At 45.9% G+C, this 70,075-nt stretch overlaps 7 protein-coding genes across 8 annotated transcripts; 3 read left to right on the top strand and 4 right to left on the bottom strand.

The window, feature by feature from the left end:
* Positions 1–17,771: 17,771 nt before the first annotated feature.
* LOC112897148 (protein ODORANT1-like) lies at positions 17,772–19,463 on the bottom strand. Of its 2 annotated transcripts, XM_025965362.1 has the most exons (3): positions 19,226–19,463; positions 19,000–19,129; positions 18,132–18,854 (listed from the first exon to the last, which is right to left on the bottom strand). In XM_025965362.1, the coding sequence occupies exons 1-3, from the start codon at positions 19,356–19,358 to the stop codon at positions 18,173–18,175; spliced, it is 945 nt and encodes a 314-aa protein (XP_025821147.1). In that variant the 5' UTR covers positions 19,359–19,463; the 3' UTR covers positions 18,132–18,172. The 2 variants fall into 2 exon arrangements, with proteins under 2 accessions (XP_025821146.1, XP_025821147.1); XM_025965361.1 differs by having other exon boundaries at positions 17,772–18,854; positions 19,000–19,463.
* Positions 19,464–22,336: 2,873 nt separating this feature from the next.
* LOC112896581 (F-box protein SKIP28-like) lies at positions 22,337–31,035 on the bottom strand. Its single transcript, XM_025964598.1, has 3 exons — positions 30,630–31,035; positions 23,559–23,866; positions 22,337–23,094 (listed from the first exon to the last, which is right to left on the bottom strand). Exons 1-3 carry the CDS (start codon positions 30,984–30,986, stop codon positions 22,803–22,805), a joined length of 957 nt encoding a protein of 318 aa, XP_025820383.1. The 5' UTR covers positions 30,987–31,035; the 3' UTR covers positions 22,337–22,802.
* A 2,546-nt stretch (positions 31,036–33,581) lies between these two features.
* Positions 33,582–38,467, top strand: LOC112896582 (THO complex subunit 4D-like). The gene is made up of 7 exons (XM_025964599.1): positions 33,582–33,840; positions 34,627–34,837; positions 35,583–35,717; positions 35,817–35,885; positions 36,662–36,852; positions 37,467–37,514; positions 37,971–38,467. The coding sequence occupies exons 2-7, from the start codon at positions 34,682–34,684 to the stop codon at positions 38,188–38,190; spliced, it is 819 nt and encodes a 272-aa protein (XP_025820384.1). The 5' UTR covers positions 33,582–33,840; positions 34,627–34,681; the 3' UTR covers positions 38,191–38,467.
* A 1,621-nt stretch (positions 38,468–40,088) lies between these two features.
* On the top strand, positions 40,089–41,263 carry LOC112898279 (ervatamin-C-like). The gene is made up of 2 exons (XM_025966636.1): positions 40,089–40,113; positions 40,230–41,263. Exons 1-2 carry the CDS (start codon positions 40,089–40,091, stop codon positions 41,261–41,263), a joined length of 1,059 nt encoding a protein of 352 aa, XP_025822421.1.
* A 6,253-nt stretch (positions 41,264–47,516) lies between these two features.
* Positions 47,517–50,350, bottom strand: LOC112898278 (caricain-like). Its single transcript, XM_025966634.1, has 2 exons — positions 50,169–50,350; positions 47,517–47,916 (listed from the first exon to the last, which is right to left on the bottom strand). Exons 1-2 carry the CDS (start codon positions 50,348–50,350, stop codon positions 47,517–47,519), a joined length of 582 nt encoding a protein of 193 aa, XP_025822419.1.
* Positions 50,351–50,361: 11 nt separating this feature from the next.
* Positions 50,362–50,778, top strand: LOC112898277 (caricain-like). Its single transcript, XM_025966633.1, has one exon. It carries the CDS (start codon positions 50,362–50,364, stop codon positions 50,776–50,778), a length of 417 nt encoding a protein of 138 aa, XP_025822418.1.
* A 7,664-nt stretch (positions 50,779–58,442) lies between these two features.
* Positions 58,443–59,120, bottom strand: LOC112898275. Its single transcript, XM_025966631.1, has one exon. It carries the CDS (start codon positions 59,118–59,120, stop codon positions 58,443–58,445), a length of 678 nt encoding a protein of 225 aa, XP_025822416.1.
* Positions 59,121–70,075: the final 10,955 nt, after the last annotated feature.

The following is a 70,075-nucleotide window of genomic DNA, read 5'->3' as shown; positions in this document are numbered from 1 at the left end:
TAGGGTGCGCATCGTGCGCCTAATATTCTAGTAGAGTAAATTGTTGAACCCTACTGTCTCCGTATGAGATTGCAGCCAAGGTGCCCATCCTCGCGCAGCATGCAGCCAAGGTGGCGGCGCTCCAGCCCGTTCCTTTCTCACCTTCCCTCCGCCATCCACTGCCATAGCCCCTAACAAACTTGACCGCAGATCCTATCTACTCTCTGCAGCTCGCTTGCGAGAAATTAGATCTCGCAGGATGCGTTGGCCATGGCTGAGCCCGCGGCATCGTGATTGGGGTACTGGTCGGGTCCGGGGAGGTGCGGCCTGTGCTTGCCGGGAAAAAAAATGATGTGCACCGGGATGCAAAGCCGCGTGTTTGCAGCCCCTCACAACCTGGTGAGTGGGCCCAACGAAAATGCCCTGGTTCCGCTGGGTTCGGCTCCATTTTTCTGCGGCTCTATCTTTCCGGCTCCATCTTAGTTTGTTGGGCATCGCAGCTCTCATGGAGGAAACAGAACGGACACACCAATCCCAATCTCGCCCGCAACCACTCTCAATCGTCACCGCCACTGCCACCGGTCCCAATAATCACCGCCGAGAATTCCAACGCCGCCACCACTCCCAATCCGGAGCCACGGCCGCGCTGCGGCCTCCTGTGACACTCAGGTAATTAGCATGGTCACACTCTAGATTTTTAGTGTGTTGTTATATACAAAATGTGGAAAAAGTGTAGTTAGAAAATTCAGTGCTAAGGGAAAAGGGTTACTTAAATAATTATATTTTAATAAAGGTCATTTTGTGCTAAATGGGTGAACATGGAGGGTAGAATTCAAAAGTATGAGGGTTGTTTTGCAAAAGTGAAAAACTTGTGTTTAAATCGCAAAAGTTGGAGAAACTACCCTTTGGATATAAATGTGGTGTAATTTTAAAATAGAATTTATGCAAAGTTTAGAAATCTTACTAAATTTCAAATTAATTGCAAATCCTTAGCTCTTCTGTAGATGAACCTTAAAGCAAAGTTGTAAATTTTGAAAAACCATACACCTTTTCTTTTGGGCCCATCTCCATTTGAGTACTGGTTTAAAAGTTATTGAAGCATTATAGTAGGGTCCCTGCATTTTTCTGAAATTGCTTTTGGGTCCTCCTTCGTCTACCTCTCTCTCTCTCCCTCCTCTGCTTCTCCTCTGCCGCACGCCGCCGCCACTGCCCGGCCATGTGCGCCACCCTGCCGCCTCTGCGCTGCCCTAATCCGAGCCACGTGCCGCTTCCCCACTTGCCCTGCCGCTCACCGGCCTCGCGCTGGCTTCCCCGCGTCTCGCCACGCCGCCCGCCTCCTGCCCGAGCTGCACTTCGCCGCCGCTCGCCGTCGCAGCATCTCCCACGCCACCTCCTACCTTCCGACATCCCACGTGTCACTCTTCTGCTGTGCCGCTGCCCTCCCGACCCCGTGCTGGCCTGCTCGTGCGGTCTCCACGTCGCAGAGCTCCTGCCCGAGCTCCGCCGCGGCTGCCATGCGCGCCGCCGTGACGCCAGCTCCTGCTTGCGCATGGGCACCTCCTCTTCTGGACCCTGAGCTCTTCCTTTAGCCTCCCTTGTACATGCCCTGGTTGTTGCACATCATTTTTCCCCTCAATTTTCCCTGCCCCGATCGCCATTGCCCACCGGACCTCCGCCGCACCTCCTGATCACCGTCGGCCGATGCCCATATCACCCCCGGACCCAGATCCAACGCAACCAGAGCTTCGCCGTGATCCACCGATGCTCCTCAATCCCGCCAATTTCGGTTTCCTGCACTCCAGCACCATTCCCCGCAGCTCCGGTGAGCTTCCAGCGCCGCCGCCGCTCGGCTTCTCGTCGACCCGCCGGTACAGGACCCCTCCACCCCAACCAACAGCACCATCAGCACCACATCAACCTCCTGAAGCGATCCCGCCCCTCCTTCACCGCTCTCTGTTGCCCTAGCCTGCAGAACGCCGGCCACCATTTTCACCGGTGAGAACCCGAGCTCCACCCCACCGTCGATCACCCCTCTCCGCCCTGTCTCTGTCCAAATTGAGTTGGGGGAAAGCATCCCCGCACTTCCCCGATGCTCACGCGCGCCTTGTTCTCCCGTGTTCGCCGGCCCCTCGCCGGGAACGACGATGCCCCGACGCGGCCGCCGCCATTGCTTGTCGCCGGCCGTGCTCCACTAGTGCCCTTTGAGCAAATCACCCCCCATCTTGATCAGTAACATCTGTAGGTCCTGTTGCACCGGTCCATCCCCACCCCAGACCTCGCTGCCGGCGAGAACGCCGGAGGCAGGAACGCCGGGCACCATCGAACGCCAGCAAGGGCCTATTTGTGATACTTTGTTTTATCTAGGGGTCTCAGTGCAAGTTACCGAGGACCCCAGTGTAAACTAGTGTATTATTTTATGTGTGTAAAGCTGCTGCTTTGGAAAATTCGTAAAAAACTGTAGAAAAATTCAAAAATTGCCAAACTAATTTTGTTGGAAACTATATTTCAAACCCTACAACTTTTATTAATGAAGTTTAGTTTGAAACTAAATACTTTTGAGTCTATTTTAAACTTAAGGTTAAAAGGTAAATTGTGTATAACTTCTACATACTAGTTTATTTCCTTGTAATTTTTGGTAAGTAGCTTCTATAGGTCATGTGTGAACTGGTATAAAAGTTTCAAACTTAGCACTATTTTATATTTTAAGTTCTTTTGAATTTGGTCAATTCAAATGTGAAATGTTTTGAAATTAATTAAGCATGTTCCTTAGGCTTAATTAATTAGATATTTTTGTCATAATCTAATGTGTTGATAATTAGTCTATAATTAAATTTTCAAGTCTATATAATTCTATTTACCTAAGACTTGAATTTAAACTTGGAATTTGAATTCAAATTCAAATGTTTTAGTCTCTGTTTATAGTAAATTCAATACTATAACCATAACCTAAGTATAAATAATAATTTAAAAGATAAAACCCCTTATTTCATGAGTTCATGTGTGTTAATTATTGGATTGCAACTTTATCGTGAAATAAAATCTTTAACTCAAACACCATCTCAACTAAATTGTTGCATATCATGTAGAATCAACGGCGCTCGATGACGGAGACTACGAGTTGGTCTTGGGACAAGACCAAGGGTTTTCTGAAGACCCAATAAACATCACCGAGGATCTAACTGAAGCCCTGAACCAAAGTTCGGAAGTCTCTGACACTCCTACCCCCAACCCTATACAAGAAGGCAAGCCCCGGACATAACCCACTACTTTATTTACACTGAATTCTATATCTATTTATCTATACTTATGCATTATGTCTAGGAGTTGAAATGGAACCCTAGATGCATGAATCCTAGGAACCTATGTATTGTGCCTGAGTCCATATCGAATAGATGCTCTGCTAATAGGACCGGTAGAAGTCGGGTGATTTTCTGTCACTCGCGCGATATAGGAGTTGCAATATTTACCTTCCTGTAATCACTATAAGGATGACGGACGGGAATTTTGTGAGGTATCATAGTTAAGATGATACCCCGTCTGTGTTGATGAATTTGCTAAGGTCGCAGTGTGTGGTAGTAGTGGCTAAGCGTTTGAAAGTACTAGCCACATGCCACGAAATATGGTAAAGCGGTAAGCCTAGTAACCAATCGGGCCGGCAAGAGGACATACCTCCCACCACTCGTAATTTAGTTTTTCTCACGCACCGATGTGTGGGAATACGTTCTTCAAAGCAGACAGGAATACGGGATCATGTAGTCGTGCTACAGACGTATGTCCTGCACAGTTGGTGTGCGTACGGTTCTACAGTCGCTTGTGGTGGCCCTGTTCCACGATCCGGAATGAAAGGCAAACGGCTGCTTCAGAACGATCTTTGAATGTTCCAAGCGTGTGAGTTAGATTTACCTTGCAAGGTTGAATTTGATTCAGAATCGTCCGTTTCTCATGAAGATTGAGACTGCTTATTCCTTCTGCCACTAATGATGGAACAATCTTGATGAATGATAATCTATACCTTGCTTGTTTAGTGTAGGTGCTAACCTAGAATGGAAAGCTAAAATTTGAAAGTAGTTCATACTCTTTATTGCTTTTCAGCTGAAAATAAACTCAGGGCCTTTACAATACCTTCATGAGTCTAGTTACGGGCTAAAGTATACCCAATCCCGGGTAAGCCTTGCTGAGTATTAGAATACTCAGCCTTGCTAGTACCATTTGCAGGTATAACTTTCGAGAGCCCCACGGATAATTCTGCATGGCCAACGTCAGTTCCTTTTGGCTGGTCCGAGGAGTGGGATCCGTCCCCGGCTGGCAGTGACCCTCCTGAGTGACACCAGGCCTTGGGCTGAGCATGGTGTCAACCTTTGCAACGTATGTAGTCGCGTGTTTATTTTCCTTCCACTGTGAGCATGGACAAGCTGTATAGCTTGTCGGTTTAAACACTGGTTGTAAAAGTTTTACTTTAAGTTTGAACAAGGTTTGTAATAATATTTACATATCTGTAAATTAAAAGTTGATGAGCTGTACTGAGATTGTAGACTCGCCTTCGAGCGAGGTAAACCTACTTCGATCCTATTGAACCGTGGTTGTATCGGACGGAGACCCGACAGACCATCGGATTGTTCCGTTTGAAGTGCGATGAGTTATTATCGGCTGTATAGCGATGACTAGCGCACTTGAACCGGAATAATTCAGGCGGTTCTGCCACACCTCCGTCGGGAACAGGGCCAGCAGCGAGACGATGAGGAGGGATCGCACGTCAGGGCTCCGCGCCATCGGACGGTGTCGGACAAGAGGAGAGGAGGGGGCCGGAACCTGCTGCGCTGCTGTGCCCGCGTGAGCCGACCCCGTGGCTGCGACTGGCTCTCCCTCTTTTTCTTTCCACTGGCTTCTTGTTTTGTTGGCTTCCTCGGCTGTCGATCTGTGCGATGGGCGGATGGCGGGCGAGGAGACGGAGGAGGAGGCAACCGGGTGCCCTGCATCATGTGCCTTCAGGCGTGCGTTGTGTGGCTGGGTAGCCCTGTCCCTGCGCTGGTGATTCAGAATTCCAATGCCAACTCAAGCTGATGATGTAGAATTCAGTAAAACCAAGGCCAATTCGAGCTGATACGCATTCTGTAGAGTTGGTCACAACGCTGCAATGTTAATTTAGTAGAACTATTTGTGTTTGTCTGCAATGTTAATTCTGCAGAATTCAGTAGAACCAAGGCCAATTCGACCTGATGATGCAGAATTCAGTAGAACTATTTGTGTTTGTCTGTAGAGTTGGTCACAATGCTGCAATGTTGCATCTCGACACCCATGTAAATCCTATTGTACAATGTGTTGATGCCAAAATAAATTTGATATTTTTGTTCACTGGTAATATGTTATCTGAGGCATTCATGTGGTAAATAAATTATGTTCTGGATAAGCCTTGGAAGTAAGGCAACTGCCCAAGTGCAGAAATGCCTAAAATTATAGCAGTGCATAAGTTTAAAAATGTACAGTCACTTAAATTTTGGTATGAACTATAACTGTTCCTTAAAGGTTGTATCATTGTCTGGTTCATCAAAATATAATTTCTGTGCAGTTGTGGCTTCTTGATCAAGACCAAGCAAAAGACTCGTATATCCTCCAGGCAAGAAACATAGCACGGTGCTTGAAAAGTTGGCCAACATAATAGTGGAAGAGTTTGGCGCTGACATATTTTCAGTGTTACTTGGTCCTTCTCCTGAAATATTTTTGCAACTATTAAAAATAGAAGATGGTGATTAAGAAAAACAGCACATGCAGTAAAGAGTACCTTGCTTCTCAAAACTTCTCTTTTTCTTCTCCTTCTTCTTCTTTTCAACTACATTCCTTGCTCGCTTAGTTTTTGCACCTTTCACTACTGGTGGAACTCTAAATAATATTGTACTATTTACCCCATCTGTAGCAGCAGGACCATTTGAAACAACAGGAACATTAACATCTCGAATCTTGCTTAGAGACTCATCTTCTTCCAATTCCAACTTTTCAAATGCTTTTTCTAAATCATCAAGAAGTGTTTTTGACCCTGAACACTTCAGTGCAAGGGATGTTGCCATCCGAGACAAACGTGCAGGATGTGCTTTTAGGTTCTCATTGCCATTTATTTTTTTTATCAATATAAAAACCTTTTTTTGCATATTTTGTCCATCTACTCAATATATATTGTGATGGTAAAATAAAAACATCTTTCATATTGAATACTTTGAAGGCATGCTTGCACAATATACCTATAAGATGTGCAAGCCAATAGTCATAAACATATTTGGGAATATAAAATTTTAATTATCTGCATTTTCAGAAATAAGCATACCTGTGGGCTCAAATTTTCTGCAGGAACAAGTAATGTATTATCTGCACTATTAAATAATACTGTTGCTCCACAATCCGAATTCATATGCGTAACCATGAATGTTGATATTGACCCCTCATTCTGTAACAGTTTACAGGAAAATGAAAATTGGGCTTTAAATTCTTCCTCAAACTCAGAATACATCCTCCTTGTATATGCTTCAGCAACAGTCTTCAATAATGGAAAATTTAAGATGTAATTAACTGATTTCTTCATACGTGACTTAAAATCTTCATCCAACTCATTTTTCCGAAGAGAAGCGGAGACTTTCTCACATTCGACGATGAGTTCAGAAAGATCAAGTTTCCTATAAAATCTTTTCTTGAAGATATTGTTCATTCCTTCACTCCTTTGAGTTGTTATCATGTCAGCTGTAAAAGAGTTACGATAAACAGCAGCCCATTTTTCTCTCAACTCATACAGATTTTCCATCCATGAGTTCTCCTCCAAGCTATAATTTGTCAACAATTCATTCCACTTCTTGTTGAAACACTCATCTGATCTATCTTCGTAGACACATTTTTTAAAAAATAGGTAGAAACTCATGAGGGTGCTCATGAATTATATGACTCAGATGTTTAGCAGCATTGAGATATATGTGCCACAAACAAAGCTGATGACTTGTATTTGGGAATACATAAGCAATTGCTCCTGCCATAGCTGCGTCTTGATCAGTGAAAATTTTCATTGGATGCTTTTCTGCTATTGCTGTCAAAAAGGTTTCCAAGAGCCAGATAAATGAAGGAATAGTTTCATTATATAATAATGCAGCCCCAAAAATTATTATCTGCTTGTGATGGTTGGTTCCAAGGAGTGGAGCAAAAGGCATTTCAAACTTATTTGTATGAAATATGGTGTCAAACGAGACAACATCACCAAAATATTTGTAATCCATGATAGACTGATCATCAGCCCAAAAGAAATTAGTTATACGACCAGTTGGCTTATCTATTTGGATGGTATAAAAAAATGCAGGATCCTCAATCTGCTTGTTCTTCAAGTATTCTAACAGCGTCTGCGCATCATTGGATTCTAAATATTTCTTTCGCTCTCGACCAATCTCATTATTGCAATCAGTCCTCGAGAATGGAATATTTTTAGCGCCACCATAAAATTGCTTCATGAATTCATACACTTATGATGGTTTTATACCAGCTTCTCGTATTTGGGCAATGAGTAGTCTGTCAGCTTCTATAATATGTCGTTGTGATCTCAGCTTGCACTTATTATTTGGACTGGCTAGATAATGGTTATGCCCAGGTACAATTTTTTGGACTGTCCAAACTCCTTCTCTGCTAACACCAAACTGAATGCTAGCATTGCAACCGGTCTTTGTGCTACCAAATCCTCGTTTGCTACAAACTAACTGTTTTAAATATATGGTCTTATCTGCTCAGCGCTTTGTATCACTCCTTCTAACGCTGAATCCAACCTTACCAGCATAGGTATTATACATCTTATAAGCATCTTCCTCGGACTCAAACGTCATTTCAACTTCAGGAACATGGCAGCCCAACCATTTTTTTGATTTAACCTATCGTAAGAGGAGAAGCATGAAATTCACATGAACAGCATGAAAGGCACATGAACAGAGTATAGATTAATTTTCTTAAATATTAAGAATTATTTTGTTACCTCATCTGCTGTTGCTTCATCGAATGTGTTTTCATCCCCTTGACCAATTGGACCAACTGCCAACGATGCACATCTTCTATATTTCGGTCGGTTGTAAGCCGAATCGTACGAGCCGTCGAACATGGAGCCGAAACGAGCTTGGGAGGCGAACGTCGGGATCAGCTCCTGCATCTGGGCATTTTCGTTGGGCCCACTCACCAGGTTGTGAGAGGCTGCAAACACGCGGCTTTGCATGCCGGCTGCACAATATTTTTTTTCCGCTTGTGGAGTCTGTGCCGATTGGCGGGTACATCGAGTCCCTTCTCCGCCTGAATTTTATTCTTCATCTTTATCATGTAATCTTGTGCTTGCTTTTTGTTCTTGATTCAAGTGCAAGATTCGGTTCCTACTGCAGGAACTCGCGCTCACAAATTTACCCCTCGTGTTCGTAGATTTCTCTAGCTGCTGCTTGTGGTAAACTTGCTTCACCGCGCCATCGTTGGTCGTTCGTTGCGCATTCTGCTGGATGCCGACCTTCACCGTCGCGTCGTCGCTTGCAGCGCGGCCTACTGGCTCACTCGCCGCGTCCTCCATCCTCACACTCCCTTCCTAGCTCGCGAGCCAGAACGAGCTGGCTCGAGCTACTAACAAGTCGAGCTGAGCTGCATTTTCTGCTTGTTTACATTACGAGCCAAGCCAAGCCAGCTCGTTATATAAACGAGCTGGACCGAACCGAGCCGGCTCGATAACCACCCCTAGTTGTAACCATACGAAGGATGCTATATTTTATATTAACTTTTAAAATAATATCTAAGAGCGGGTAACACTATCACATGCCCGTAGAAATTATTTTCAGAAGTGTGTGACACCATTACCCGCCTCTGAAATTATGTTTTATGTTTTATTTTTTATTTCAAAATATAGACATATGTATATGTACTCACACAAAATATATTTCATATAATATATTTCACATTTTTCAACTATCTTTTTAAATAATCAAAACTTGGGAACCTCAATTTATATTGCGTGCATCACAGTCACATATACTCATACATTCATATTGTAGAGTCCAATACACATACATTCAGTTATACTGATTTTTTTGGAATAGTAAATAATCTCAATTATCAACTACAAAATTTTAATCTCGTCGAATTCTATAAATTTGATATAAAGTTTGTGTTCATGCAACATGATATGAAAAAAATTATAAATTTATTTATTCGAAACTATTTGCGGAGACAGATCAAATCATCGTTCATGACTATTTCTAGGAGCGGCGCACGTCATCACCTACCCCTAGAAATCATTCTCGGGAGTGGGTGATACCATCATCTTCTCCTAGAAATTGTTCCCATTTACAGGGATAGCTCACCCACAGCTAGTCCCTGAAAAATGCTTATTTACATATTTGCGCATTTCCAGATTTGCATGATGTTGTCGTCCCCATCTCTGAAAATGATTGCTATTTCGGGACGGCTAACCCCACGTTCAGTCTCTAAAAATATATTTCTATAAGGATCATAAGCTACAGTACCTCACTACTACTTTTCCCGGAGCGGGATAACTTTTCATCTGTTACTAAATTAAAAAGAAGCCGCTTCTCCAAATCATTTGTTTTAGTACTGGTAGCCGGTCGAAATCGTTAGCCATGGCACCAGAAATCTCTCGCAGTCTCCGTTAGATTGTGCGGGTCACTGCCAGCAACCAGTAGCCCATCGGCAGCTGTTTTCTTTCTCTGAAGGCACCAGAAATCATTTCTTCCTCTTAAGGTTGGCGGGTGCCTTGCTCGATCGATCGTTGGGTCGCTAGCTTTTAGTTGCCGTGCATGCGAACATGCAGGGATAAGGTACGGTGGGGCATGCAGGTTGCAGACAAAAACACCTGGAGGAGAGGAGAGCCTTCGTCGCCGGTAGGTGCAGTGCAGACTGCAGTAGTGCCTATCAGTCCTACTACTTACGTGCCGGTGTTTTGCTGGTCCAGCTGACAGATGCAGCTACCTGCTTTTATTTGTTCGTGGCTCGCCGATATTCTGATCGGGTGAGACGACGTTGTTTAATTTTTCCTCTACCAAAAGCGTGCACTTTTCAGTCCATTTGCATGTTGCCTTTGGGTGAGTGCACGAAGCGTCGTGCCAGCAGCTAGAGTGACGGTGATAAACATTGTGGCCGGCCGGCCATGCATCGTGTCCCATTGCATGTACAGAAAGTTGCCGGCCGACCGAGCCGGTACTACGAGTGCATATGCACTCGTCTTTAATTAATTTTTTAAAATTATTAGTCGTTTTGAGATTTTTGATACATATCTTTTACTATATATATATATATATATATATATACCTAGATATATATTATATTTAAATATAAATAGCAAAATTTGTATATATAGAAAAACTAAAATAACTAATAATTTAGATCAAAAGGAGTACTTAGAGCATTTCCAATCAAGGGCGAAGCTGGTGACAAAATTACCATGGTGCACTGTTTTACTGGACACGGGAAACGTAGAGCCTTTTCGTAGGGGAGACGAATTTTTTTTCACCGTGGTGCACTGGCACCAGAGAAGCATACACATCTCAGACTTGTCATCGATAGCGAGATGATTCTGGTTGTTTCTGAAATTTGTTCATGAGTTGAACAGTTTCGCCTATCATATTAAATTCCTTATTACAAACACTGTCAAATCTGATATATATTGTATATTACATTACTAACAATTAACAATTCCACTTTATACGCACGAGCGCATGGTTATTTTACACACACACACACCAAGAACCAATCCTAACTACTCGACTCCTACAATTTCTACTTGAGTTCTTCGAGTATGACGACAAGGGAGGTTAACGCGCGACCCATTGCGAGTCAAGCGGGTGACCAGCTGATTTATTAAGCCACTCGAGTTTCCCGTGGTCACCGGCTTGTTAGCCTGTCCATTTTCATGTGCACATCAATCAAATGGCCTGGCGCGCGTTTCCACATGGACTTCATTTTCTGTGTATCCAAAATATCGCACGTACTGTCCATCAATGATATCAATGCCATCTCATCAACATTGCTTGCACGTACATTGAACGTTCCAGTTACTGCTAGATTTTTTTGCCGGCTTGACGTGAGAATCCTTTTCTGCTCGTGGGCGAAAAAGACATGATGGAAATTTACGATTTCGACTTAATCCAGAAGTTACCGTTCGAATTGATGGACGATGGTTTTCTAGAAAGCAAGTGTTCGTATGCTAGGAACTTTCCATGCAACTGACAGTGAAGACTTGCAAAAGCGAGACGAAGTGACTAGCTAGCTAGTTGCAAGTCAATGCATCGCAAATATATGGGTAATGGCCATGTTTTTGCATGAGCATGACTTCATCCTGAGATCATCGATCAATTTCAGAAAACAACATTTTGCATCACAAAATAAACTACAACTTTTAAGAATGCATCAAGAATGTACATAATAAAAACTACTCCCCCGTTCCAAATTATATGTCGTTTTGGCAAATATAGATACATATATTTTGCTATGTATCTAGATACCATTATATATCTAGACGTATAGCAAAATCTATGTATTTAGATTTGCCAAAACGACCTATAATTTGAAACAGAGGGAGTAGGTTACAATGCCCTCCCCCCAAAGGGCCTATTTGGGAGGGTTATATCATGATTCGAACTTCACATATATTGCACAAACTGAAACAACTGTAGCATGAAGCTATTTGTAAATCGAAGACGAAATGAACTAGAGGATAGGTGGAACCAATTTTTTAATTTGGCTTCAACGGTGAAGTCTTTTCGGAAGACGCCCTCCCAAACTGCCTTTGTGACACAAAACATATGCTAATCGAAGCATAGCTTCCCGACATGGAACGAACTATGCGAAATGAACATGTGGTTTTGTTACACAGAGTGATGTGTATTGTTGTGAAGTTGATTCTTAAAAAACAGAGTTGCTTTTGTGATATATATATATATATTAAATATCTATTTAACTGCATAAAAAATTACTCCTTCTGCTACATTTTGCAATTTATTAGCTAGGTAACAACTAACAAGTGGCTACTAGTGCTAGAGTACATTTTAAGTATCGAGAAATATCATGATTTAATAGGAAATCTTGGGACTACAGCGATAATCCTCTGTTTCAATCTTATCACTAGGAGGCTTCTTATACTCGCAAAGTTACTATACATTCACTAATCCTCGGAGGCACAACAAAATAATCCTCCGCGGTGTCACAATCCTTGTTAATTCTTATTTACAAAAGGTATCAGATAGGTTTCAGTCCTAGCTTCAACCGCAGCTTCTTCACTGCCTCATCGATCCCTATGGTAATCATTGCTAGGACCTACTCCAGTAATCATTGCCATATGATTCATAATGGTCCCCTTCATTCTGTTTCTGGCACATGGCAACATTTAAGATCCCGTTAGAATCATCTAGGACTAAAGTTTAGTACGTACTAAATTTGAGATAAGTTATCCATACATGTTTAGTACTAAAAAATTTGATGCGACACACACATAGAAATATCCTTTTTGCTCTCGGATTTTGCTATTGCGTCTGCATGCAGATAGTGAGGGGTAATTTGATCTTTTCGTGATTCGCCGGTTGGTTAGTTTTAGTCCAAATTAGATAGGTTTTGAGGACTAATGAACTAACAAATTTAGTTAGAGTAAAATTAAACTTTAATCTATATTTTAGTTCACCTGTTTGGATCACCTAATGAACTAAATTTTAGACCTAAAATTTAATCCAGGATCCAAATATGACCCAATATGTAATGTATTACCGAGCCTGGGAAGCTCAGTGGAACACTTAGGGTCCGTTCGTTTCACCCCTCTAAAATCCGAAACATCTAAACTTTAGAGGCCCGGCACCGAACAGCCCTCTAATCCGGCCTCTAATAAGCCTCTAATAAGCCCTCTAAAGTTTTTAGAGCCCTCTAATGGGAAACGAACATACCCTTAGGGTGTGTTCGTTTCCTGGGGTCTAAAGTTTAGAGGGGTCACATCAAAGAGAATCTTGTCATTTAGAAGTATCAAATAAAGTTTAATTACAAAACTAATTGTAGAACCCCAGGACTAATTCGCGAGACGAATCTAATGAGGTATATTAGTCCATGATTAGCGGATGATTACTGTAGCATCACTGTGGCAAATTATGGATTAATTAGGCTCATTAAATTTGTCTCGCGAATTAGCATCCATCTGTGCAAAAAGTTTTGTAATTAGATTTTATTTAATACTTCTAAATAACAAGATTCTCTTTTACGTGATGGGTCTAAAATTTAGAGGATAGGAAACGAACACACCCTTAGTCAATGAAAGCTTCGGGTTGTTGTCATGAACGTCTGTTTATTCTTCAACGATTGTCTGGATCGTGCCACCTTCTTCTATAGCACATTCCTAACTGTTAGTGGAGGACTCAAGTCTTTTAGCTGTGGTTGGTTAGAGTTCTGTTAGCACAACGCTTGTACATGTATTACATATATACCTGAGAATCAATACAAGCAGTTGTTAAGTTGGCATTCACTCTTATTCATGGTATCGAACGGGTTCAAACAATCCTTCACCAACCCTCTCCCTCCCAACCCACTCTGTCTATATATATGTCCATCGCGTCTCATACTACAACCCTTACTTCATATCTATGAATCATGGATAATAATACCCGCACACAGCTGCCCCGACAATGGCTGCACCACCATGCCAGTTGCTTTCCACTACCTCAATATCGAAAGAAAGATCGTCTACCTACCCTTTCGAGCGAGTAACTTGTCAGCTTTCTCTATAATAATTGCATCCGCAATTCTCCATAAGTCTCAACCACTCCTATTGTGATGGGAGATATATTGTTAGTCCACAGTTTCCCAACCTTTAATTGGCTTCCTCTCCTAACTGAGTGGCACTGCGTCACTGGTGCTCCTGCTGACCGGCCGCACGAGGATACCGCCACAACCGCAGGAAGATGCGGCAGCGTATGTTTTTATTTAAGATACATAGAATTAATAAAAGTTATTATGATTATTACAATCCTCTATTTCTGACCTGTCACTCAGACGCTTTTTGTGCTCCAGGTATTAGAGAATACTTGTCAACGTTTCACCATCTGTGTAATTCAATAATATAAAATAATTAAATATTTGTGGTGACTAGACTTCATAATGTAACATCCTAATTAACGTCGGCTAGCGCCCAAGTTGTAGCTAGCTCCATGGACGATAGCACCCCTACCAGGTGGGTCAATTGTGAAGTCGTTCAACGATCCTCTTGGTTGCTGAGTCTTTAACTACTACAGCAGACTCTCTAAACAGCCCTCTATCTGAAAAGATCTCCAAAATCCCTCATCCATCCTAGATTCCTAGGGATCTCTAGGGAGCCCTACAGTATCAGCTAGAATTGAGGGGTATTACTTGAGTTGGAGTAAATTTGGAGGTCCCTAAGAAATAAAAGCAACTTTCCTTCAGCATTTGGAGGGTCTAATTTAAAGATTACTGTTGGAGTTGCTCTAAGGATAACCATTTTTGAATGCTTGGAGGGTATCATGAATAGTTCTTTCATGGGTGCTATTATTCGTTTAATTTGCCATGTCATTGTACTATTAGCATGTGGATAGCAGCACACAGATGATGTTGGATTGTTACGTAGCCGTGTGATGGACGCGATCGTTCGAAGCGCACGCATGCAAAAGCAGCCGCACTGACGTTTACATGCACGTAGGGTAGAGAGATCGAGACCGGGGGAAAACCGCGTCTCACACGAAAGCGGCTCGGCAGCTTACAGGAGAGTGACACTGCATGGCCGCGCTTGCGGAAAGTCAAGGCTAGCTACGAACTGTCTATTCTAGATTTTTCCTTTTTTTCCATGTAATTAACCATATATTTCCAAACTAAGGGCCTGTTCGTTTCCTACCCTCTAAACTTTAGACCTATCATATCAAAGAGAATCTTACTATTTAGAAGTATTAAATAAAATCTGTTTATAAAACTTTTTCACAGATGGGTGCTAATTCGCGAGACAAATTTAATGAGCCTAATTAATCCATAATTTGCCACAGTGATGCTACAGTAATCATCCGCTAATTATGGACTAATATACCTCATTAGATTCGTCTCGCGAATTAGCCCTAGGGTTCTGGAATTAGTTTTGTAATTAGACTTTATTTAATACTTCTAAATGACAAGATTCTCTTTGATTTGACCCCTCTAAAATTTAGACTTCGGGAAACGAACACACCCTAAGAATGGATTCGTCTAATAAGGGTCCGTTTAGATACCTAGGGTTAAAGTTTAGTCCTGTGATATCGAATGTTTGAATGCTAATTAGGAGTATTAAACATAAAATAATAACAAAACTAATTGCATAACCTCTAGGATAATCGTGAGATGATCCTATTAAGCCTAATTAGTCCAAGTGATGCTACAGTAAACATGTGCTAATCATAAATTAATTAGACTTAATAGATTTGTCTCGCAAATTAGCCCTAAGCTTATGCAATTAGTTTTATCATTATCTTACATTTAATATTTCTAATTAACATCCAAACATCTGATATTACAGGACTAAACTTTAGCCCTTGGAATCCAAACACCCCCTAAAGAAACTGATGCGTTAAACGTCACATATGAAAATATCTTTCTCTCTCTCTCTAAGCAAGCCTAAATGTTTATGAAAATTAGCTGTATATAATCATATCATTTTTACTTATATTTTTGCTAAAGGAAAATATATATAATGATTCCTTTTCGCAAGAGGGGGCAAAAGCTTTGCGCAAATTTTATTAGAAGGGGAATAAAAAAACATAAAGTGCTGGTTCAGTTTTTTGAATTGAACCGCGGGTCTAAGAACCACACAACTAGGGAGATACACTCCACCCCTTCCCACTAAAAAATTGCACAACAAATGTCACGATTTTCTAAGGAACGAAAAGGGTTTCACAAAAAAATTTATGTTGGATTTGATCGATGCAATAAGCTCGTTGACAATACTGGTGTGCAATGAACAGCGTTCCTACACGTAATCATCTACGCATGTAGTGTTGTTCTTTGGTTTCTGAGTTGCGTTCGTACGCATGGAGTCATGGACGAATGGCACACGTACTTTACTGGCGAAGGTCTAAAGGCCAAGTTCTCTGTACGTAGAGACAAGTTCAGAAAACTATACACATGCTGCCACTAGAAACCGTCAGTATAATGCAGAAAGTGTCAGCATGCATGCGACCATAGGATGACCACCGTACGTCGTCATCCAGCTACTACTATACCTGTGCTAGAAATGTAGAGCTAGCTAGCTAGATGTGTTGACTTGTACGTATAAATAGATTCGACGTACCTACATCTACATACGACGCACGAACTACAGTACAGTAGGACGACACGGCATCGCCGCGCCTGTTGAAAGACGAAAATACGCGCTGGCGTCCACACGGGTTCCATATGAGCCCCAGTTCAAACACGAGATTTTTTTTTAAAAAAAATTGAAAATGGGCTATTTTCTATGGTAGTTGAAGACGGTAATGAGCGGTATCAGCCATTATAAAGTGAGAATGGTACTCTGGTACTTGTTAATTAATAAGTACGATCTTCACATATTATTTAGGGCAAAGCACCTTTACCCCCGAACAAGCATGGGAGAGAGCCTGCACATTTACTAGTACCAAGCAAAAGCTTAGGGAAGAACCAGACACACAAGATACCTGCAAAAAAAAAGAGACAAGGAGCAAGACACTAGGTGAAATTGGAAGTTTGGAACCCCCTCCAAAAAACACAAGGCATGTGTTTGTAAAAAAAATACAAGGCATGTACATCTCCTATTCGCAAAAGACATAAATGGCACTTTCCCCTACGGGTCCTCAAATATTACAGGAATTAGTCACACTGCACGAGTGGGCCTCGGAGGGGCACATTTTAGTGGCACCGAAGGAATTGGCTAAAAAAAAGTTTATACGAGCCACCGTGATTGATGTTAGGCATGTTGTAGCAACCGATGAGCGCGGTACTTCCGTACACGTCAGCGGATGTTCGTTTATCATGGTGTGGCTAACTAGCCAGCGGTCACCTTACACAAGCCATAAATACATAACCACCTTTCGAAACGTGCCCTTAATTTTTTTTCTAAAAAAGGCAGGAGCCTCCGGAGGAAAAAGCCTCGTAACTACTCCCTTCATCCATAAAAGAAATAAAACTAGTGCAAGTTTGACCAAATTTATAGTAAATAATATTAACGCTTATGTCTCCAAATAAATTTGTTATAAAAATATATTCTACAACTAATCATAAAAATATATTCTACAACTAATCTAATGGTACTTATTTTGTATCATGAATGTTATTATTTTTTTATATAACTTTAGTCAAAATTTAAACTGTTTGATTTATCAAAAAGCGAGAATTGCATTCTTGTGTTGACGGGGGAGGGGGAGTATGCAGCTACTTTAGGTTTAGAGGTTTCACTCCGTAACCAGGGTTCTTGTACTGAAGCTCGGACCATGGCATCGGACCCCTCTCAGAGCCTCGAACAAGCCCAATTAATTAGGTAGTCAAAAGGAAGGTTGTCCTACCTATATACATGTACATGACCAAACGATGGCTATGTACGGTGTTAAATACATCTAGTAACACTTTGACTGCTTCTAGTCCATAGATGAGCTCATGATCTATAAAAAATCCATATTGTCCTTTTGCACAAGGACTAGTAATAGACCGTAGGCATGTTGTATGGCATGCATATCTAGTCAAGTAAAGCAGTATGTGCATCCTACAAGTTTGGTAGGATCTTCATAGAATGTGACAGCCATCAACATCCACCATCTCACTCTTCCATATACATACAGTAGTTCTTTTTTATTCCAAGTTAAACTCCTCATTTAACATTGACATTTTTTACATTCACAAAAGAAAAGGAAAAAAAATAAAAGGTAGCATTTTCTTGAAATGATACTTACATACTACTGATTCTTATTGTCCCTAGCTAACAACAAATTTCCTGGCTGTATTCTGCACCGTGCAAAGGCTGGACCTTTATGTCAACATATTCGAAATAAAGCTTCCTTGATTACTAGCAAGTTTTGTATGGACACACTAGCTAGGCGCTGAAGTGATGGGAGAACACCCAAGAACGTAACCAGCAAACCAGTGCCGATTAACAGAAAGAACCTTCCTGCTTGATTGTTTGTTCAGTGCAGTGAGAAACTGCAAATTAGATTTATTAGAGTGGGTTAACTGACTAATAACTAGAGAAGAGCACGCCATTCCTCTGCAACTGGTAGGAATCGAAGGGGTCCTCGAAGACCGGCGACGGGGACAGCGGTGGCTGCAGCAGGCAGTCGCGCCACCGCGCGTCCACGTCGTCTAGCCCCATCTGGAGCACGAACTCCGGCAACTCCATGTCCATGAACGCGAACGGCGACTCCTCGTCGCGGCTCAGGCTGGACGACGACGCCGAGGTGGAGTAGGACGTCGTCGGCGTCGAGACCGCGGCGGCGGGGGCGGGGGCGCAAGCCGACGCTGGTAATGGCGGCGGCTGGTCACCCAGTGGCACCATGATCTCGTCCGGGTGCATCATCGGCACCTCGTCTGTGCAGAAGCCGGGGGACTTGCTGAGGAGCAGCTCGCTGTCGCCGTGCTCGCTACTACTTGTGGCCGTCGCCGTGGCCGTGGCCGACACCGGCACCGCCTTCTCCTCCGGAGGACTCCGCTCCGGAGGTGGCGATGGCTGCGCCTCCGGCGAGCCGCCGGTGGGCGGTGGAATCGGTTGGTGCTCCTGCTGCTGCGGAGGCGGCGCGAGGGGCTTGTGCGTGAGGGGGTCGATCCCCATCTTCTTGAGCTTCTTCTTGATGTGGGTGTTCCAGTGGTTCTTGATCTCGTTGTCCGTTCGCCCCGGCAAGTGCGACGCAATCTTGGACCACCTAAACATTTTTTTCAAAAAAAAACTCCTTTTTTAGTTGCATCCAACAAACTCCATCTAAATGTAGACAAAATTTTCTAATTTCAAGTAATCCGTCAGCACAATCCCGTTAGTTTAATTCCCAAAAAAATGAAATGGTGTGGCACCTGTTGCCGAGCTGGGCGTGCAGGTCGATGACGAGCTTCTCCTCGGCGTCGGAGAGCAGGCCCCTCTTGAGGTCCGGCCGCAGGTAGTTCGTCCACCGCAGCCGGCAGCTCTTCCCGCACCGGAGCAGCCCTGTTTTCAGCGCAAGACGTGGTAAATTTTTTTCAATCACAAGAGTCGTTAAGCCGAGACGGTCGAACGAGCTCCGGCGAGGGATGCAGCACGCACCGGCGAGCTTGGGCACGGCGCGCCAGCAGCACTGGCCGTTGCCGAGGATGAAGCTGACGAGCTTCTGGTCCTCCTCCGCCGTCCACGGGCCCTTCTTCAGCCCCACCTTGTCGCAGCACGGCTGCCTCCCCATTTGCTACGAACACTAACAGCTGATCGAGGACAGGTACGGCAATGGCGGCACGAGCTCTTCCCGATCACGAGCTGGTCGAGATTGGATAGGCGAGAGGAGAGCAGTTTTATCTACGGATCAAGGTCCAGCGCTCGCCTCACCTGCCTTTATAAGGCGCCGGGGGCAGAGAGGAGAAGCAGGGGACAGGACAAGGTTGCCAAGGGAAGGCACGTCCTCGTCGTGCTCCCGCTTGCGTGCGCGTGACGTCGAGTAACCCCGAGCCTGACAAGGATCAGGCGAGCCGTCGGCAGCGTCCACCCTACGTGCCGCCCTGAGAGCTCGACCCGGGCTGGGCGTCTGCTCATGGGTCCCTTTTGCTTGCGCTGCAATTGCAAGTGCTGTACTGCAAAGCCTCTGCCTTTTTTTTTCCTCCCCTTCCGTGCTCGAGATAAAATTATCCAAATTCAGTCATGAGCTTTTTGTCACCGCCTCTTTGTTCTTTTCACGCGGAAAGGTAGTAGGTTTCACTGCCGACCGGTCGATTTATCTTGGCCTGCTTGTGGTTCACTTGTTCTTAACTTTTGCAGGAACGTTCTGTTCGGTCAGTTCTTTCTAGATCTTTCAGACGCCGCGTGCAGGGGCTTGAGATTTCCATGCCTGCCTGCCAGCAGTAATCTGCCGTCCTGAACCCTGCAACTGCGACGAGGCGTACGCGTGCGCGTAGGATTCAGAGTCGCCGCCGCCGTCTGCCGGACATGGTGGACGCTGCTTTGGCAGCCAGCAGGCTGGAATGTTTGAACGGCGGTGCGGACGCAGGAGGTTGACATTTTTTCTCTCGGTCTCCTTGTCAGTACAGGGTAGCTTCGTTCCCGTGACATCACGGAATGGGAGGGCTCGCGAGCTTGCGGCTCCCCATCGGCGACCTTGACCTCCGTGTTCTTGCGAACGCACGTCGCGCTGAGGAAAAAGAAAATGGCAGCGAGGACGGAGCAGAATTTGGTGGGAAATTAGAAGTAGGATGGAAGAAAACCGTTCTGGATAGTAATAGCAAGCAGTTTGATCGGGCGGGAAGAAAGCAGTGAGCCAGTAATTTGTTTGTGTTTAGTTGACTGGATTTAACTTATTCACCAACCGACAGTTACAGTCAAGCTTTCACTCCAAGAACAGGTCGAATGAATGATCACCTGTTTATCTTTTTTTTATTCCCTTCTTAATTTTGTTCAGATGAACAAGGATCAGTTAGTTTCGTGGACCGACCTGCTCCAATTCATGCTAAATTTGGACTTCCAAGTCATAGTGCGCAGTGGTCCTTCTCATTCTTATTCAGCAGCAATCAATAATGACGAAATTGTAGTATATCCTAGGAATCATCACTCTACCAGCATGATTAAGCACTCTTCACAGACAACTAACCAGAGCACACGGCTTGACCGGATCCATGCCGTCAGTGCACCGCGTTTCGGTGTCGCTGCGAGGCCGGATCCGCCACGGATAAGCTGAATTCCTTGAAAAAATCAGCGGTGATCAGCCGCGCTTTCGGTCCACTGTCATCCATTAACCCCCATCATTCCTCAATCAGGTATTCAGATGGTCGTCTAGCCCTTTTTGACATGGGGTGTGATCATGTGAAAGCATCCTCTCATGTTCTCAGGGGGGTCCCTGAATCGGGAGTGGCCACGTGGCGGTGCCAGCCGGGCAGCAGCAGGGTCGCCCTTCCCTTTCCTCGCGCCACTTCCACACAAAGGAGGAAGAGATGAGGTCGCCAGGCACGATGATGGGTGTGAGATGTTGGAGGGGGTGGCCCAAAGATCGTGTTCTCCCAACCAACATCTCACACAGCTGATGCTGAACCATACAGGAGGAAGGTTGCGCCCGGCGAGCTCCGGACATGTGCGGCGCTCGCCATCAGGAAAAGGGGCTCTCTTTTTGCTGCGGCTCCCGGCACGGCCAGTGGCGCCGGACGCGTGTGACCTGGGAGGCGGTAGTGCTCATGTAAATGTCGTGGATGCGTGGCTAGTTCTTCGGTGCCCATCGTCGACGCTCACCGACACGGAAATGGGAGCATTTACCTGATACTTCTGCAAAAACAGAATGTCTGAATGTTTTTGTTTGTGATAGAGAGAGAAAGAAAGAGGTGCCCTTCACTTCAGTTCATGGCAAGGGGAAGGGGACTGGATGGAACAGCCCAGCAGCAGCAGCCTTGCCGTAGAACTCACTAGTGACTAGTGAAGGGCGTACCAAGATGTGTCAGAGTTTTCGGGGACGAATACGGTGCTGCCACCTGTTCGATCCGCAACCAAATTTTTCTCTCTTTTTTTGTTCTCGGAATGGTTTTTAAGGATTGCCATGGTAATTAGAGTTTACACCAAGAAGATCCTGTGATGGAAAACCTGTTTCACACCCAGGAGTACTCTGTACTCGTGTGATCCAACCTTCTGTATTCAGATGTGGCCTGAACTTGGTGGACGCAAAAGCGTGTGATATCTCCATCAGTAAAGCTATATTCCGGAGTCGATTTTCACCATGCTAAACCAAATGATTCCCTCCTTAAATTGACCGGTAGAACCTAGCAAGCAATGGAAAACCAAGAGCCTGAGAAGAAACTTTTGCATTGTTTCTTGGTTTCTTTTCTCACCTCGAGATGTCGGATGTGCATGCTTTGCTCACTTGGAGGGAGGTAGTGTGTACCTGGCAGTACAAAAGCAGCTAATTGTACCCTGGGATCAGGAAGCATCTGGGGGCCAAACTAGCCCAGGACCAGTTGTAATACAATCTTGCTATCAATCAGCGTCAAGAATTTGAATGGAATATGAATGCTTCAAACTTCTGTAAAAACTACAAAGTTCTCAAATAACCACGATACACATTTAATTATCTGTTTTTACTTACCACATGATCTATTATCTCCTCAAGATCTAGACAGATTTAGCAAAGTTGTTCCAGGACACGGCATTGTTCTTGTGAAAATGCGAACTGGAGACAAGATCAGAATCAAACACTGATTTTGAAAGTGTGAACTGGGCAAAAGATCAGAATCAACACTGAAAACATTTACAGTGACAACTGTCCCGGCGGTAAAATTTATTGCCAGCGTACATTTCTAGATGCATGTTCCAGTGAGTACACGACTCTTAAACATTGGACAAAGGGACCAAAATATTATTAGTAAATAAAGTTTGCTGGTCTCCTTGGACACCCATGTCGTTCACATTGTGCCCAGTGGTAACGGTGACCTGGCGCGCGCTACTGTCATTCAGACAAGTTGCACGAACAAGACCGATCAAGTCTGCACCCACTTTGTTTGACGAGAGCAATATGTTATTGAGCTTCTAGTTCATCGATTTAGTCTCATAAGCTCCACACGTTATGACATGGTCAATAAGAAAGGCTGTCAAAGGATAGCCAGTCACATATCAAATAACCGAATATTCACTACCAAGAGGGCATAGCTTCATTCTTTGACTTCTAATCACCATCTCCCAGACTTTCGAGTGAGGTAGCGAACGCTGTGCATTCTTGACAGGTGAACTGGCCAGACGATGATAAATTTTCTTTCAAATTTGAATGCCTCTCGCAGTAGGGACGATTACATGTGGAGCATTTTGGGAGCTTGAGCCAGCAGTCCATACACAGGAAGTCAGAGCAGGCTAGTCCAGTCTCACCGAGCTCCTCAAGGTCGATGCACCCACCACATGTTTCGCATCTAGCAACACAAAAGAAGCAGCCTCGACAGTGGGACCAGCCATCCTTCAGTTCCCTGAAATATAATTGAATCGTCACAAACTCAGAATGGAGGTACACGGAACCATTGTTTCAAAAAGAAGAATTGGTTTAGGTCAAAGTCAATAGACCTGCAGAAATACAAGACTGTTCAAATATTGGAAGCAGTTATTCCAAAGACAAGAGCAACAGACCAAAACATAATCACCAAGTTGCTTTCATGTAGCCCATAGGAGTGGGAAAATATTGAGTTTCGGGACCATTACCCAAAAGTTATTCAGGCAACCCAAGTCAACTAGCTATACCCACAACCACAGGAAAGCAGACGCAAGCAAATATCTTTATGTCAGACTAGTGACTGCCACAAATCAACCATGGAGCTGTGCACAAGTAGAGAGAAGGGTATAACAATGCCAGTTCTACCAATAGACTGCTAGGGGAATTTCCAGTGAGGAGATTGAATGGGAACTCAAAAGGATCCTGAGATTCGGAGTTACAGACCTACAGTCCTTCCTTGTACAATCAAACACCAGCCTGACATTTCTGCACAATGGGCACACATCTACATCAATGGGACGACTGTCATCGGTGTTCAGCACTTCATGGACTCTATGGTTGTAGTAGAGTGCTTGGGCATCTGGTTGGCTGCTTCTGCATATGAGAGAGTTGATAACATCGAGATGGTGTTTAGTCATCTTGCAGATGCCATGGAGTCGAACACGATTGAGATTGCCTTTGCACTCATGAAGAAACTGAATAATTTTCACCAGACCATCAGCAGTTAATCCTGTACATCTGGGCACAAAGAGCTGCAAATAAAAGGGAAAGAAAAACTTAGAACTAGACGCACAAAAAGGCCAGTGCAATTTTTTTTTCTTGAACATGAAGGCCAATGCAATTATTGCATAGCAGAAAGTAACATAATGATTATGAGCTAGTCCTCCCCCCTTTGGAAGGCTGTGGGCAGTGAAGGTTATATTCCGTGGTGGTTGCAGAATTTTGTCATACACATGTAATATAACCTTTAACCTTGGATAGAATAATGAATTAGCAATCAGACAGACACATTTGTAATCTTCAATATAAAAAAAATTATACAGGTAGAATAAACATAAACACTGGGCAGATATCATGCAAATAAATCAACAAGATCGATAAACATATCCAGAGGTGACAACAGTGTTCGAATAGGTGCCAATGACATTAACAATCAGCCCATCGAAGCATTTCTCATTTTTTTTTCTTTTGGCTAGAACCTCCATGATCACTCCAACAACTCAAAGGGAGTAAATTAACAAGTCCTCAATAGCCCTTTTCAAGGTTTGACAGTAATCCAGGTTTCAGGCTTTACTAGTTTCCATCTAGTACATTTCAATGTACATTATGGATTCATACATCCAGGGCATTTATCCACATTGTCACCAGCATGGTAGCAGAGCACAAGAATAAAGGTATCTCAAGCTCCAGGCACTATAGGTTGCAGTTAGCAAAAAATTGCGTGTTCAAGTTTCCAGCTTTTTTCCCCTTTCTTTTTTGAAAAGGCAGGTTACAGCTTTTCATGGCCAACATACTGTTTAGGGATAAATAAGACAAGGAAAGTCTTTCTAAGATCCAATTATGCAATTTTACAGTAACAACAATATCGATTGATGGTTCTGTACTACCACCTCAGCTAGCCAAGCACAAACAGAAAAGAAGGCAAGAATTATAAGAGGATCCAAATCCACCGCGATTTTTGCAATTTTTACTGTTTTCAAAATTGACAGCCCTGCAGCTATGCAAGTGAAGTGGCTTTGCAGTGCTTCAAGAAAATCTAACTCCATATGGCATGCAGCCTGTGCATTAAGCTTATATATTCAAAGACATTAAGTCGGAAATCACTAAGATCACATTGAACTCAAGTGAATCAGCAAGAACATCTGATAAGTTACTGCAGATACTGTATATCGCTGGATAAGGACAAAAGACAAGTGCCATATGCAGTTCAGAAGTCAGGGGCTTATACAACGAGAGACCTTATCGCATCATCTATATTAATGAGTTGTGAGATAGAGGGAATGTCTTAACTCTGAAAAGGTGAATCTGAAGATCAAGCAGAACTTTCAGAGTAAGATCCAATCTGCCTCACAATTGAAGCAGAGGAAATGGAAAGAACACTTATGCGAGAGTGGTGAAGAGACAACGCGGGGGAACAATTTCTTCGTAAACCTGCTCATGCCTTGCAACAACCTTCTACTTCTTGCAGATATTGAGAATAGAATCTTACTTAGCAGGCGATCAATCCAAGTTCTGGTTGCTTATGGGGAGGATTTTGATTCTGGCTCTAGTTCTTCCATCAAGCTTCACTAGAATGAGGGATCCTAGTTGTGTATTAGATATATGAGCTGGCTGTAGCTTCAGCGCTGCTTTGGATTTACTCAGCACTGGTGTCCTCCAACTTTTAGTAAACTGCAACACAGTCAGACTGTATCCTCCCATGCCAAAATCAACAAAAAATGTGGAGTCCGGATTTTGTGCCCGCGTGGGCATGTGCCTACCTGAACTTGGGACCGTTGGATGCATATCGACTGATGTAGATTAAACGTGGATGCTAACGGAGACTACACCTGCATCAGTTGGGCTAAGGGGGTGTTTGGTTTCAGGGACTAAACTTTAGTCTCTATCACATCGAATGTTTGATTACTAATTAGAAGTATTAAACATAGGCTAATTACAAAACTAATTGCACAGATGGAGGCTAATTCGCGAGACATTGTCAAATCATTGTCAAATCATTAGTACATGTTTACTGTAGCACCACATTGTCAAATCATGGACTAATTAGACTTAATTGATTCATCTCTCGAATTAGCCTCCATATGTGCAATTAGTTTTGTAATTAGTCTATGTTTAATACTCCTAATTAGTAACCAAATATTCGATGTGATAGGGACTAAAGTTTAGTTCGTGGAACCAAACATCCCCTAAAAACGTCCTATTGGCTCTCCTTTCACGGGTTCACGGGGAGTGCCGTAGCTTCTATCGTTTTCTCCTTGGCCACTTCCACCTTCAGCCAAAAGAAGGATCATGTGCTGCTCGTGGTTACCACCTCCGTCCACATCCACCACCATGGAAGCTGCAGGCTTGTAGCTCCTCCATCTCCGCGCTCCTCGACGAGCTCCCCCATCTCCAGGCTCCCCGACGAGCTCCTCCTCGAGTGCGACGCCCGCGTGCCTAGCGCCTCCCTACTGCCGCTCCCCGCTGTGTGCCGCCACTTCACAACCCTCCTCGCCTCCCACAGCAGCCTTCACATCCGCCACGCCCACGGCCGCCTCCACCCCTGCCTCCTCGCCGTCTCCATCTCCTCTGCCCACGGCACCTTCGCCTGCGCGCTGCTCCAGCTCGGCGCCTCCTCCCACCCCGAGCTCGAGGTCGCCGCGCTGCCTCCGCCTCCGCCGCTACTGCATTGCGCGGCTCCTCCTCCGCGTTTGCGCACGTGCGCGCCGTCGCGCTGGCGCGTCATGGCGGAGGCGCCGCGGCGGAGGTACGGGTGCCAGGGGGGAGGTATGGGTGCAAGGCTTCCGCTGCCAGTGTCGAGCCAGCTGGCTTCTCTTCCGCCGCTGTCTAAAAGGGGATTCAAATCCCATCGCAGCGCAGCGCCCTCCCAGTTCGCCACCGCCCCTTCCCTTCTTCTTCTTCTTCCATCAGCTTGCACGTCGGGGATCGGGCAAGCTGCTGCGTTCTTTTTCTTTCTGACGGTTCAAACAAGTGCAATGGCAGCGATTCAGAAACGGTGATTGGCAACAAAGCAAGTGGGAGATGAATCGATGCTCGAGTTCTGGCAGGGGGCGCATCGAAGGCAGGCATGATCCGTCTATCTTGGGAGTTGAGACTCGTCTCTCTGCTACTGGCACGGCCAAGAACTAACCTAGCATCGCATAATCACATCTTGTTGGATAAAATTGTTATCTTTCTTTTTTTTTGTCAGATCCAGAACTCCCAAACATAGATATTGAACTCGAGACTCCAAGTTTCAAGTTTCAGATAATTTGTGTTCATTCTTGTTTCTTGTTTCTTCTTTATTCTTATTTAGAAAAAAAAGCAAGAAACCATTCAAGTTATAGGATATTTCTTGAATTAAAAAGCTGAATCATTTAGGACAGACACAGCACACAATCTACAATTTTATCTTCTGAATCTGATTTGAGTAGAAATATCAAAATGAGACTGGGGAGGTGAACTAGCAAGTAATAATGCAGGATAGGAAGATTTTTTATAGCATGTGGGACCCATGGTCTCTCTGTTTCTTAACAGAAGGAAGCTAACGACGTTGCTGGTGGGCACCGGCCCTTGTGCGCACCAAAGATTTTCCGAAAAATGTGCCGCCCAAGAAAATGATAGACACAATGATTTATGTTAATAGATACCCTGTCTAAAATCTTTTATCTTGAAGCCTATATACGTGCCAAATATTTTGGTTAACAAAGTACAAAACAGAATGGATGTGGTCACAAATCTTGATCCCATCCAAATGCAATGCAACAATGATTAAGTATGCTCCTAATAAATGTGCTCTACCAAAACTAGATTATTATCAATCATTATGATCAAGAATTCCTTTCCAAGATATAGATCATTCTTCTTCGCAGTCCCCTAAAGATATTACATAGAATGATTCGCATTGGTAGAGAACACAATATGAGGTCTGTTCATCTGGCATTTCTATGGCAAAGATTTTATTGCATAACAACCATTACGCCAGTAAACGTCCCAAGGAATAAAGAAGACGGGCGCATTTGGTGATGACAGTTATTCAAGATATTTAACTCTGTTGGTGAAATAACAGTTTGCAGAGTATAAATGTTCACCTACTGGTCCTGCACTCCTACTCTAATGCAAAGAAAAAAGACCTCAGATAGTGGTTTGTTCTGGATTAGCACAAATCCAGTGTGAAGAAAGAGAATCTTAATATCCTCAAAGTCATCCTCCGCGAGAGAAGTACTGTAACTTGTCTTTTTATTTCCAGTGTATGACAATTGATTGATACTAACAAACGCAATTAATGATTTCCACAGATACGCACCTAACTACTGAAGTTTCTGGAAATATAGATCAGCGCTGCGACACTGCTGCATCCCTCTTCAGTTGTGTCAGATAGTACGTTTCTTGGTCCATTCATTTCCTGCACTGAATGACCAGATTAAAAAGCTATCTCATGAAGAACCAATCAGTAGCTCGGTTCATAGAGACTCTGTTGAGATGCCCACTAGGTTCAAACCCGCCTGCTCGCAAGTAGTGTAAGTACATCCCTGAAGGCTTTAGAATTCCCTTCTCTTAACACAAAACTAGGGGGTCATCTTCTCCCCGTGATCGATTTAAGCTAGCTCATCTGGAACTCTGCAACTAGAATAAGATTGCCAATAAGTTACCTAGGTGGAAAGCTGCTATGGTGCATCTGGCTGGGTGGGCTATCCTTGTGCATGTGGTGCTCACAGCCATACCCATTTATCAGCTCATTGCCTTGGAATTCGTTAAATGGGTGATCAAGGCAATCGACAAAATTCAGAGCGCTTTTCTTTGGAAAGGTTGCAAGGAGGTAAATGTAGCCATGGTCTTGTTGCTTGGGGCTGGGTCAAAAGACCAATTGATCTTGGAGGACTGGGAATTCTTGACTAGGAGGTATTAGCATGGGCACTGAGAATGAGGTGGCTATGGCTCAAAAAGACACAATTGGATCAAGATTAGGCTGGACTAGATATTCAAGTGAATCTAATTCAGTAGCAATGTTCACCAACTCAGTTATATCTATCTTAGGGGACAGCAGCAGAACACTTTTTTGGAGTGACAAATAGTGGGATGGAAAGTCTGACAGACCTTGCACCATCCTTGTCCAAGCATGTGCCAAAAAGAATTCTTAAGTGAAGAACGGGTCAGGGAGCTTTGCTAGATAACACCTGGGTTTGTGATATCAAGGGAGATCTGTCAGAAGAAGCAATTTTGGAGTACCTAGAATTATGGGATATTTTATATTTTTATCTGAGGTTGATCTCTCCTGGAGTAGACGATCAGCATGTGAAGGCACCATCTCATTCAAGGGAATTCACACCTAGATCAGCCTATCGATGTTTCCTTGTGGGATCTGTTGATTTTGCACTATGAAAGGAAATTTGGAAAACTTGGGCTCCACCTCTGCAGAATTTTTTGTTTAGCTGGCCTCCCAGAATAGATGCTGAACTGCAGAACGTTTGGCCCATAGAAGTCTCAATCACCCAGAGTCATGTCCACTGTGTGATCAGGCAGGAAAATGTCCAGTCTGCTCACGTCTAGTGTGTTTTAAAAAGGAGTTTGGTTTACGGTTCTGTCAATAGTTGATCTGCAACAGCTAGAACCACGGCCAGATGATCTCATCGAAAGAAGAGCTCGTACCTACTTCTCTAGTTGTTCTTCAGCAATAAAGTGTTAATTCCTACAGCAATAGCTACAATTGTACATTTTACATACTTCTTTCGAAGAATTCTTCCCAGTGTGAGCATAGCTCAGCAAAGCTAAACCTAACCATTCTGCAAATATAGGCCCTCCCTTTCTCATTTTTCACATATTTATCTATTATTACACAGGCAAAATAATAATTTTCTATCTCAATTGACATTCTTATATTGGAGCAAATAATTTTCTATCTTCATGAGCTCATGGCCTCAAGTACACACTTTTCCTTCGCAATTACATATTGTTGTCCATCATCCATGTGTTACATCAGGGAGTTAGGGGGCACTTCATTTGGTTCCGATGTGCTTAACCAGTTTTTAGATTCTTCATACTACTACACTTGCTGCAGATTTTTTCATCTATTTGTGTATCAAGACATGTTTTTCATTCTACATTCTTTTCCTTGTGATTAGCAATATTCATGAGATCCATGTTGACAACAATAGCATCAAGGAGGCTAAATAGCACCAACAACACTGATATTTATTTTTCTGGCATTTAGGGTCTTTTTATAAATTTTAGGACATCCAAAATGTTAGGTACATTAAATATGATAAAGGCACATCATTTTAATCAAGAACTATCCATATTAGAAAACAGCCAAAGTTGAGCCGTAAAACTTGCCCTCTTTGAATTGTGATAAGATGAGTCTATCTAGTCAAGTGGAACGGGCCACCTTATGTAGTGTTTTTTTAAGGAGCTTATTGGTCCTTGCATGGGTCTGTTCCTCTTTATCTATTCATTCATCTTATTTGTTCACAAGAGAATGAATAGATTCATCAGTTACATTACATGCATGTTGTTCCTCATAATCGGCATCCGCAATACTATAAAAAAATTAGGGATATAACTGATTTAAATGGGAAAAACGAGGAATCAGATCATCCAAATCGTGGAATGACCCGATGAATTAACAACACACTGCTACGATTAACCCATTCCACGAACAACAAGTACTCCTAAACGATTACCGTGCAGACTGCAGAGGCATAAGCATAATAGCAAACACTAACCGCACCACATGCGCGTGAGTCCATGAACAATCCAATCCGTACACTACCTGCTAGTTTCATGCACGGGGGAAGGGGGTGGGGGGCATCGAAATACCTCGGTGACGCCGGGGTTGCGCTGGACGACGCGGAGCAGGCCGGCGTCGGAGACGCGGGGGCACCCGAGGAGGTGGAGCGAGCGGAGCCGCCCGCCCGCCCTGTCCGCCAGCGCGAGGAGCGCCTCGTCCGTGATCCGGTGGCTGAGCGGCGGCTCCACGGCGAGGCGCCGCCACAGGAGCGGGTCCCCCGCGACGGCGTCGCGGAGGCCGCGGCACGCGCGCGCGCAGGCCAGCAGCTCGCGCAGCCGCATGTGGCCCAGCGCCAGGAGCAGGGCGGCGTGCGGCTCGCCCGAGGAGGCGGGGGCGCCGGCCGCGGGAGGCGGCGGCGCGGAGGCCGTGGCGGTTGTCGGCAGCATTTGAGTGGTCGGGGCGGTTGCCTCGGGGAGGGAGAAGGAAGGAAATTTTTTTTTAAAAGGAATGAATTGACAGCAGCAGGAGTGGGAAGGGAACCGAGACGCCTGATGCTCTGGAATTTTTGTACGGCGTGCCTTGGTTTCTCACCGTTGGATGTATACGTCAATACGTCCACCTACAACGTGTGTGTTAACTTTTGTGGCAATTTCATCCTCCTAAATTGGTTTAGAAAGAACAATCTAAGGCATACTAGGTCATGTCTTATGAACTGGCGTTTTATGGCATCTGTTTGTGAAAATGGCATGATAAGACATACCAAATGTTTTGCAAAAAAAAAGGTTAAACAAGTGTAGATGCATTTATGTTCCATACACATGCAAAACCTCAGGTCTAAATTTATTGACGATGCGAACAAGGACAGGTTCCTGATGTGCAATTGCATTCGAAATTTGTCTTCTCTCATCTCTTTCTAAACATGAGGTTTTTTTGCATATATAGAGCATCGATGCATCCACATTTGTAGAATGTTTTGAAAAATTTAAAAACTATCATATATTTAAAATAAATTTTTACTATTTCGATATTTTTGCCATTTTACACTATGATAAGAAACAATTATGAATATTGGTTTAGTGATAGTTCATTACATATTCATCACCTATCCCTTTTAAACTCTTCAATATTAACTATACGTGTACTATACCTCTCGATCATATACTAGCCAAAAAGACTGTTTAAACCATATTTGGTGTATTAGTGGAGATGATGCTATAACCCTCAACACAACTTTCCCTCCGTATACACAAGATAGAAGTTGAAACAGAAAAGAATACTCAACTTCCATATTCTCCTTCCTATTACAAAATCTCCATCTTTTCCTTATATTATTTGCAAAAAACAAAGAGTAAGAACGGTTTAAGAGGGTTCTACATGGCTTATATTTGGTAGGGGGCTTAAGCCCCTCCCTGCACCTCTCAACTTATTCCATATTTAACCGAGCATATGCTATCTTTTATATCGAATTAGATGCTATCCATAGTTTTAGAAACCAATCCTTCAAGCCATATATACTAGGTACTAGGGTGACGATGTTGTGCACTTTTCTGTGGCACCCTCTCCATGCAACAGCATGTTATATATCTTCTCTCACGTCTTACCTCCTCTCATTAATCTTTTTCTTCTTCCCTCAAAAATTTCATAGCTCCATCTCATATTTGCCAACGAAAACAACAACAACACAGGCTTAAGAGCAATTCTGGTGTCAAAGGGGCTGGTAAGGGGCCATGCCCCCCTATGAATTTTACAAACAAGAGGGAATTACTACTATAATTTATTTTGTGGTGGCCACACTATAAGCATATAAGCTAATAGTAAATTAGTAATTGTTGCTTTTGGATGGGTGCTAGATTACATTTATACTCATGTCTTAAGAACGTCTAACCCAATAAAGTTTATAAGCCCATGCACTAAATAAAAATGCTTCAAACTTTCATCCTAAAGGATATAATATATTACATTAAATTGAAGATAAGATAACGAAGGAAAAATAAATTCACGTTAATCCTAAGAAATTATTATCTTTTACTTTATACCAAGAAAGAGTGCTTAAAAAATTAAGGTACTTATGTTCTTTGAAAAAAAAGATAAAATATCGAATATTAGAGTTGACGGTCACAAATGGAAAGCAGTAATCTTATCATGATGCAATCTTGGTTCCGAATTTTTTCATTATTTGCTTCGCCCTAAGATGAAATATGTGAAACGAATTCCCTTCCACCATAAAAGTTGATAATGAGGTAGTTCATATATTATTATTGAACAAGTTGTGTAATGAAGGAAATTAAATGTATAGAGTTCCAGTTGATGCAACCGCATAATAAACTTAATGGCCTTTCATAGAAAGCCAAAATATAAATCTTTAGCGTTAAAATTTTATTATGATTAAAGAAGTAATATTGCTTCTACTAACCTATAACCTAAGGTAGAGACAAAGCCTTCATGCTACGTTTATAAAAAAAGAGTCTTCACGCTATTTGTCTTACCCGACCTCAACCAAATAGCATTTTTATGAAATCATATCTAAAGAATTAAACTCTTACAGCAGCGCTGCTGATTATAATAAAATAAAAATGAAACTCAGACCGGATAAAACAACCAAAAGAAAAACAACCAAAAGAAAAAAAGAACAGTTGCATCAGGACATCATTCTATGCCCACGCAACATCATCGCACTACCCAATTCAACTCAACAAACAACATCGACGCGTTGGATTGGAACGTCAACACGTGCTGGACTCAAATCATCTTAACAATCTCAATCGGTCGGATTAAAACACTATTTAGGCTGGTTAGTTTTGGAGGGGTTCGATTTGATACACTGAAATCGAAAACGAGCTCATCGGACATCACTGCTGCCACTTTTACGTTGGAGAGACTTCAATCGATAAGAATATTTACAAGTGCCATAAACCTCTCCCTCCTCACCAAGCCAATCTAGACCCTCGGTTCCGGATCCCACCACGAAAACAAGTAAACAACCGCACGCGGAGCATATTCCCTCGGCCAGGATCGCTCCCCCCACCACCCCGAGGCAAAGAACGCGAGCGACGACCTCTCCTCCCCCCTCAACCCGTTTTATTCGCTCCCATCTCCCCGAGCAGAAGAAATCCAGAGGACGGAACGAGAGCTAGGGTTTTGATTCCGGCCGCACGCCACCTCCCTCCCCCCCTCTCCCCCCCCAAAAAAAAAACGCATCCGGCGCCGTCTGCGGCTCGGAGGCTCGGGGCGACACCAAGGCCGGGAGAGCCTGAAGCGGCGTACCCTCCACCCAATCGCCGACCCCCGCGCGTCGCAAGAGTAAGTTCCGCCACCCTGGGCCCGCGTTCCCTTCGAGTTGATCTCTTACCCGGCGATCCGGCCGGTCCGGCGGTGGTTGGTTCCGGCTGGATAGGTGGCCGATGTTGGGTTGAGGGCGGATTTAGGGTTGTACAACTCGCGGCCAATTAGGTTTCTTCTCCGGCGCCTTGTGCAGGCTGGCCGCGCTCGCGCCACTCGCGCTCCTTCCCGTTGAGGTTTTGGCTGTAGATTCAGGAATTTCGAGTGTTGGTATTCGATGAATACGTGAGTGATATGGGTTGGTGCGGCGATAGGCTAGTTCCTTTGTTGGATTGGCCGGGTGTGACGGACCTGCTCTTGCTTGCCTTTAGGGGGTGGAAGTCGGACAAGGGATATATGTGTTCTGAAAAATGTATGTCCAGTTGTCCACTCCATCGCTGAGGAACTAAGAGTGCTTTAGACCTTTAACAGTCCTCAAGTCTGTTTCTCTCAATTCATCAACTCTTCCGTAGAATTCTTAACTTGTCATTTTCTGATCTATGTCAGTGATATACTTAGTATAATACACTTACCTGTTTATTATTTCTGTCAATCTAGTTTCCTTCTATCTTATATTTATACCAATATCAATGTGCTCTGAGTCTGGACTAGGTTCGTGCTAATAATTTAGTTTCACTAGACTTGGGATCTCTAAATTTACATCTTCAAGTCCAACTTACATGTCTGTTTCATTTCTTGCGTGTTCAGATCTTGGAGCTATCTCCATCTCCCCTCTACAATCTCTAAAAATTACCATCTTCACTGCAGGTTACCGTTGCACTATTGGAGTTTGCCACTTCGTTGTTCACTGAACAATTTAAATATGTCATATTACGCAAGAAGGGGTGGTGATAGGGGTAGTGGCCGTATCCAAGGAAGTCGTGGGCGAGGTGGACATGCCCTGCGTGGAAGATCAGGACTGCCTCCTCGAGCACCTCTTGGTGTTAGCTCCCGACCATCTGCACGCACTATTGCTAAGGCAAGGCCAAAACTGTCACTATGTTATTTGTTCATGGTCCGATTCCTGAATAAAGTAGAGAACTGAGTGAGGAGAGCATCTGTAAGCTTTCATTATATGGAGGGGCAGGAGTAACTGTGATGCTATCATTAATGTGACCTCTGTTGGTTAAAGCATCACTTTATTGTTTCGAGGCCTGGAGGGGCAGACATAACTTTGGTATTTATCTAACAAGAAATCTTGCGGGTAGAGCATAAGCTTGCGTTTATGGAGGGGCAGAAGTAACCAGTGATCATTTCTAATGGAAATATTGTTGGAGCACCTCCTTTTCTTCAAACATATCGAAGGAAATAAAAGAAAAAGAAAGCCTGTGGATTTCTTTCAGTTCAATGTGTATAAATCATGAAGCGCTGAAGGGCGGACTCCATCCATCCTCTTTCTGTATATGGAAATTCAGTGTGGCTTTTATCTGACAACTTCGGATTGTGTTCCGTATTCCCACTGAAGTTCTTCTAGTCTGCCTCCAGAGCAAATGCTCTAGCAGTTTGTCTCCTGGGCTTTGATATTGGTGGAGCTCTTTCCCTCTCAGCTGTTAATGCAGTACTACATAATTTTGCTATTTCTCAGTTAATTATTGCTACTCTCCTCAAAAGCTCGATGATAAATCAATGTGGTTCCTGATAGTTGGCATGATATGAAACAGTTCGAGGAGATATTCTTTATAATGACTTGCTCCCTCACATGCTGGATGTTTGGCATTTTTCAGTCATTTAGCAGAACCAAAGACATGACCTGGAGACCTGATCTATTTAGTGATAGTATGGCGGCTAGTGGAATAGAAACTGGTACAAAATTGTACATTTCAAACTTGGATTATAGGGTTTCTAATGAGGATATAAAGGTATGCTCAAACAATTAGGTAGTTTGGATTTTTGTCTTTACATTTTTTCATCTGACACAGAACTGTCATATTAAAATTTTATTTTAAATTGCCTTGCAGGAGCTGTTTTCAGAAGTTGGCCATTTGAAACGCTTTGCTGTTCATTACGATGGTTATGGCCGCCCAAATGTTCGTACTTGTGTTCCATCTTTACTTAATGCAATATTTAACAGAGGCTTTAAGATACTTGTGATTTTGTGGGCACCATCCAGCTGGATGTTATATGTAAAACCCTATGATTTTGTCGTTTGTTTAATTTGCGCTCTATCAGATTAGGCCATTTGTTTTAATTTTATTGAAAACAAAACATCATTTTTATATTTGCTTGCTTATAAGGTCAAAATAGTTTCTGTATGTATCATCAGTAACTTTGCCTTTCAGTAACTTTGCCTTTCTTATAGCTATAGATGAATGTATTCACACGTTAATTGTCATTTTTTTTAAAAAAAATTCGTAGATAAGAGCTAGAAAAACAATTGTATCTGGCATTTGTGATCATGATGATTAAAGAAGAGTTGTACAAGAGAACAATTGATTTAGAAATATATGTCTAACACATGGTAGTCAAATCTGGACCTTGCCATCCAATAAAACATTCAAGTGGAGGGTGTGAAATGTGAACTCTAGTAGGCTATCTGCAATAGCCAATAATATAATCTTAGTTTAATTGTTATTTTGGCCTTCCAACCTAATAATATCTAAATATAAATCAGAATATGAAAGAGCCAAAGAAATTTACGTGGTTATTGTTGATTATATTGTGGTGTTTTTCGCTCTTTTGATGAAACGCTGCTTGGCTATGTTATATTTCAAGTTTACCTTTTCTGGTGACTAGGACATTTTTTATCGCTATGTTTATTCGCTTGTATTGTTATATTAATATGTATTTTTTTTAATTTCTAAAGGGCACTGCAGAGGTGGTGTTTACACGAAGGAGTGATGCAATTGCTGCACTGAAACGTTATAATAATGTTCTACTTGATGGTAAAGCTATGAAGATAGAAGTCATTGGAAGTGACTTAAGCTTGCCTATGACACCTCGTATAAATGTTGTTGGGGCATCTAATGGCAGAGCTACAAGAACAGTTGTTATGACGTAAGAGATACTTTTTATGTTTCACCTATCAATTATCATGCATCTTTTTCATTTTATCTGTAGTCTGGTGTTTCTGTACTAAGCAATCTTTTTTTTTGAGCTTTGGATATTTTACTTGTCTAACAACATCCTTGCCTGTCTGATAACTGTTCTGAAACTTTGTCTTTATCAAAGCTAAGCTTTAGAGGATGACAGACTTATCCTAAAATCCCAGCTAGATTAGTAATTTGAAACTAGCTTAACCATCGGTTATGAGATCTGGTTGATGGCACTCCTTTACTGTAAGATATTCTTCAACCCTGTTTGACCTGGAACTTCTATAATAATTTTGTCTCAGATATCAGTTTAATGAACTAATTGTTATTTGATCAGTGCATTCTGACTTGTTAGTATTCCCCTTTACGGTATGACATGTTTAGGTGTTATGTGACATAAGCTCTTTATTATTAGTTCTTGTACTTGTTATGTTGTTATGGAATGTGAATTTCTGATATGTGTTCATGTTTCTCATTAGCAATTTAACATCACAGTTTGAATGCACGATCAACACGAACTTGAATTCAAGCACATGCTTTTTAGAGTTGTACATCTAACTGGTTTATTTTATATTTCAGGCCTGAGTTTAGTCAATGTGGCAGAGGTTCAAGCAGTAGACTTTTAAGGTAAAGCTTCTCCCAGGAATGTCTTTTAATTATGCAATTTGTCACATTTTACTTTAGGTAGCAAGTATAGAAAATGTCGCCTCTTTATTTTTCTTGGCATAGTCAATCTTTTGCTGTACCATCTATAAACCAATTTCCAATCTGCTGGCTGCAAGTCGCTAATTCGGAGGTGGTCAATTCTCTTGCTTCTTATGGAAAGAACACACATTTTGCCCAGTTCGGATTGTATTGTTGACACTTGGATTCTATTAAAATTTGAAAAATGATGCAGCCAATTTTTGGCCTTAGGACAATTTTTGCATGTTGACTTGTGGAAATATGAGACACAGAAGAAAGAAGGGTGCTTAAGTTGTTCATGTGTTTCTATGGCTGAATGAACTCAGAAAACATGTTTTGAAAGAGGAAAAAGTTGTTATATGATCTTTTGCTAACCTCTGACGTTTTGGTATTCTGCAGTAATCCGAGCAACAGGTTTAACAACCGTGGTGGTTTCCAAGCTGGTCGAGGCCGTGCCCAGTTCCAGGCCCGTGGCAGGGGCCGTGCCCAGTTCCAGAGCCGGGGCAGGGGCCGCGGCCAATTCCAGGGCCGCGGCAGAGGGAGGAAGCCTGAGAAGACTGCAGATGAGCTGGATAAAGACCTGGAAAGCTACCACGCGGAGGCCATGAAAACCGATTGATTGCAATGATGGTGCTTCCTTTCATGTCTCTGCTGGAAGATTGTGGTGTAGCTGTTTGCGCCGTATTATTTTCTGGGAGCATAGAACATCTGTCTCCTTTGGTTTGAGGAAACTATTCCCCTTGCCCTTAGTAAGCTTGAATGAAAAACCGCCCTAGTGTCTAGTATCTAGTGATTGCCTTAAAACTCGCAACCTGATGTGTTTATTTTGTTTACCGGTTGCTTTGGAGATTATCATGAATGCTGCAATGTCAATCTAGAGATGTTGACAAACTGCATAGAAGGATCGCCATGCTGAATTTTTTAGTTATGTTAACCGATCCAGCCCTGGGATATTCTTCCATTCACGTTAGTGTGTGTTAATCCTGTCATTCATGTTCATGGTGCAGTTGCTCAGCGTCGTGTCTACTCCAATGTTGACGCACTCTTGTTAATGCGTCGTCGAGGTTAGTCTGATGCTTCTTTCATAAACCTTCCGTGTCAGCATCATCGTGTGGTCTCATTTTTCTCTCATTTAGTTTCGTGGACTAATGGTGACTCATCTAACACACACCCACTCCTCTTCCCGGTTTGGAATTGCCAGCTTATCTACTGCCATCAAACCAGCAAGAATTTCTGACGGGCAAAACCAAAAAAACAGTCAAGAAGCCCACTGAAACGGCAATCAGATCTTTATTTACAAGCAGCCCGACTAAACTGCTAGTACTACATACAAGTACTCGCACTGAAGAACCACCTTCATCTCCCTACCTATTTACAAATCACAGCGCTCTGCTCGAGCTGAAGCAGGCTTGATCAAATGATCAGTCAGTCCCCCACCGAGATGGCCTGCCCGCCGGCACGGCGCAGGGGCGACGGGGAGGCCTGCCGCGCCGCCGCCGGCTCGCGGAAGCCGGTGGCCGGCCTCATCTCCAGCAGCTGGAGCCTCAGGAGGAGCTCCCTGGCCTCCTCGTCCTCCTGCTTGATCCTCCCCACCTGGCTGTGGACCGGCGGCGCCTCCGGCTGCTCATCTTGCTCCAACTTCAACACACCCCTACCACCTTCCTCCGGCATCCGCCGCTCCGTCTCGAACATCTTGCTCTCAGACCTCCAAGTTCCAAGACCCTAGGGTCACAGCGTCATGTATATACAGTGCCGGTCCTGGACAGGTGCGGGCGGTGCCCCCGCACCGGGCCTCCAGCCAGCAGGGGCCCCCTGTTTATATTACACTTAATAAAATAGTTTATTAGATGAAATATTGAAGCCAGGCCTAGCACTCTTTGTTACAGGGCTTTGTTACCCATAAGCACTCTTTGTAACAGGCCTTTGTTACCCATAAGCACTCTTTGTAACAGGGCTAGAGTGCTAAAGAATGGGATAGAGAGAGAAGGTGAGAGGTAGAGAGGGTCTTTGTGGGGGATATAATTCTTTGCAGGGATCAGTTGGTGGGTGAGAAATGAGAAATGGTTATGAGAGAGGCACTTTTCAACTGTTGGGAGAGAACGTTGCGTCCAACTGCATTCATTCATTTTTTTGTTCTTCTAGTGCCAGCATCTTTAATTTGCCGACTGTGAAAAAAAATATTGTTAGGGGTTAGGAGATGATCAGCTCATGGTTAGGTTAGGGGTTAGGAGATGATCAGCTCATGGTTAGGATGGGATGTGGCCTTCGATTAGATGAAAGAGAGTAATTAAGTGACTTTTACCGATCATTCTTGAGACATGCTCTTGCTCCCTGTCCACCCCGCTGCGTGCCCACGTCGCCATCTATAAAGTGCCGCCGCCAATAGCAAGCTAAACAGCTCCAGCAGCTAAAAGGAGTGAAAACGGACAGAAGAGAGTACGAAGGATAAGTTCATACCACACCTCTACGGTGTGTACAACTACTGCAGCCCCCATCCCGGTCTCGTCCACGACAATCATGGCCGGTCAAGCAATAGCAGCCGGTTAGTATTTCAAAATTATTATTTTGAGGCATGCAATTAATTTCTGACCAACGTTGATATTAATTTGTTGTGCATAAGTATTTTATTTAAGTATTTTGATTCTGCCCAACGGTCAGTTTTAGGTATTTTGCTCGCGCTGGCATTGCTGGAGCCGACGGCGGCCGCCGGCCTGAAGTTCACCACGCACGACCTCCGCTCGGAGAAGGCTGTGAGGCAGCTTTACGAGCGCTGGTGCAAGCACTTTAAAGTAGTGCGCAAGCAAGAAGAGAAGGTCCACCGCTTCGCCAACTTCAACCAGACGGTGCACCACGTCGCATCCCATACTGTTCGAGTTGCAGACGAGCCTCTGCGACTCAACGGTTTCGCGGACGCGACATGGGCAGAACTTGAAGCGTGCAGGTGTCGCATGACTCCGGAGGGACGCCGCAACCTCGCACCTGTGCCCGTCAAAAGGCGCGGCGGTGACGGGAACCTCACGCTCCCAGACAGCATCGACTGGACTAGCAGGATATGCGGCCAAGGCCGGCCGTGCATAAGTCCAGTCAGGAACCAGTTTTTATGCGGCTCCTGCTGGGCGTTCGCCGCGACGGCGGCGATCGAGAGCCACCTCGCCATCAGACCAGAGGCGAGCATAATAGTGCAGCTTTCGGAGCAGGAGCTAGTTGACTGCGATCACGCAAGCCATGGTTGCAAAGGCGGATTAGCCATCAAGGCCTTCAACTATATCAACCAAAATGGCATCACGTCGCGGCAGAACTACCCTTATAGAACTTTTCAGCGGGAGAATGGTACGTGCTTAGCTAGGACCACACCGCGCACAAACATAACCATGATCGGGTGGACACAGCTAGAGCCGCATAATGAGTACGAGCTCCTAGCGCAAGTTACCTCCGCTCTGGTCGTCGTCGCCATCTCCATCGGAGATAACAACACCGAGTTCAGGGGCTACGCGGGCGGCATGTACTGGGGCAAGTGCGGAACTAAGATCGATCATGAGCTCTTGCTCGTGGGTTACGACCCCGACTCCTACCTTCTGAAGAATTCTTGGGGACAATCATGGGGGGATTTCGGCTACCTCTTACTTCCTAGGACTCATAATTGCGGGATCCTCGAGAGGGGTGGCTCTTACCCTGTGATGGGTTGGGACTAGTCCATCCAAGGGATTCGAGATCGATTGCGTGGGGTTATAAATGTGATCGAGTCTCAAAAGTAGAATGTATTTATTTTTCTACAGTTTACTTATTGGGGGTCGTACTCTTTTCCTCGCTGGGAGCTCCCGATGGAGTGAGGTTTTTAACGAGGCGACACCGATGTAACCATCTATAATTGTAAATAAAGCTATTGCTCCTAAATGTTATGGTCTCATCCTTGATATGTATTCATCTCTACTGTAAAAGAGGCGGCAACATATCAAGTTAAACAGTTTCCTGGTCAGAGCATATACAGCTTCCGTAGAAAATCACTAGGACACGTGCTGCTTGGGACAACATCCCGGTCAGAGCATATACAGCTTGCGTCGCTCTGCACAAAAGGCGACGGGCAACGCTGGCGGTTCCCTGGTCTGTTTCGCCGGGTGCGTAGAAGAAACGGCCAAGAGTTGGTGAGCCACGTTTCACATTGTTGCTTTCACAGAAACGGAACGGCTTCTGCAAGCCTTTTTCGTTTTCTGGAGAAACCTGGCATTGGAAGGCTGCTCGATCTCCAGAGGAGGAGGAGGAGGAGGAGGAGGTGGAGCAGTGGTAGCAGCAGCAGCAGCAGGGGGTGTGGTGGATTGCTCTGCTGCTTCTCCGTGCTGTGCTAGGAAGCCAGATTGGGATGGGGAGGGCAGGTGGAAGGCCTCCAGCTCCGGGCGCGCCCACTCGTCGGCGGCATGGTGCGCGCCGAGGACGACGACGCGCGCCCTGATCTCCTCCGGGTCGGCAGCGGCGCCGGACATGGGGCAAAGAATCCACCTCGGCACTCGGCAGCAGGGGCAGAGCAGAGCAAATTAAGCAGGTGAAGAGGGCCGCTGGCCGCTGGGTGGGATTGGAAGCCTACTGCCTGCCTGCCTGCCTCTCCCCTCCTCTTTGTACTCTTCTTATAATGGCCGCCCTGCCCTGCTTGGATGGCCTTGGGATTGGATTGGAGAAGAGACCTCAGCTCACCTCACCTCAGCTGTGTATGCTTTGCTCCCGGGTTTGTACTCGACGACTACTGTGGTAGCCTGGTAGGGTAGACTACCCGTACTGTACTGCACCGAGCTACAAGTAGGTAGAAACTTGTTGTACCGTACTCATCAGTCATCAGCTCAGCTGTGTTTTTTTTAAAAGATTGATCACTCGCAAGCCAAGCGAATGACTACAGCTAAAATATTTTAAAAGAGTTTATAGACTCTCCTAAACCTCAGATGAGGATTTTACACGTAAGAAAAGAAAACTAAAAAATTGAGCTTCAATCTTTTTCTTCATCCCCGTTTCAATCTTGTGATATATCCATACGATATCAATCCATCACATCTCTCATCTATTAGAAACTTTATGTTCGAATTATCTGTTGCTCGCCAAATCTCTTTGCTATACCCCCTCCAAGCGTATAGGTATAGAGAGACATTAACATCGCCTCCTGCGAGAAAGTGGCACAAAAAGGTGTCACCTATGCTGATGCTGGCGTAATGACGACTAGGATTCCCTCGAATGATTTCCCGTAACACCAAGCTTCAACATGGCTATATAGTACGGGTAGCGCATCGCAGAGCCTTCATGAACACGAAGCGGCGCCATTGCCGGCTGGAGTGAGACCATATTGAGATTTCACCCTGCGCTCACCGCAGCCACATCCACAAACCTGCGCTAGTAGACTAGACACCGAAGAGACCGTCGCCAACCAGACGCGAGCGGCGCAACCATTAGGAACGCTCATGCCAGCGGTCCTTCTCCCGAGGGTCCAACAAGCTCAGCAACTCCTCCACCACGAGCCGTCGCTGCCCCTCCCCGATCCGAGTCCCCCCACCCATCCCGCCGATCAATGTTTTCAAATCAAAAAGTTGTGTGCAGTCCTAAGGTCCTAATAAGATAATTAGTCGTGATTAATCTGGAAGCTGAGCATAAAAGCACACACCAACAATCACCTAATGACATGAGAGAGACTCATACCTAAAATTTAATGAGCCACCAAATTACCAGCCAAAAGGTCAAAACCATCGGTGGCCCAAAAATTCTCAGAGCTTGCTGTAAAATAGTTGTCCCACGCTAATAGGCCGACTTTTTATGATTAGTTGATGATTAGTCGGACGACCAGACTTCTCGTTGAGATAATCTTCTCGGTGGACATGATCGGTGCTAGCAAACCTATAAGCATGATCAATTGTGACTAATCGCGATTAATCGGCTAAGCCGCTGAAGTAGGCTAGAGCACTCTGGTGCATATTGATGCGGATGCTCTGAGCGCGAGGGATCTGCCGAGGAAGGCCCTACTGCCGCCTTCCTCGCGGCTACCGGACTTCCGGCCAGTCGCTCGGGCAGTGGCATGGGAGGTGAGCCCTGGCGGCGGCGCCCCTAGGAAGGGAGGTAGCCCCGGCGGCGACGCGTCTAAGGGGCTCGCGCCCGTGTCACCCACGGGGACGACAAGGGGTCCGGAGCTCAACGGCTAGCTGCCGATTGTAAATGTAATTTCATCACCTCAGCTGTGTGAGAATGCTTGATTGTTGTACCGTAACCTCCATTCCATTCCATTCCATGTTGGTTGTTGTACCCTTGGTCCGTCTTGGCAGCTTCCGCCATTCCTTTCTATATTCACTCACTCTAAGATCATCCCTTTTCCGCCCTTCAACTAAGTTGTAACGGGTTATTCTGATTTTCTCCTAGACTAGAAATATATATATCGTCTGGTCTGCGACTGCTGATCGACATGGTCCCTTCCCTTGTGTCAATGATTTCCTTTGTTTAGGAAAACATTAGTAATACTGTACAAGTACTACTCACTCTACATTCTGAACTTGAAATCTATCTATCTGAACTCTGAATGAGCTAGTGGAACATGGAAATCTATCTGAACGCGGAAAGATACACATAGAAGAGGGAAGGAAGGTGCTGGCATCGAGGCTCTCCGACAGACAGACAGACAGGGTTGAGCTAGCACTGGAGTCGATTGGAGGATCCTGCTCCAAGCCAGAGCTAGCACGGATGCTGCCCGGATGTAATAGCCATTGCCGTGCATGCTTCGTGCCAGAAATTACCTACTGTTACTGTTAGGAAGGGAATGAGGGGAGGAGTATGAACAAAGCCAAGCAGCACATTGGGTTGGGTTGACGGTCTGAAGCAGGTCAGGGCAGCAGGCATGAAGATCGAGGGATTAAAAAAATAAAAAAATGAGTCGTCGTCCATACCTTCGCATCCATCGCATGCGGTAGTGCAGGCTTTTGCGGTTGATACATATTTGGAGTATCAAATGTAGACTAATAGCAAAATAAATTACACATTCTGTCTGTAAATTGCGAGATGAATTTATTAAGTCTAATCAATCCGTTCTTAGTAAATATTTACTGTGGCATCATATTGTCAAATTATGGCGCAATTAGGTTTAAAAGATTCGTCTCGCGATTTATATGCGAACTGTACAATTGATTTTTCATTTTATCCATATTTAATACTCCATTTATATGTCCAAATATTCGATGTGATGTTTTTAAACAAAATTGTTTTTTTTCAATGCAGCGCAATGTGGACGCGATTAGGGGCGGAGGGCCCGTTATTGCCCGGTATTGCCCGGGCAATACCTCGGCTCGGCCCAGCCCAATAAAAAAAATCTAACCCTAGTCTGCTCCCCACCGGCCCACCGTGACTCTGCTCCCCACGACCCCTGCCCACCGTCATACCGTGACTGCAGCTGCAGCCCCGCGCGCCGCCGCCCGCTCGCCCGACGCGGCCGCCGCGCCGCTCGCCCGCCGCCGCCCGCTCGCCCGCCGCCGCCCGCAGCCCCGCCTGCCGCCCGCCCGGCGCGGCGCCGCCCGCGCGGCGCCGCCCGCAGCCCCGCCCCCGCCCGCCGCCGCCCGCAGCCCCGCCCGCAGCCCCGCCCGCCGCCCGCTCGCCCGCCTCTGCCTTCTGCGCCTCTGCGGACTGCGGTAGTGCGGTTCTGCCCTCAGCTTGAGGCCTTGAGCCCTTCTGTAATATGTAATCTGTATTTATCTGTCAAGTGTCAAGACGTCAAGTTCTTGGTTTCCTCTTTGGTTTTCACTTTTCAGGGCACTGCTAAGAGAGTCCGGTGACAGAGATTTGAGAATTTGTGGAGCTGCACATTGGCGCCGCTCCGGCCGCCGTCCTTGCCGTCTTGCTGAGTGCCAGTGCCCCGCCGCCATCGGCCATCCTAACCATGGTTGGAAATAGCAAGGGGAAGAAAAAAATTAACCAAAATGGTATATTTTTACTCATTGTCTAGTGTCTAGACTCTAGGTCTCTAGCAATGTCTAGGAATTTATAGGTATATCATTATTAACTTATTTTTATCTTTTTTTGCAGATTTTTAATTGCTATATTGTAATTGATATTTGGTTATTAATTTATCATGATCGCGTCATCACGATGACCTCTTGATAAGGTATTTTTTCGCTCTCATTTCAGTCTCATTTTACATTTGTTTGTCGTGAAAAACGTTTAAATTGCGGCATGATTTTTTTAGCTCGTTGTCTCGGCAATACCTTGATTTTATCGCGTCCTCCGCCACTTACGCGAATTATACATATCGATCGCTGCGCTGCGCTGCGCTGAGCACATCGATCCAACCGAGGCTTGGACGCCAAGACCTGCCTGCCTGCCTGCCTGCCTGGGACCAATACTCTCTTGCAGTCCTGCTGCCAGTATGAACAATGAACCGCCATGAACTGGACCGACCAGCTGATGACTGTTTGTTTTAAAAGAAAAAATAACGTAACCTTTCTTTGATTAAACATGAACGATAAACAGAAAGCCAATCTAACAAGAGGCCTAAAAACCAACCAGAAGCAGATTCCTGGAACAATGCCTTCTTAGATTGGTGCAAAGCATCAAACGTGCAGCCGGAACATTCAACCCATTTGAAATGCCTAACTGCACATATATCTAGCCGAACCTTTGGAACACAAAGATCTACCATAACAGATTGGATCTACTAATCAAGACAGAGCAAGGTGCTGGCTCCGCACCCGCAGGCGCGCGTGAAGACAGCTTAACGCTTATAAGCTAACAGCAGAACAAGAATATAGCATGAAATACTACTGCAGCACTACAAATGTTAAGATAACTAGCATTACTCGCCATCAAAAACACTTCCGCACAAGTAACGCAGAGATAGCAAATTAAAGCTACGCTGCCCCGATCACGCTAAGCCTGATCGAGGCGACATGGCGATTACCTGACGGAAACCCTAAAACAGGGGTGGCGATGCGCCGAGAGTTGTTGTGTTTGATTGATCTGTCGATTCTTCCATTACTGTTCGCATGGTACATATTTATAGTCCGGAGACTTGATCTCTATAACTAATCCTAGCTGATCATGACTCAATCTCTAACTTACTATATTTAAACTACTTTTACTAGATACATGGCCATTCAGGCCCTTAACTTCCTCGCGCAGAGGCCGATTCACAACCTGTCACGATGACTTCCTCCAGCCCATGTTGTTCTCGGCCCATCTCCTGGCCCGGTCAAATTATGGCGATAACACGGCGCTAGCGAGGGGAACGAGGACGTCGTGGCAAGGAACTGACTGGCGCACGTCTTAGCGGCGGAACAGGCCTGGTGCACAGGCCCGGGAGGTGTTAGGTTTTTTTTGAAAAAAAATGATAGCAGGTGGGGGAGCTTAGGCGCAAAATCATCCCATCTCTCACCCCATCCATTGGATTGGTATCCCGTGGATCTAATTCAAAGTTTTAGGTCCCCTGATTTGCATTTATTATGTTGCCTTTTTTATAGTAGAGATGAGGCGGCTGCAGCAGAGAGAGGCGGAAGTTTGGGTGGCATTTATAGGGGCGGTATCGAATTGGTGTCCTGTGGATATGATTCAAAGTTTTAGGTTCCCTGGTTTGCACTTGATATGTTGCCTTTTTTATAGTAGAGATGAATACGTATCAAGGATGAGACCATAACATTTAGGAGGAATAGCTTTACTTAAAATTATAGATGGTTACATCGGTGTCGCCTCGTTAAAAACCTCACTCCATCGGGAGCTCCCAGTGAGGAAAAGAGTACGAGCCCCCAATGAGTAAACTGTAGAAAAATAAATACATTCTACTTTCGAGACTCGATCATGTTTATAGCTCCATGCAATCGATCTCGAATCCCTTGGATGGACTAGTCCCAACCCATCATGAGGTAAGAGCCACCCCTCTCGAGGACCTCGTAGTTATTTGTCCTAGGAAGGAAGAGGTAGCCGAAATCCCCCCCATGATTGTCCCTAAGAATTCTTCAGACTGTAGAAGTCGGGGCCGTAACCCACAAGCAAGAGCTCCTGATCGTTCCCAGTTGTGCACCTACCCCAGTACATGTCGCCCGGGTAATCCGCGAACTCGGTGTTGTTCTCTCCGATGGAGATGGCGACGACAACGGGAGCGTAGGTAACTTGCGCCAGGAGCTCATACTCATTATGCGGCTCTAGCCGGCTCCACCCGATCATGTTCATGATCATGCACGGTGTGGTCCTAGCTAAGCACGTACCATTCTCCTGCGGAAAAGGGTTATAAGGGTAGTTCTGCCGCGATGTGATGCCATTTTGCCTGACATAGTTGAAGGCGTTGATGGATAATCCACCTTTGCAGCCTTGGCTCCTGTGATCGCAGTCAACTAGCTCACTCGGCCTGCATGTGCACAGTGCCAAAAGCCTAAGTTACGCGCAAAAGCACACCACATGTCGGCAAAAATTGGAGACAATGCACATGCCATAATTGCCATGCTTCATGTTGAAGTGTAGAATAATCTAGAACTAGATATTTTAGCATGGTACAAATATAAGAAACTAGATAAGGATGAGGAGGGTTCTAGAGTTGGGATATTTTGTATTGAAGAGTGTGCAAGTTGCCATATGGCAACACCACAATTATCATGAGCACCTATAAATAGAGGTGCTCCTCCCTCCTATCTGATTTCTCAACAATGAGTGCGGCCAATTATTAGCATATACATGTAGAACGTAGTATAATTAATAAAGACCAGAAAGCTAAGACACGGTCATTAAGAAAGGATCCATCGATAATTGAGACTTGGGGTATTTGAGTAATATACAAAATTATGTAATTGGGGAATTGGTGTAATAATATTGGAATTATGTAATTAGGAATTGGTGCCTCAAAATAATAATTTTGAAATACTAACCGGCTGCTATTGCTTGACCGGCCATGGTTGTCGTGGACGAGACTGGGATGGGGGCTGCCGTAGTTGTACACGCCGTAGAGGTGACCCTGTTATTGGCGGCGGCACTTTATAGACCTGGCGACGTGGGCACGCAGCAGCGGGGCGGGCGGAGAGCAAGGGCGTGTCTCAACTGCCCGCGGCTGCTACTCCACCAACGAGAATGCTCCAACCCGCTACCAGTCTAAATATAGAGTATATGGCACTTGATATAGATTACGCCCTTGCTCTCCGCCCGCCCCGCTGCTGCGTGCCCACGTCGCCAGGTCTATAAAGTGCCGCCGCCAATAACAGGGTCACCTCTACGGCGTGTACAACTACGGCAGCCCCCATCCCAGTCTCGTCCACGACAACCATGGCCGGTCAAGCAATAGCAGCCGGTTAGTATTTCAAAATTATTATTTTGAGGCACCAATTCCTAATTACATAATTCCAATATTATTACACCAATTCCCCAATTACATAATTTTGTATATTACTCAAATACCCCAAGTCTCAATTATCGATGGATCCTTTCTTAGTGACCATGTCTCAGCTTTCTGGTCTTTATTAATTATACTACGTTCTACATGTATATGCTAATAATTGGCCATACTCATTGTTGAGAAATCAGATAGGAGGGAGGAGCACCTCTATTTATAGGTGCTCATGATAATTGTGGTGTTGCCATATGGCAACTTGCACACTCTTCAATACAAAATATCCCAACTCTAGAACCCTCCTCATCCTTATCTAGTTTCTTATATTTGTACCATGTTAAAATATCTAGTTCTAGATTATTCTACACTTCAACATGAAGCATGACAATTATGGCATGTGCATTGTCTCCAATTTTTGCCGACATGTGGTGTGCTTTTGCGCGTAACTTAGGCTTTTGGCACTGTGCACATGCAGGCCGAGTGAGTCTTCTGAGCCGCTAGCTCTTGCTTCGCACAGGCCTTAAGAACAGGCCGTAGGTCGCGGACTGGGCTCCCATAAGCTGCGGGTGGCAGGCTGTTATGCATCGAAATTCAGACGGGCCGTAAGCTGCGAAATGGGCTGCTGAAGCATTTTTTGCATAGCCGATTTCCTGGGCAGTAAACTTTGAGAATAAATCAGTTAGATACATCTCGACGGCGGGCCATTTCAATTGTTAAGCTGCAGACCAGTAAAAAAAATTGAGATGGGCTTGCGCTGATGTTTTCTTATTTCAATTATGCTAATCAAATTATAAGTTGCATGATTAGTTAATTAAGTGATAAATCTCTGAGTAAAAAGAGCCAACGCGAAATTTATTTCAGAATTATTATTTTGAGGCACGCAATTAATTTCTGACCAACGTTGATATTAATTTGTTGTGCATAAGTATTTTATTTAAGTATTTTGATTCTGCCCAACGGTGATGCAAAATTGTTCATTTTTTTTCAGTTTTACGTATTTTGCTCGCGCTGGCATTGCTGGAGCCGGCGGCCGGCCTGAAGTTCACCAGCTCGGAGAAAGCTGTGAGGCAGCTTTACGAGCGCTGGTGCAAGCACTTTAAAGTAGGCGCAAGCAAGAAGAGAAGGTCCACCGCTTCGCCAACTTCAACCAGACGGTGCACCGCGTCGCGTTCCGTACTGTTCGAGTTGCAGACGAGCCTCTGCGACTCAATGGTTTCGCGGACGCGAGATGGGCAGAACTTGAAGCGTGCAGGTGTCGCATGATTCCGGAGGGACGCCGCAACCTTGCACTTGTGCCCGTCAAAAGGCGCGGCGGCGACGGGAACCTCACGCTCCCGGTCAGCGTCGACTGGCGTAACAGGACATGCCAAGGCCAGCCGTGCCTAGGTCCAGTCAGGAACCAGTGGTTCTGCGGCTCCTGCTGGGCATTCGCCGCGACGGCGGCGATCGAGAGCCACCTCGCCATCAGGGGCGACCATGATAGTGCAGCTTTCGCAGCAGGAGCTAGTTGACTGCGATCACACGAGCCAAGGCTGCAAAGGCGGATTATCCATCAACGCCTTCAACTATGTCAGGCAAAATGGCATCACATCGTGGCAGAACTACCCTTATAACCCTTTTCCGCAGGAGAATGGTACGTGCTTAGCTAGGACCACACCGCGCATGATCATGAACATGATCGGGTGGAGCCGGCTAGAGCCGCATAATGAGTATGAGCTCCTGGCGCAAGTTACCTACGCTCCCGTTGTCGTCGCCATCTCCATCGGAGAGAACAACACCGAGTTCGCGGATTACCCGGGCGACATGTACTGGGGTAGGTGCGCAACTGGGAACGATCAGGAGCTCTTGCTTGTGGGTTACGGCCCCGACTTCTACAGTCTGAAGAATTCTTAGGGACAATCATGGGGGGGATTTCGGCTACCTCTTCCTTCCTAGGACAAATAACTACGAGGTCCTCGAGAGGGGTGGCTCTTACCTCATGATGGGTTGGGACTAGTCCATCCAAGGGATTCGAGATCGATTGCATGGAGCTATAAACATGATCGAGTCTCGAAAGCAGAATGTATTTATTTTTCTACAGTTTACTCATTGGGGGGTCGTACTCTTTTCCTCACTGGGAGCTCCCGATGGAGTGAGGTTTTTAACGAGGCGACACCGATGTAACCATCTATAATTTTAAGTAAAGCTATTCCTCCTAAATGTTATGGTCTCATCCTTGATACGTATTCATCTCTACTATAAAAAAGGCAACATATCAAGTGCAAACCAGGGAACCTAAAACTTTGAATCATATCCACAGGACACCAATTCGATACCGCCCCTATAAATGCCACCCAAACTTCCGCCTCTCTCTGCTGCAGCCGCCTCATCTCTACTATAAAAAAGGCAACATAATAAATGCAAATCAGGGGACCTAAAACTTTGAATTAGATCCACGGGATACCAATCCAATGGATGGGGTGAGAGATGGGATGATTTTGCGCCTAAGCTCCCCCACCTGCTATCATTTTTTTTCAAAAAAAACCTAACACCTCCCGGGCCTGTGCACCAGGCCTGTTCCGCCGCTAAGACGTGCGCCAGTCAGTTCCTTGCCACGACGTCCTCGTTCCCCTCGCTAGCGCCGTGTTATCGCCATAATTTGACCGGGCCAGGAGATGGGCCGAGAACAACATGGGCTGGAGGAAGTCATCGTGACAGGTTGTGAATCGGCCTCTGCGCGAGGAAGTTAAGGGCCTGAATGGCCATGTATCTAGTAAAAGTAGTTTAAATATAGTAAGTTAGAGATTGAGTCATGATCAGCTAGGATTAGTTATAGAGATCAAGTCTCCGGACTATAAATATGTACCATGCGAACAGTAATGGAAGAATCGACAGATCAATCAAACACAACAACTCTCGGCGCATCGCCACCCCTGTTTTAGGGTTTCCGTCAGGTAATCGCCATGTCGCCTCGATCAGGCTTAGCGTGATCGGGGCAGCGTAGCTTTAATTTGCTATCTCTGCGTTACTCGTGCGGAAGTGTTTTTGATGGCGAGTAATGCTAGTTATCTTAACATTTGTAGTGCTGCAGTAGTATTTCATGCTATATTCTTGTTCTGCTGTTAGCTTATAAGCGTTAGCTGTCTTCGCGCGCCTGCGGGTGCGGAGGCAGCACCTTGCTCTGTCTTGATTAGTAGATCCAATCTGTTATGGTACATCTTTGTGTTCCAAAGGTTCGGCTAGATATCTGTGCAGTTAGGCATTTCAAACGGGTTGAATGTTCCGGCTGCATGTTTGATGCTTTGCACCAATCTAAGAAGGGATTGTTCCAGAAATCTGCTTCTAGTTGGTTTTTAGGCCTCTTGTTAGATTGGCTTTCTGTTTATCGGTCATGTACGTTAGGCTCAACCACGTGTAGGATGTTCCGATTGCATGGTGAAAGCTGTACCGTCGTAGATTGGATTAGCTTGTTAAGTCTAGAGCGAGTTTTGTCCTTATCAGTTGCATCTGTATCATCAAGCATATATATAAGATCCGATCTGATAAAGCGCAATCGGCTATTCACAGCCGATTCCAGGGTCACCTGGGGAGCCAATCACGGCTCGGACTAATGTTTACCGTGTCTATGCATGTAGGAAAGCAGATAATAACATCTTCCTCACCTTCCTGATCAGTTATAGGTCAGGTGGCCCGCCCAGCACTTCACCAAGCTAGAGCGTGTGCCAGATCCTGGGACGTTGACCGAGGGACCAGGGCCCACTAGCCGTCCCGGAAGCCTCTCGGCTCTTCGTGTTGCCTGTCATCTCTCGCCGGTGGGTTTCGACCGACAACACGCCGCTAGCGATTCCCCCACTGCCCCGTGGCCATCGTCGCCCCTTCCCCCTCTGGCCTCCTACCCGCCCCTACCCCGCCTCCACCCTCACCATCCGTCAGGGCTCGTCATCGGCGGAGGCGGGACGACTATCAGCTCGAGGCGGAGGGTGTCACTGGACCCGTTGGATCTGCCCGGCGTGCCCCGGAGCTCCGCCGGGCGCTTGGAGTGGTGCGTGTTGCGGGCCATGGCGGGGCTTGCGGGTGCGAGCGGAAGTGCAATCTCGTCGTTCCCTATCAGCGAGTGCGGGTCATCGAGCACCGTCGGCCACCGTGGCAGTGTGCTTTGGCCATGGCAAGGGTGACCATCTCCTCCTCACCAGCCTCGGCGAGTGAGGAAAAGGCCGAATCTGAGGAATGGAACTTTCGATCATGGTGTGCTTGCAGGGAGAATTTTGTGCTTCTGTAGGTATAGACAATCTTGTTGTGCTTGTGCAGGGAGAGATTTTGCAATTCTGTAATGCAATAGAATGCAGGTAGTTCTTGTTGCAGGTACTTGTAATTGTGAAAATGCAATTGCAAAAGTTCCTGAAAATGGAACCACCAGGTTAAAAGATTGCTCCTTTCTCTCAAATTGGTGTACTAGTTACTGGGATAGTGGTGCATTGTTCATCATGAATGATCAAAGTTTTAGTATTGTAGTCAAAACCTACATCCAGATCATGCAGAGCACACTGAAATTTTCAGAACTAGCAAGGCATGACTTGATAAAAGAGAACACAGCTATTAATAAGTACTCCAAACTCTCCAGTGTCTTGTTTGCACCATGAAACCAAGTCTTAAATTAAGAAGATGAACTAAGGTCGTGGTAATTGATATTTCTTCCTTTAGCTGGGAGCAAACATTGAGGCTTTCAGCTTACTTGTCTTATGATGGATTCTCTTCCTTGGTTAATTCCATGTTTCAATTTATGCTGTCATGTGTGCACTTTGTCCTGTGGAATAAAATGGTAAGAGGACCTCGAGTATGTTTTGCCAAGTTCCTGGCTCTGGAGTACTATGTGGTGTCAAAGTTTGAGTTCTGGTGTCTTGTTCATGAAAGTAAGTAGTAACTGTGCCGTGTCAGAAAAAAAATCAGCACTACTCTGGTTTGGCAAGCTGAGGGTCCTCCAGGTATTGCTCCAGTTCACATTTCGCAGGCTGGCAATAGTTAAGGCACTTTAGCAGCTATGAATTGGTAACCTATTACAAGCAACCAACTGCCCATATCAGCAAATGACTGGACCTGTTTTGGAAGTTCTCAATGACTGTATTCTAATCACAAATGAAAACAAATATGATCAAAATGATCAAAAGTGTTCACTGGAACTTGAAATATCAGCCACCAACATTGGATTCTCTTCCAACCAACAATTGCATTCTCTTCCAACCAACAAATACAAGTAGAGTATGATGTATCTGTTAGCTACCTGTGTCAGGTAGTAATACAGTTATGATGTACAACAATTGGATTCTCTTCCAACCAATAAATACAACAAGCGTGCTCTTCTTCTTACTGGCTTTGGACAAGCAAATGGAGCAGGCACTGGTTCACACTCGGTGGTGTGTCAATCATTTCATTGAATTGAGCATTGTCCATGCATCCAATATTTCCATATTTTAGCATTCCATTTCTCAGCAAGCAGGCATGACATACCTCACTGAATTTAAGATCGAAAGTTGTTCAGTAGTTTCAGACAAAAACATGAGCCATTACAGCTCAACCAACCACTAGGATACACCCAATATAGTTTCAGACATAATTCCATAAAAAAAATTATTCTCGGTAGAGGGCTCTCTACAGTCTTCTAGGGAGAAACACCAAATCCCCTGTATCACCAAACCTCAGCTCGCTCATCTAGTTGGTGCTGTGCATGTGGCGGATCAGGTCGATCACACGAGAGCTGAAAAGAACAATGGGAAATGAGACATGATTCAGGAATTTAAGTGCTCAAAAGTGCCATTCATAGTGAGATACCGGACTATTTGAAGTGCAACTCAGGAATCCAATAGCAGGACAAATAGAGCAAAAGCTACTACTGAATCTGGCAATGGATATCAGACTATTTGAAGTTGGAGCACCTCGGGAGGCGGCGCCCTCACCGAGGAAGCGGAGGGCCATGGGCGCCGGGGCGACGGGGAGCAGCTCGGGCAGCGGCGCCCTCACCGGGGAAGCGGAGGGCCATGAGCGGCGGGACTCGCGATGGACTTGCGGCGGCAGTCGAGGAACCGTGATGGATTCCAGACGCACGGGGATGGGAGGGGCTAGGGGGTTTTCGGGAAAAAAACCAGCAGCGCCTGATATGTTGTCATACAAAAAGGGTGAGGCTGTGTTTAGATGGTGAAAAAGTTTGGGTTTTTATATTGTAGCACATTTGGTTGTTATTTGACAATTAATATCCAATTAAGAATTAATTAGTGTAATCAGATTCATCTCGTATGAATCAGTTAGACTGTGTAATTAGTTATTTTTTCAACTATATTTAATACTCCATGCATGTGTCCGAAAGTTTGATGTGATGGATACTGTACAAACTTTTTTGGAACTAAATAGGGTCTGAAACTAGCACTTTTCTTCGTCGTTTGCCCTTGGCTCCGTGGTCCTCACTCGGATACATCGCCTTCCATTTGATCATGTACCTTCCCTCGAGCCGTCCCTCCGCCCTCCGTCCAATTCCGCTCCGAACCGTCCCGCCGCCCCCGTCATCTCGCCGCCTCTTCTGCTATCCATCCAGCTGTTTGGCAGCGATTCTCCCGTCTCACAATAGAATCGGAACAGTTTCTTCCTCCCAAACGACACCTTTAATAGTATCTCCATATAGCAGTGCCCAAGAAATGATTTATTTAGCCACACCAACAATCAAAGAAGAAAATTCAAAGCGGCCCATGAAATGTTTACAATTCTAGGAGAGGACTTTCCAAGAGTCATCACGCCAGTTTGACATAGTAAATAGCGAAACAAAAAAAAACTCCCATGAGAAACAATCTTATCATAGGTTAGAGATGCATACATTTTCATCTCAAATTTACCATATTACATAAGCAACATTTTTATTCTAAAATTCTTTGGCAACAAACACAAGTGATGTTCGGATTCACATGGGTGCTTCATCTCCAGGAATGGCGCTACCTCATTTCTGTAGCAATGCACCGGCAAACCTATATAAAACAACAAGTAAAAAGCTCGGGATTAATTAGACTTAATAGATTCATCTCGCGAATTAGCGGGATCTGGAACATTCAAGCAATAGCACACTATAGTTTTTTTCCCAGCACGTGTTGAGGCTATAGCAGTCCAGCTGGAAAATCCCCCTCCCCCCCTCCGAGTCCAAGCCCATTAGCCCGTTTACCGTTGGATCCGGCTGTTGAAGCAAAATCTGGTCACACACTTGAACGCGCTAGAGCGTGCAGCAAGATCGTCAAAACGATCAACACCAGCAGCCTCTCTGCGTAGACTGGTCAGACCGGTTATGCGGACCGGTGCTCCAGGAAGACAGCGAAAGACCTAAAACCTCAAGTTCGGGAGGGACCCCGTCGAAGCTCGTGGATCTTGGGTTGCTCTGAGGTCGGCAGGCCACTCAGAACGCCATCAATCGCCGTAGAGACAAGTGAAGAACAGCAGATGGGGTTGGAAAAGTTAGGGTTTGGAGGATAAAAGGTAAAGGTAAATGCGCGAATCGATTGAGATTACCTCAATCGGCCGTGGCACTTCATATATATATAGGGTGCAGAGGTCTGTACCCATTAGGAGTTAAAACTCTAACAAATCCCGTATCAAAATACAACTCCTAACTCGGATTGGACGTTCCGGACCAGTCTGACCAGTCTTTGAACCGGTCTGACCGCCAACTTGGACCGGTCTGACCGGTCAGACCGGAGTGCAGATCTTTCAGGAGGCATAACTTCCTCATCCGGACTCCAAATTGGACGTTCCATATATCCATTTCGATCGTGTCGGCGAGATCTATGCAATGGTGCAGTCCAATTGACAATTTGACAAACTTTTCATTACTAGTCTGACCGGTTTATATGATTTTTTTACGGGGCAAGTCCTCCCCACCCTATAAATATAAAGGGTCACGGCCGATTAAGGGTATCCAATCGATCAAACACAAAATCAATCTATCTTTTTATCGTCTTTACCTTTTATCGAAACCCTAGCTTTTCCAACCTCGACATGTTGTTCTTCCTTCGTCTTTATGGCGTTTGAGGATGCCTAGCTGGCCTACCGAGCCTAGGGCAACCCAAGGTGCGCCTGCCCCGACGGGGTCCCTCCAGGGTGGGCGTTCGTTGGATCCTCGTCGGGCTACCCCGTCGAGATCGGTCTGACCGGTTGGTGCTGCAGCACTACAAGGTGCGCCGCTGCTCGCCGCACGTTCGATTGCATTCGTATGTTGGCCCTAAATCGCATCAACACACAGGAGACGCGAGTGCAGTGGAGCTCCAGCAACCGGCTCATCGCAGCAAGTGCAGGCGATGCCTGGCAATGGCACTTGCAGCTGACGCGCCTAGAGATGGGTTGGACCGGCTGCGGCTGCAGGGAACCTCCGGCCGCAGGAGCGCCGGCCTAGCGCTGCGTGGGCCGGTTCACCAAGTCTCCGTCGCCCCTCGACCACGAACCCTCGGACCGCTGCAGTGCCGCTTCGCAGTGGTCCTCGCAGCTACCCCATCGCAGGCATCGCACCTGCTCCCGCCGCCACCCCACCTGTCGGCGTTGCACCATGTGCGGCTCCACACGCGTCGCCCGCTGAGTAGAGCTGTCCACCCCACCTGCCGACTGAGGGGCCACCTCTGCGGGCCGCTCCTGCTGCTGGGTAGAGGCATGGCCAATCCCCCAGGGAAGAAGGAGGGGCTGGTCAGACAGGCAGCGAGGAGCCAATGAATCCCTAACCCTAGGACTCTAGCGGCAGCGGCGGTGCAGAACAAGAACGGGAGCGAGATGGAGAGAATTGTGAGGGAGCTGAGGTAGGCGTGCAAAGCGGGCCAAGGCAGCTGAGCAGGCAAAGTTGGTGCGGCGAAGGTGGTTGGCTGCGGTGGGCCGAAATGCAGGGCGCGCGTCAGGCTGGGCAGGGGCACGTGTCAGCTCCAGGTGAACCAAGCGCTCCTAGCCTTGCTCCTTTCATGGTGGATTGGAATAAGAGTATTTATGTTTCTAATAATATCGATTCAATTCACTTACTGCTAATTATACTTGTATAGACAAATCATAATGATTTGAACAACATAGCCAATGAGTAGGAGAATTTTACTCTCCTAAATAGACAGAGAGGTAAAATTGCAACCTTTGGAAACTTTCCAGGCCAGATAATCAAACTAGAAAATGCAGGCACAGCATGTTGTACGTGATAGATGTATCCAAGTCTTCTATTTACAGAAGAATGAATTAGGCACCATGTTTTTGTGCTGTAAAACTATATCAATTACCTTTTAGGCTTCCCCGGCATCATATCATAGATATAGTAATATATCCTAGCCTAAATTATATATCAAACTACATGAACTATACCTGGATAACATCAAGATTATTTTCTAGCAGCTTTAATTTGCACTTAATTAGATTCGTTAAGGCAACAAAATCACCTCAAAGTTTAATTTTCTAGTCTAGTGGAAATTAAGAAACGACCAAACAAAATCCATAATTAGAGGACCCATTTGATGCAAATAAATGGTAATCAACCGCATGTAATTAAAGAAACAACAAATTAATGATAATAAAGAAACTAAAAACAGCTAGCAATGCAAGATGATTACCATGTACGAAATCAGCCTCTCGCGGTCGAGGACAATGCTCGAGCCCGGGTCGAGGACGGCGGCTTGGCACCTGGTGCTCAGCTCTCGGTCCGTCTCCGGGTAGCAGCGTTGCTGGACCTCCTCGTTGGTGAGGTCGCCGAATTGGTTGAGGCCGTACACGTCTTGCCCGGTGGCGGCGTTGAGCCGGACGACGACACGGCGGTTTCCCTTGAACAACCTATACCGGCACCTCTCCTCGCCGACGTCTCTGTAGGTCTTGCCGTACTTGGCCTTCCACAACACGAACATCCGGCGGGTCTCCTGCTCGTACTCCTCCTGCTTTGCGACCCAGGGCCCGTAGAGGCCAAAGTACATCTCCTCATTGGAGCTGGCGGCGAAACCGTTGAGGCCAGATGATGTCGGCCTGGAGGCCCTATCCCAGGCGATGTAGCGGCGACTGTCCTTGAACACCGCGTATCGGCACTCCTCCTCGCCGGGGTACGTATAAGTCTTCCCGTTCTTGGCCTTCCACTCCACGAACACCCGATGGTTCTCCTGCTCGTACGGGTCCGCGGACGGCAGTGGGTCCGCGGCCAGCAGCAACACTAGCAACAGCATTGGCAGCGACACCAGCAGTGCCGCCGCCGCCGCGAGAGCAACCGTGGAGCCCCGCCCCATCCTATGTCATTGCCAACGATGACGATGAGGGATGGGCCGGAGAGAGTGTAAGAGCAATTAGATCACCTTAGCTTTATAACCAATGAGCTGTGCTTGTTACCCTCCGATCGGATCAGCGGACGGCAAGGTAGCGAGACCGAAGACGAAGAAGATGAACACCGGAAACGCACCCAAAGGACACGTGGAACACTTGAGCTGTTCTGTTGTGTGTATTCTTGCTATTTATTGCAGAGCTTCCAAGCGGCTGTCCGTGCATTGTGTCCATCCCCACGCCCACAAACCACAAAAACTATTTATTGCTATTTTAAGGTTGAAACCACATCTCCATGCCCATAAACTAGCAAAAGGGATCCTGATTTTCCTGGTTCAAAAACTGTTATCCTGCACTTTTCTCAAGCCTAAAACCATCAAGAAAAAGCATGAGTTTGAAGATCTAAGGTTTATTATTTTGGGAAAAAATTGGGTGCAGGAGTCCAGCAGACCCTCCCCCCGCCCCCCCCCCCCCCCCGCGGTGCAGGATGACTCCGGATGTGAGACACGTGGACAAAAAAACATCCTCCGCCTGTGATCGCGATCACGCCCCATATTACAACCCGGGTCGGCTCGCAGGCGTCGCAAGCAGCGCTCGGCTCGGGACGACAATTTTTCTCCGCTCGGCTCGCAGGCTTCGCAAGATGCATTTAGTGGTACTTTATTGTTCAGTAAGCCAAGATGTTGGACATGTGAGAAACTTACCCCTAAATATTGCATCTTTAAGTATACATACAAATTGATGAATTCCCAAGACAATAACTCAGATTGTGAAAAAGGCTGAATGTATTGCTCAACTGATGGAAACGCATATCATCTGCCACTGCAGGTTAAACGGAAAGTGCACTGTTGTAACACCCTAATGTAATTTTTTCCCTAATTTTAATGAATTTATTTTGGCTCAAATAAAATTTCCGGGGTTTTCTCTAATTTCTTTGCATTTAAAGTAATTTTATAACAAAAGAAAATAAAATTGGTTATAAGTTCAACATGTTTGTGCATTCATGCTGGAGCATTGTTTTATTTGTGTGGAGTGTATAGGGTTTGAATTTAAATTTTATTTGAATTCAAATAGATTTGTTTGAATAGTTTGAGTTTGGAAAAGAAAAGAGAAGAGAAAGGGAAGAAAAGAAACCAGCCCAGCCAGCCGGCCCAAACCCCTCTCCCCTCTCTCTTCCCCCGCGGGCTCTCTCTCCCTCTCTTTCTTCCTGGCCCAAAACTCCCTCCAAGGCCCAGCTCTTTCCCCCTCCCCGCGTGGGCTGCGCCCCGGCCTAGCTCGCCCTCAGCCCAAGCGCCCTTTCCCTCTCTCCCTTCCGCTGACCGCCTGGGCCCGCTTGTCGGCGCCGTCCCGCCCGCGCGCTCAGCTCCCTTCACTCTCTCTCTGACCGCCCGGTCCCACGCGTCAGCACCTTCCCCTTCCTTTCTTCTTCCCCGAGCTCCACTCGGTCCCGAGATCCCCGGCGACCTTCTCTCCCCGAGCCCGCACGCCAAGATAGCCCGCCGCCCTACAAAAAGGGAACCCCCGCGCCCCTGGAACCCTAACCCTAGCCGCAGGACCACCGGAGACCCCCAGCGCCGCCGCCCCTTTTTCCTCTGCCGCGCAAGCTTCTTGGCCTCACCGTGGTCCGGCCGGTCTGGTGCTCCTCCGCCGCCGCCAGCTAGCGCACCGGCTCCGCCTGAGCGCCACGCGCCTCCCCAAGCTCGTCTTCCTCAAGAACCAGCAGTGCATCACCGGAATTCCTCCAAGGCGCCGTCTCGGGTGAGAAGCTCTGCCGCTTCAATTGCTCACCGCCGGCGAGCTATGGTCTCTTTTAACCCCTTGAGCATCTTCACAGGAGCTACCCGAGCCAATCCCCGCGACCCGGAGGCCTTGATCACCCCTGTAGCCATCGGACCACGACAGCTCGATCACCTCCGCCGCCGGTCGTCGTCGTCTTTTCCCCTCCGTCGCATCTCCGGCCTCCACAACCCCTTGGTGAGCTTCTCCTCTCTCTCCTGGTCTCTTAGCATCGGATGTCGTAGTCCTTGGCAGCCAGTAGCGCCTAGAACGCGTGCTCGCCGGTGAGTCCGCCGCCCCGAGCCGCCCCTCACCGCCGTGCTGTAGCTAGGGTCGATCTGATCGCTTCTGTTCACCCTAGACGTGTTCCCCGTGCCGCGGCGATGCTTCCTGACCGGTTGTTGTGAAGTTTGGCCCACCGGAGCGGCGGGAACGCCGAGCTCCGGCGAGTCCCGAGCCGCGCTGCTGCGGGTTTTGTCACCGGCGTCGCAGCGCCGCCGGCTCTTTCCCCTTTTGCCCTGACCGTCCGATCCGCTGCTAACGTCTAGGATTAGATCAGGAGATCTTGAATCTGTGCCGTGAGATCTAGATCCAATGGATCCCGAGCGTGCGTACCGGTTTGGGTTGAGTGAGAGGCAGAGCCGTCAGATCTAGGATGGGCGGTATGGATTAGATCCGTTTAAGTTTGGGTTCGGTCCGTTCGATTTAGATCGGGTGGCCGTGGTGAGCGCGTACCCCTTCGCGTAATAGGTCTAATCTGGGCCGTAGAAGTTAGATCCGAGGGCCCAGATCTGAGGATACCGCTTCAGCCCAACCATTTTTGCTAAATAGCCCTCAGCTTTCTCTGGAATCAACCCGTAGTCCACCCGAAGTTCAAAAGTATTTGCAGTTAGGTCCTGTTTCTTCCCTTTAGACCCCTGGGCTCTCTAGATTTAGGTTTTTCAGCCCTTTCTTGGAGTTTTTGCAAGCTAGCCCCTGTGTCTACCCTTTAGTTAGGTTTAGACCCTCAGTTTTTGCACAGAACCCCCCTGGTTTTCCTGTTTTCTTACAGAAAAGCCCCTGGACCTTGTTTTAAGCCTAGAATTCGCGTCTTAGCTCCGTTTTAGTTGGTTTTCACGCTCACGCGATCATTGTAATGCGTAGAATAGCTCTAGACTAGTTTTGTGTGCTGTTCTATTGTATTGGTGTACTTTTTTCTTATAGTTTGCTATTGTTGTGCATGTGTGTATGTGTGGACCATGCTTGATGATCGTGAGTTGACGTCGAGCCTTCGGAGCAGTACCAGGAGCAACCATCTTCCAAGCAGTTCGAGCAGCAGCTGGGAGAGTACGAGGAAGGCAAGTATAACATGAACCTCCTACCACTTTTAAATACAATTTCATACTGCATTTAATACTGTATGCCTATAAGGATTTCCTAGCCACCTTTATCCTTTATATATCTACCTTGGGTTGCATTGTGGTTAGTTGTGCTAGGTGCTGTGCTCTCACACATGATGGTCCTTTTTAATTAATTTGATTAATGGTCATATGCAACTTAATCCTGAGAGTGGCCCTCTGTGCTGTGTGCTTGAGTGGCTCACGTCTCCTTAAAAGATGTTTTATTAGAAACATGGTTTAGGGGGCCAGCACGGTGCTTAGTGCTTGGTTGGCCACTCTCCATAAGGATCGGTTCATAGAGTGACAACCTGGGACAACCGCGCAACCACAAGACTGGAATGGGACGGTCTTGACTTACTAATTAGGTCGTGTTGGTTCGGGAGTAACTTACCTGCGTGGGCAAGAGGGGTGGTAAGCTTCAATGGTCTCTGCTCCTCCGGCTTGGTCTGTGCTGTGTGCTTGTACCCCCGGAGGTGGGCCCCATCGTCGCTGATCCAGAATCCTTAGCGGTTACACCTTACCAACGTGATCCTTTGTAACGGTCTCGTGGTGTGCTTGCTAGCCATCTCACCTAAAGAAGTGTGATGAACAACTAGCGTAGCTCACGACTTGTGGGTAAAGTTGTGCAACCTCTCGAGAGTGTAAAACTGATATATCAGCTGTGCTCACAGTTATGAGCGGCCCAGATCCTCCGTCTGATTAGTGGGGTTATCTTGGTGGTTTTTGGATGGTTCTTAGTAGTTCTTAATTAATATGGAGTAATTTATTATGCAATTTGGGCTTATGGTAATACATCAACTTGTAGTAATTAGCTCTAATAAAATTTTGCCAAGACTAAAAGCTACTGCAGTTGAGTCAGCTAACCTTAGAGCCTCATAGTTCGTGTTATACTTGTTGAGTACGAGTTTATGCTCACACTTGCCTCTCTACTCTTCTGTTCTCTTGGATATCTTCGACTGCTGCTCAGTGCCCGGTAACGTGGAGGAGTACGTCAGCGGCTTCGACGACTTTTAGGCGTTTGTCTCCCAGTCGATGTCCCTGTGGCGCCCAGCTCTACATGTATCTCTTTTACGCTTCCGCATTCTTGTAACCGATTCTTGATTCGGTTGTAATAAAAGACTTCATTTACGATTTATATTATTGTTTTACGTGATATGTGTTATGATATCTTGATGATTCTGTTGTATATATGCGTGACTTGATACTGGTGCATATATGATTGCTCGATTTATGTCCTAAAGCGTTCAAACATCTGGTACTCCTTAGCTTTGAACCATGAATTATGGGCTCATGCCCAAGATGTGGTATAGGAATAGGTCAAGATTTGCCCATGAAATTGTTTCCTGTCTCCGATGGATCCTCCCCTTTTGATGATTGTATAAAATAAATAGATCACCATTGCACGCCACGCCGTATATGTATGTGTACATCAGTAGTTGCATGACCTACTCCCCAACGCGACTCCCGACTGGTGTATAGAAAGGCCGGCCCATCACTTGACACGTACATCACCAAACCACTTCGATGAAGCACCCTCGCCACAGACGATCCGATTGCACACTTCAATATGTATATGTATAAAAATCTATGTCTAACATATACAGTGACAAAACGGTAACGGTAAAAATGCTTAATGTATCTGACTAAATATTGTAGGAAAAAAATGTTAGATGGGGATGGTTAGTGCATCGATATAATAAATTATGGGAACGATTTGCACTAATCAAAACATGAGGGACACTTCCAAAATACTTAGGAGATGAAAAATACATATTTCCAATATTATTACACCAATTCCCCAATTACATAATTTTGTATATTACTCAAATACCCCAAGTCTCAATTATCGATGGATTAGTGACCATGTCTCAGCTTTCTGACCAACGTTGATATTAATTTGTTGTGCATAAGTATTTTATTTAAGTACTTTGATTCTGCCCAAGGGTGATGCAAAATTGTTCAATTTTTTTTCAGTTTTATGTATTTTGCTCGCGCTGGCATTGCTGGAGCCGGTGGCGGCGGCGGCGGCCGGCCTGAAGTTCACCAGCTCGGAGAAAGCTGTGAGGCAGCTTTACGAGCGCTGGTGCAAGCACTTTAAAGTAGGCGCAAGCAAGAAGAGAAGGTCCACCGCTTCACCAACTTCAACCAGACGGTGCACCGCATCGCGTCCTGTACTGTTCGAGTTGCAGACGAGCCTTTGCGACTCAACGGTTTCGCGGACACGAGATGGGCAGAACTTGAAGCGTGCAGGTGTCGCATGACTCCGGAGGGACGCCGCAACCTCGCACTTGTGCCCGTCAAAAGGCGCGGCGGCGACGGGAACCTCACGCTCCCGGTCAGCGTCTACTGGCGTAACAGGACATGCCAAGGCCAGCCGTGCCTAGGTCCAGTCAGGAACCAGTGGTTCTGCGGCTCCTGCTGGGCATTCGCCGCGACGGCGGCGATCGAGAGCCACCTCGCCATCAGGGGCGGCCATGATAGTGCAGCTTTCGCAGCAGGAGCTAGTTGACTGCGATCACACGAGCCAAGGCTGCAAAGGCGGATTATCCATCAACGCCTTCAACTATGTCAGGCAAAATGGCATCACATCGCGGCAGAACTACCCTTATAACCCTTTTCCGCAGGAGAATGGTACGTGCTTAGCTAGGACCACACCGCGCATGATCATGAACATGATCGAGTGGAGCCGGCTAGAGCCGCATAATAAGTATGAGCTCCTGGCGCAAGTTACCTACGCTCCCGTTGTCGTCGCCATCTCCATCGGAGAGAACAACACCGAGTTCGCGGATTACCCGGGCGACATGTACTAGGGTAGGTGCGCAACTGGGAAGGATCAGGAGCTCTTGCTTGTGGGTTACGGCCCCGACTTCTACAGTCTGAAGAATTCTTAGGGACAATCATGGGGGGGATTTTGGCTACCTCTTCCTTCCTAGGACAAATAACTACGAGGTCCTCGAGAGGGGTGGCTCTTACCTCGTGATGGGTTGGGACTAGTCCATCCAAGGGATTCGAGATCCATTGCATGGAGCTATAAACATGATCGAGTCTCGAAAGTAGAATGTATTTATTTTTCTATAGTTTACTCATTGGGGGGTCGTACTCTTTTCCTCACTGGGAGCTCCCGATGGAGTGAGGTTTTTAACGAGGCGACACCGATGTAACCATCTATAATTTTAAGTAAAGCTATTCCTCCTAAATGTTATGTGTCAGACCCGGGGCTACGGGACTGCTCACATGGTGTAGTTAAAAGGAGTCCGATTCCTACTAGGATTCCATTGTAATCCTACTAGGAATCATATCTTGTAATCCTGCTAGGACTCTATCTTGTAATCCTGCTAGGAATCCCGCCCCCTGGGATATATAAAGGAGGGCAGGGATACCTAGAGGGGGGAAGACGGAGAACAGAGCAGCCAACAGGCAGCTCAACACCCAAGCGCAGGGCGCAACATACAACACCCCCAAACAGGACGTAGGGTATTACGCTACTCTGGCGGCCCGAACCTGTCTAAATTTGTGTCTTGTGTCCTTTCATTCACCTTCAAGTTCTAGATTCGGCGATCCCTCACCCAATAATCACCTATCTTAGGGTATCCCTAGGTAGGCTGACGGTAAAAACACCGACAGCTGGCGCCCACCATGGGGCAGATCATCGCGATCACCGGGCGAATTTGAAGGACCTCTTCATCAACATCAATCCACCCAAGGTGGCAGATTGCTACTTCGTACATATGCATCGGCGGATCGATCCATCGGGTTCGAGATCGGATCCTTCAGCGAATGACTACGTCGACCTCAACTACTCAGCTCGACTCCACCTCGTGCTGCAACGTCGATGCACCACGGCTACTGACCTTGACAACCCAGTTCAACTTCGACTTGTGCCGCAATGTCCGTGCGCAGCAGCAACGAGTTCGACTACTTCGACTTTGCGAGAAGGCTCGGCGGCCCGCTAGCGATCACTTCGACTTCGCGAGGACGCTCGGCGGCCCACCAACGACTACATCAACTTCTCGTCTCGACTTGAAAACTAGTTCGGAATCGACTTCGACTAGTTGAGCTTCATCAACAAACCGTCGCAGCTCCGTCAGCGAGCTCCACGGCCTCGTCGACATTCATCCACGAATCAAGCTAAGTGACTTATACCTTTTCCGACTTGTTCTTTGCAGGATCGGCTACACCATGGGTTATCTTTTTGGGAGTACGCCATTCGATGGGCAATGAAACCCTCGGGCGCTACACCATGAGTTACCTTTTTGGGGGTACGCCTCTCGACGGGTCTGAAATCCTCGGGGGCTGCACCATGATCGACTACTTCTCCGTGTATGTCTCTCGATGGGCAATGAAACCCTCAGAGCTACACTTCGCCGACTACTTTTGCGCACCGCGCATCCTACTTGTCGCATGACGACTACTTTCTGCTCGTTGTCTCCTCTTAACGGTCGCTAATCTACTCGGGTAGCATCTGCCTTAATCCGTGAAACCTCGGATCCTCTGTCACGCCTAATGCCGCTATGCGTACACGAGACAAAGATCTCATACACGCTATGAGCAATGGCTAAAACAGGACCAGGTGCTTAAACGTAACAGGCGTACTACTCGGGAGATTTACATGGCCTGAGAAAGAGCTCGACACAGCAAATTCTTACACTGAATAAATTTTGGTGTCTTTATATTATTATTGAGTACTACTCGATATCTTCGCAATATGCTACATAATGTATGCATTGTCTTTTTTCAGATCGGGCTTCACCGACAACCCGCCAGGCAGCACGGCATGCCGTCACGGTTTCGCTAGTTCCCACGCTCGGGGGCTGGGCGATGCACACTACTCGACAAAGCTCCTTCGGCTCTCCTGGCTCGTAAGCTCGGGGGCTGGATGCCGCAAATCTACTCGAAGACGACTCATATGAAGACAGAGTGCACCCTAAGTCACCGCGCGGTTAAATAACCCAGCGGGAGGCTCAATTTCACTGTGCAGAAGGCGAAGAGTTTTTCAGGATTTCAGAGCAACATCAATGCCACGATTCTTGGACCCTTATTTCCAAACCTGAGAGATTTGAATTCAAGGCTCGGCGGCTGTGGGATATGCGGCTCGGGGCAAGAGCACCTCATAGCTTCGATGCAGCCAAGAAAGTACTCGAAACAGAACTGCAAGATGGAACTTCAAAAGAAGTCGAAGACTGCTTCGAAAGTACTCGAAGAGCCTGCAGTACTCAGCTACGAAGAGCTCGGGGGCTTGTCAGATCCGGGGCTACGGGACTGCTCACATGGCGTAGTTAAAAGGAGTCCGATTCCTACTAGGATTCCATTGTAATCCTACTAGGAATCATATCTTGTAATCCTGCTAGGACTCTATCTTGTAATCCTGCTAGAAATCCCGCCCCCTGGGATATATAAAGGAGGGCAGGGATACCTAGAGGGGGGAAGACGGAGAACAGAGCAGCCAACAGGCAGCTCAACACCCAAGCGCAGGTGTAAGCATCTAGGCCCTCAAGATATGTTTCGGTGATTAATGACAACCATTATTGTGACTAATGAGTTTGTGCAGCTTAATAGATCATTATCGCTCAGTTGGTCATATGTCAAAAGAGGCCCCTAATTTTCGTTATTCAAAAAAGCGATCTCGACATTCAACTCAATTATATGTCAAGACTAAGGATCTTTCTAGTCCTAAGTGTCATAAGGTTGAGAAGGACACTTAGGTTAGTATAGGTTTTATAGTTTTGTAGTGATCGCACTATTAAGAAGGGTTAAGGCTAAGTAACTTGAGCATGGACATGGTCATTTGAAAATGGATGCACACAATGGTCACTCAGGTTTCTAGAAGTTCAAATAAGTGGTTCTCAACTCATATCTCAAGAATATTTGGATTTCATTCAAGACTCAAATCAGAAAAGGCAAAATCAGAAAAAAAATCTTTAACACCGGTTTAACCGACGATCTCAATTTTCTATACGTCGGTTAAACGAAGTCAGCAGAGTCTGGACAAGTCAATACACCGGTTAAACCGACGTGTTTGAATTCAACGTCGGTGCATTAGTCCAGAGTTGGTTTTTCCAGGGTATTTCAAGCTCTATACACCGGTTAAACCGACGACAGGTTTGAGTTAACGTCGGGGCAGTTGTCCGGAGACTTGGTTTTTTAGTTGATCAGTGGACAACTTGTAACATTCATGTAATTAGAAATATAGACACTAGGTATTAGCGAGTCATATGTATGTTATGGTTTGTACAGAGAACTAGGGGTATATTTGTAAATTATAAATTTTATAAATTCCTATGTGCAATTGTGTGAAAATGATCTTAAATGTCAAAATTCAAATGACTATAGAGAAAAAAAGTACAAATATTAAGTTAAGACCTAAAAGAAATAGACTTTGTATGAAACCAAGGGCTTATGTGTAATTAACACAAATATAAGGGTTACATATGACATGGTTGGAATATAAAAGTCAAATTCAAATTTACTTAAGGGTTAAGGTGTAAAAATACAAGTAATCAAGACAGGTCAGAAAATTTGTAAACATGCCCAAAATTTAATCAAATTTAGGTGGGCAAAGACAAATTTAACTTAAATTCCATCTTGTTTCAAAATATAATCCAAATAGCTGTAAACTTTGAGTTTCTGAACCTAAGCCCTAAAACAATATTGTAGAGTTTGAAAAACTCTACAACTTTCATGTTGACCATTTTCTCATTTGACCCTTGTAGCAGTGAGAAATTTTAGTTTACAGAGGGGTCCCTGAACTTCTTGGAAATCACAAACAAGTCCCCCTGACACCTCCCTGCTTCGTCTTCCTCTGCCATCGCCGCTTCCCTCTCTGCCCTCTGCTCCTGCCACCACCACTCACCGCCGGCGCAGGCCCCCGAGCTCCACCTCCAGCTGCTACACATGCCCACGTGTCATCTCCTCTCAATCCCGACTTCTTTCCTCTCCCTTCCTGGCCTCGCGCGCGTGCGCCACGATGACCCCGAGCCACCGCCGGCCGCCACCTCCTCGTCGCGGTGGAACGCTCACCCCAGAGCCTTAACTCCTTCCCTCTCGCGCGCAGCAGCAGCACTTCAACGCCTACATTCTATTCTGCTACTCCCAGTACCCAATTCCGAGCATCCGATCCACAATTCCCCGCCGCCGTCCTCTTCCGCTCCGGCCACGCACGGCACGCCCGTGGACAGCAAGCACCAGGCCTCCTCCGTCCCAATCCACCCTTGTGCAAGCTTCCCCGTAGCTCGCTGGTGCTCCTCGACCACTCGTTGCCATCCAATTGCAACCGGAACTTCGTTTCCGACGAAGCGCCGCCGCCGCCACCTTCGGTCTCACCGTGGGCAGCTCGCTCCGAGCCTTTCCACGCCACCACGATACCCTAGCCAGCACTACATCACCCCTGTGAAGCTTCCCGACCCATCCATTGACCTTCTAGTCCAGCACATCTCCTTCCCGACGATCGCCGGTATTCCTCTTCACCGCCGCCGCCACTGTCCTCGTCGATTACCTGTGACCCGATGTGTTTTCTTCCAATTGATGGTACCTACACGTTCCCCGTGTCTCACTGGAGCTCGTGCGCAGGTTGGCTGCCGACGTTCACCGTCGGAGCACTGCCGTCGACGGAGACTTCTCCACCGCCGCCTCGGGTCCTCGTCGAGATCTCTCTCTCCGGCCATCCCAGTCCTCGACAAGTAGCGCAACAAGACCATCGTGAGTCCCTGAGCCTTTCCCTGCCCTTGGACCTCGCCGCTGGTGACCACCGTCGCCGGAACACGGCCGCCCCT

Source organism: Panicum hallii, chromosome 6 (genome assembly GCF_002211085.1).
Source record: "Panicum hallii strain FIL2 chromosome 6, PHallii_v3.1, whole genome shotgun sequence".
In the NCBI taxonomy this organism is placed as follows: Eukaryota; Viridiplantae; Streptophyta; class Magnoliopsida; order Poales; family Poaceae; genus Panicum; species Panicum hallii.
Note: the sequence above shows the minus strand (reverse complement) of the source record. Positions and strands in the feature narration are given on the sequence as shown.

Excerpts from the sequence above, each read along its gene's own strand:
- LOC112898278 (XM_025966634.1), bottom strand. The coding sequence starts at position 50,350 with ATGGCGAGGTGGCTCTCGATCGCCGCCGTCGCGGCGAATGCCCAGCAG. Across the intron at positions 47,917-50,168 it reads TTGACGGGCACAAGTGCAAG|GCCGAGTGAGCTAGTTGACT; the intron begins GTTGCGGCGTCC and ends GTGCACATGCAG.
- LOC112896582 (XM_025964599.1), top strand. The coding sequence starts at position 34,682 with ATGTCATATTACGCAAGAAGGGGTGGTGATAGGGGTAGTGGCCGTATC. Across the intron at positions 35,718-35,816 it reads TTTCTAATGAGGATATAAAG|GAGCTGTTTTCAGAAGTTGG; the intron begins GTATGCTCAAAC and ends ATTGCCTTGCAG. Across the intron at positions 36,853-37,466 it reads ACAAGAACAGTTGTTATGAC|GCCTGAGTTTAGTCAATGTG; the intron begins GTAAGAGATACT and ends TTTATATTTCAG.
- LOC112898277 (XM_025966633.1), top strand. The coding sequence starts at position 50,362 with ATGATAGTGCAGCTTTCGCAGCAGGAGCTAGTTGACTGCGATCACACG.
- LOC112898279 (XM_025966636.1), top strand. The coding sequence starts at position 40,089 with ATGGCCGGTCAAGCAATAGCAGCCG. Across the intron at positions 40,114-40,229 it reads CGGTCAAGCAATAGCAGCCG|TTTTAGGTATTTTGCTCGCG; the intron begins GTTAGTATTTCA and ends CCCAACGGTCAG.
- LOC112896581 (XM_025964598.1), bottom strand. The coding sequence starts at position 30,986 with ATGCTGCCGACAACCGCCACGGCCTCCGCGCCGCCGCCTCCCGCGGCC. Across the intron at positions 23,867-30,629 it reads GCAACCCCGGCGTCACCGAG|CTCTTTGTGCCCAGATGTAC; the intron begins GTATTTCGATGC and ends TTTTATTTGCAG. Across the intron at positions 23,095-23,558 it reads TGTACAAGGAAGGACTGTAG|GGAACTGAAGGATGGCTGGT; the intron begins GTCTGTAACTCC and ends ATTATATTTCAG.
- LOC112897148 (XM_025965361.1), bottom strand. The coding sequence starts at position 19,358 with ATGGGGAGGCAGCCGTGCTGCGACAAGGTGGGGCTGAAGAAGGGCCCG. Across the intron at positions 18,855-18,999 it reads CACGCCCAGCTCGGCAACAG|GTGGTCCAAGATTGCGTCGC; the intron begins GTGCCACACCAT and ends AAAAATGTTTAG.
- LOC112898275 (XM_025966631.1), bottom strand. The coding sequence starts at position 59,120 with ATGGGGCGGGGCTCCACGGTTGCTCTCGCGGCGGCGGCGGCACTGCTG.